We start from the raw sequence: 72,089 nt of genomic DNA, 5'->3' as shown, positions 1-72,089 counted from the left end.
AATTATTACCTCCGAGGAAAGAAATTGGTTTTCTACATTTTTGCCCAAAACAGGCACAAGAGACGTAAAAAACATGTCTCGTTGTCACACAGGTTGGGAAAAACATTTTCATTCGGAATTCAGGATCATGAATCATGAAGTGACAGTCACGCCTAGAATTGACATATCTGAGTTCGGATCCTGGAAATACGACCTTAGAGACAAGAAATTTGTTGTCAACCGTTTTGAACAAATGTCGCAAATGTGATGTCCAATTCATCGCTCATGGTCAGACATGTTGGGAAAAACATGTTCATTCTGAATTCAGCGTCATGAAAATGATGTCATAGACCTAGAATTCACATTTCAGAATTCAGAACCTGGAATTATTACCTCCGAGGAAAGAAATTGGTTTTCTACATTTTTGCCCAAAACAGGCAAAAGAGATGTCAAAAACAGGTCTAGTGGTCACACAGGTTCGGAAAAACATGTCCATTCTGAATTCAGCATCATGAATCATGAAGTGACAGTCACGGCCTAAATTGACATGTCTGAGTTCGGACCCTGGAAATACGAAGCCGTAGGTTTTGATAAGTATGTCCCGAATCCCATCGACCCCGTCCCAAGGCCTCGGGTGTGTCTGTCTGTGCGGTTGGTTGGGTGGTACTGGGCGGGAAGATGGCGTCTGGGCCCAGCACTCCGTGGAGGGCCGAATGCTCCCATATCAACACACAAGGGGGTCGTTTCCCGAGTCACGGCCCTGGTGGGAAGGGGAGCTGAGCATTGCATGACCATCTTTCCCACCTTTCTGTGGTAGTCACGCCCAGCATGTGTAGCGCTGTGCTCAGTCACGTGCACCTCTCCCCCACGGCCACCTTTCCCGCCTTTCTGTGCTAGTCACACCCACCTTACCCCTCCCTGCACCTTAGGGCTGTGCTCAGTCACGTGCTCCCTGCTGCTGGTGTGGCTCCATTGCAGGATTTACTGCATGAAAAAGCAAAATCCAGTATGAAGTCCAAGAGGTTTGCAGGATGGAGGAAGCTGCAGAAAAGCATTCCGCTCTCGGAGCAAGGACTTGTGGCCGCAGGTAGACTTAGAGCTGAGCTCCGTTGCATAAGGCTTGCAGGTGGCGTTGTACAGTTTTGAAGCCCAGTCGACCTCCAGCCACCCAGGACTATCTGGTGCGCTAAGTCACAAAATATAGCAAGATGTCCTGCTGGATTTGGGGGAGACAGGGTGGTTTTGTTGTAAAGAAATGGAAGCAAGTTAACGTACAAATGCAAGGTTTGATACAATTGGTTGTGGTATTGATGGTTTTGCTCTTGGGTGTTGTTTTTACATTGAATTTTCTGACTTCTGAAAGCTTTGATTTAAAAATAATCTTATTTAAATGAACCAAAATCTTTCTTTTTGGGGGGGGGCTGATCACACCCAGCAGCGCTCTGGGATTACTCCTGGCTCTATGCTCAGAAATTGCTCATGGCAAACTTGAGGATCCCGGATTCGAACCACCAACCTTCTACATGCAAGGCAAACATCTTACCTCCATGCTATCTCTCCAGTCCCAATCTTTCATTTTTTTAACACTTTTAAATTCAGTGCTGCATGTGCCTAACTCTAGGTCACATCCGTTACTGGACTAGAACAGAAGACAATCCCAGAATAAACAACAATTTGTAGCACTGAGGGAAAACAATGCTTTCTTTCGTTTTGATTTTGTGACCGTTGTGTTTTCGCAGCTGCCTATAGAGGAAAATAGTGTCACATAATAGGCAATAACAGTGAGTTTCTCTCATTTTATCTCTGTTACATAGTTGTTGAGAAGCAAATTCCTGATGTGAGTTACACATGTAGACTGAATTTTTACCCCACCCTCCAGAAAATGAGTGGATCTAAAGCATCACTTTGGGGTAAGTACCACTTTGACAAACTGCAATTCAGATGTGGCACATTGCAGACAGATTGAAACAACGCATCCAAACATAATATAATGGGTTAAGCAATAGATAAATAACTTCAAGCTCTAGGAGACTGAGGAAAGTGTTTTTGTTTGTTTGTTTCTATAATTGAGCAACATTCAAGACATGATTTGGGAGAAGTCATTTAAGTATAGGGTTATAGCTAAGAAGATATTGGAGATTTTATTTTGTTAAAGGTTGGTTTAAAATGTAAAATTTAAATCATAGTTGAAAACACAGCGAAAAAATTGTGCAAAGGATTATAGTAAGTTAGTTGGCACTTCAATAGGAGACTTAAGGCTTATAAAAGATCTTTACATAAGATACTAAAACTCTTCAGGTTGTAATAGCACACTATTTTTTTTTTGGCTTTTAAGTTACAGCGGGTGATGCTCAAAGGTTACTCCTGTCTATGAACTCAGAAATCGCTCCTGAACTGGGGGACCAGATGGGAGGCCAGGGAATCGAACCTCCTTCGTCCTAGGCTAGAGCAGCCAAGGCCAGACACCTCACATTACCGCTTCCACCACAGCTCCAGTCCCTAGTTTTACATTCTTGAATATTGATTCTATGTTTCAATATTTATACCATTTTTGGGAAACGAGAATCCAAGTTTTGATCTTGCCTGGGGAAACAGGAAAAACTTTGAATTGATCTTTTTTTTTTTGGTCACACCCGGCGGTGCTCAGGGGTTACTCCTGGCTATCTGCTCAGAAATAGCTCCTGGCAGGCATGGGGGACCATATGGGACACCGGGATTTGAACCAACCACCTTTGGTCCTGGATCGGCTGCTTGCAAGGCAAACACCACTGTGCTATCTCTCCGGGCCCGAATTGATCTTTAAATAGTAGTTTGAAGCCAAGAAAAATAGGTCACAAAAAGATAATATATATTATTTCTTAAAAATAATTAGGATTCATGCTTTTGTAATAATTTCCTTATGTTTTTTTATTAAGAGGAAAATATTACTTTAGATTTTGTCTTCGGTAGCTTCATATTCACTAGAGAAAGGATTAAATATTATATACATGTTATTTATTTTAAATGTTACTTCTTTTGACTGCCAGGACATTAATTCTTTTATAACCACTTGTACCCAAAGAGGGTACTATGCACATTTACTTCCTCTGTCCTTTCATGATTCCCTTCCCTTGGCTTTTACACACTTGGTTGTGGTATTCACTCATCCTTGGTTGCGATGACCTGCAAATCGCACTCATTTGTGGTGCCTCAGATCACAGCAGCCATGTCACTTGAGATTTCCCTGGGCAACGAAGGGTGGTGCCAAGAATTGAAACTCTACACCTCATGCTCACACGATGACCTGGAAATCACACACATTTGTGGTGCCTGAGATCACAGCAGCCATGCCACTTGACATTTCCCTGGGTAATGTGGGGTGCTGCCAAGAATTGAAACTACACTCATGCTCAGAGGGGAGATACGGTGCCATTGAAGCCACAGCCCCAAACCGCACAAACTTATTTTCTTTGTAAATTCTTCCAAAATATATCATAGGGAGTTATTTTAAGAAATAAAAGCCTGGGAGCCAGAGCGATAGCACAGTTCTAAAGCGCTTCCCTTGCACGTGGCCAACACAGGATGGACCCAGGTTCAAATCCCTGCATCCACATGGTCCCCCGAGCTTGCCAGGAGCGACTTCTAAATGAAAAGCTAGGAGTAACTCCTGAGTACTGCCAGGTGTGACACAAAAACCTGAAAAGAAAGAAGAAAGAAAGGGAGGGAGGGATGCAGGGAGGGAGGGAGGTAGGGCCCCAAAATAAGATCCAAATCAAACTGTCAACAGCAAAATCTTAAAGAAAGTGTGTACTTCACTATTCACACTTTTGACTAAAGGAGACAAAATACTGAATTTAGAAATAATGAATCATTTCTGCTTGCTAGAACTATTTGGCTATAGATCCAGAGATATTTATAAAGCACCCACTCTGTACTAGCATTTTGTACATTTATAAAGAACAATACCCTTTTCTCATGTAGCTTATAGCCTAGTTGAAGAGACAGCTACTTAAATATATGCTAACGTAATATGTTAGTTTAAGTGTTCAGGAAATATATATAATCAGTCTCAGAAACTGAATAGAACTCAATTCAAATATTGTTCTAGTTTCTAATATTTGAGAGAGAGAATCAAGACCACCAGGGAGCACTACTTTCTAGTATTTGAAAAATGAAAGTAGTATTTACAAAAATTTGGCTTTATTGCCAGTGTTCAATAATAAGTGTTTTAATGCATCATAAAATAGCTTTTCAAAAGAAAATTTATTAAATTCCGTAAGAATTTTACTTTTCTTGTACTATTTTCACAAGTGTGCTCCATTTTCCCATATTTCCCCCTTTCTTTCACTCTGGAAATTGCACAGTTACATGGGGTGTATCCTGCTGATTTCCAGATGTGTAGATTGTATAATTACGACACCAATACAAATAATATACTCATTGCGGAATTAGAAATCCAAGAGTTAAAACTATGTGTACATGTGTACTCTCACTAAAACAATGCAATTATTTTCAAAGGAAACTAAAGACTCTACTTACAACAGCCAGAATCTGGAAACAACCCAGGTGCTGAACAATGGATAAGTGGCCAAAGAAATGGTGGTACATATATACAATAGGAAAAATGAAGTTATGGAACTTGCCTTACAAGGATGAACATTTAGATTATTATGGTGAGTGAAATGACCCAGAGCAAAGGGATAGATATAGAATAATCACACTCACTTGTGAGATACAAGGAAAACAAGAGATGATGGCAATAATAGCCAGAGACAATAGAGATAAGGTCAGGAGGTACGGCCCATGGTAGAAAGCTCACCACAAAGAACCGTGAATGTAGCTAGAGTAGAGGAGGTTCTACTATGACAGTGGTATGTGGCATTGATCGTTCTGGACAAGAACTCGGTACTGAAAGTGGAGAAACTAACAGCAAAGGCATGCCATCAGTAACAATAGTGCAAACCATGCTGCTTAAAAGGAAAGAGAAAGAGAGAGTGTGAGAGAGAAGTAAATTGCCTACCTGAGTGCAAGCCTGGGGGTGGGGATAGAAGGTGGGAGAATAATGGTAGACACTGGTGAATGTTGGTATACATTGTATGACTGAAACCTAACTCAACAATTTCCTAAGCATGGTATTTAAATAAAGCAATTTTAAAAAGGTGTATTTGGGGACCTAGAATAGCACAATGGTAGGGCATTTGCCTTACATCCAGCTGACCAGGGAGGGACCTAGGTTCAATCCTTGGCATTCCGTATAGTCCCTTGAGCCTGCCCATAGTAAATTCTGAGTGCAGAGCCAGGAGCAACCCCTGAGAGCCACTGGTGTGGCTCTAAAACAAACAAAAGTTAACAAATAAAATAATAAAAAGGTTTATTCAGTGTTTTTGAGAAGGAAAGCCCTAAGACATAAAGATATATATATATAGATATAATATATATACGTATTTACTAATCTCCCTGTTCCATTTCTTCCTTCAAATCCAATATTTTTAGCGTGTTTCACCTATCAAGAGATGACAGAAGTGCTGAAGTCTCCAAAAACTACTGCATTGCTTTTGATGTCTTCTTTCATTTCTATTCAGTTGTTTTAAGAATTTTCTTGGCCCTCACGTGTGCATATATGTTTAGGAGTGAGGTATCATTCTGATGTACATATCCCTTGATTATTATAAGAAGAACCTCTAGTCTCATAACATGTTTAAACCTGAATTCTATGCTGTCTGATATATACACATCTCAGCCTTTTGAGTTGATTGCTTGATGGATGTCTTCCAACCTTTAAGTTTGAGATTCTGTTTGCTCTATCAAATGTGTTTAGTGCAGGCAGCAAAATGTTGGTTTCAGTTTTGTGCATTTTGCCACCATGTGTCTATTACTTAGTGCATTTAGTCCTTTAACAAAGAGAAGTGTGGTTGTCTGTCATGAAATTGTATGCTGTTTTTCTATATGTATTGTGTGGGTGTTTGTGTGATTTTTCTTGCCTTGTACTCACGTTTAGTTCTTTGAAAGTTGGTATTTTAGTTTTAAATTTTCTGAGCTGTTCTTTATACATGGAACGGCGTATACTTCACTCAATCTTAAATGAGTGTCTAGCTGTGTGAAGTATCCTGGATAAGGTGTTCATTTCATTTAGCTTTCCACTCTATCCCACCGCTGCCTTCCGACTCACGAGTTGCTTGTGATAATTCTGCTGTACATCTTAAGGATAAGCCTTTGTATATTATTTTCATTCTTGGTCTTAATTATTTCAGTATTCTACCTCTACGATTTCCATTATTGCGACTTGCAGTGTTTTTATTTGGGTCTCTTAGCTGGTACTCTTCAGGAATCCAGGATACAGGTATATGTACTCTTCATCCCTGGGAACTTCTCAGCAATGATGTCTTTGTTGCTTCTTCATAGGGATTAGCTTCCAGGATTTCTGGGCCCCACTGGCTTTTATGTTGTTTTCTTGTTGAAATAATCCATTTTTCTATTACCCCCCTCCCACTTATTTTGAGGAAGTTTCCCATGTGCTGTTTGTTTATTTTAACAGCTACTGCTATTGTCTGGATGTGTTGTGCACCTTATCTTCCACCTCAGTGTTTCTGTTTTCAGCAGCTGTTAATCTGCTGGTAAGGCCTTCCAGTGACATTTTCTTTTCTTTTTTTGGGGGGGCCACACCTGGTGATGCTTAGGAGTTACTCCTGGCTATGTGCTTAGAAATCGTTCTTGGCTTGGGGGATCATATGGGACACAGGGGGATCGAACCATGGTCTGTCCTGGGCTAGTGCATGCAAGGCAGACGCTTGAGTCCTGCGCCAACACTCCGGCCTCTCAGTGACGTTTTTATTTCACCTACACATGTTGAACCCTCATCCTGGTTTGTGTTATTTCATGCACGATGCTACTTTCCCTGGGGTTGGAGATCAGGTGTGTGCGTTGATTTTACATCCCAATATGTTTGTTTGCAATTTTCACTAATAAATACAAGAATTACTTTGAGTGATGGCACCCAATAGGTAGGGTGTTTGCCTTGCACGTGGCTGTCCCAGAATGGACCACGGTTTGATCCCTGGTGTCCCATATGGTTCCCTGAGCCAGGAGCAATTAATGAATGCATAGCCATGAGTAACCACTGAGGGTCACTGGGTATGGCCCAAAATCCAAGAAAGAAAAAAAATTATTTTGAAGACTTAGTGAGAAAAATACATTAGTACTTAAATATCACTTCAGTTCTAATAGACATATCCTTGGAGGGAGGTTGTTTCTATTTTCCTTCTTTAATTGCTTTTCACTACTATAATTTCAAGATAAGCCTTAATATAAAAGTATGTCAGAATTACTGCTTTCAATTCTAACTCTACCACCCCTCTCTTACCCTCCATTTCCCACTAGTAACCACAATATATTTTAACAAAACCAGAAATGATATTTAGAGGCTGTTTTGGGGGGCTTATGTCTTTTCTTACTAACATTTCATGAGTGAAACAATAGTCTTTCACTTTTGTTATTAGCAGCACCTTAAACTCTATCCATTTATTCTAAAAACAAGGTTTCGTTCATTTTAGAATTACAATGCAATAAAAGCCACATATTGATGCAGTCAATTAGACCACCCTGTTCTCTGACCTGTGAGACCCGGGAAGAGATGACTGCAAACAGCAAACAGACTCCTTGGTGGTTCTGAGGCTTGTGACATGTACAAGTCCTTCAAAAGAACCCTGGAGACAGTTCTTTGCAGAAGACACTCATATAATCTCTATTACTGTTTCCAACCTTATATTCTAAATAAGTATGGAGGGCATGTCTTTAAAAAATACCTAGAGCACAGTAGCTAGAGTCCACATTGACCAAGTTGTCTTTTCATTCCACACCGAATTACAGAATAAGGGGTTTTTGGATAGATCTGGATGACAAGTTTAAGTTCCCTGAATGACCTGAGGAGAGGCTTTACCAAGTCTTTTGTTATTTTGTTTTGTTTTGGGGCCACCCCTGGTGATGCTCAGGGGTTACTCCTGGCTATGCACTTAGAAATCGCTCCTGGCTTGGGAACCACGTGGAAAGCCAGGGGATCGAACTGCTGTCCATCCTAAGCTAGTGCAGGCAAAGCAGACACCTTACTGCCTGCACCACCACTCCTGCCCCTGGTTTACCAAAATTCATGCAGATTATTTTGAAGCCAAATTGGTTAAAAATCAGCTTATTTCCATAGGATCCTGCAATACCTCCTCTTGGGACTATACCCTAAGGGGCCAAAACCAAAGTGCAGAAAAGCCCTTAGTACTCTGATGTTTACTGCAGCATTATTCACAATAGCCAGAATCTGGAAACAAGTCAAGTGCCCAAGAACAGATAAGTGAATAAGAAAACTTGAACATCTACAAAAGAGAATAATACACAGCTGGATAAGGCACTGGCCTTGCATGTGGCTGACATGGGTTTAAACCTGGTACCCCATATAGTCTATTGAGCAGATCAGGAAAGATCCCTGAACTAAAAGTCAGGAGTAAGCCAGATCACAGCTAGGTGTGTTAACCCAAAATGGAAAAATAGAAGTAGACACTTTCACAAAAACAATATATAGTTGGCCAATTAAAATATTAATAAGTATTTATCACTTATTATCAGGAAAGTACAAATAGAAATGCACCAATTAGTATGACACATATCAAACAACTGGAAAAATTGTTAGTGGGACTAAAGTAGAAAAGGGATCATTCACTGCTGATTGAAATGTCATTTGGTCCAGCCTTTATGGAAAAAATGGGTATATCTCAAAAAAATGGCACTCCCATTTGACTCAGCTGTCTAACTTTTAGGCAGCAACCCCAAACATAAAGCAATTTGGAAAAATAAGTATACATCTGTGCTCATTGAAAATCTTATCATTATAACCAGAATATTGAAGCAACTCAATATCCAACAGCAAATAAGTGGATAAATAAATTGTGGTCTATATACACAGTGGAATACTATTCAATCCAAACTAAAAAATGAACTCATACAGTTCATAGCAGCTTGGATGTAACTGGAGTATATCTTGCTGAGTGAAATAAGCCAGAGACAGAAATACAAATACAGGATGAGATGACTCATCTGTGGCACATAGAAACTAAATCAAGGATATGGACAATATTGGTAATAAACTTTTGATGCTGGAATACAGACCTTAGAATGCTTTGTTTCTGGGGGAGGGAAACCAAAAGATCATATTGACTAGAAGTAACACATGAAGAATATATGTGGGGATCTAGAAGACATGGCTAGCACAGGATATAACAGTATGTGATAAAACCACGTGTCAGAGGAATGAGCAGGTGGAGAATTGTTGAATAAGAGCGAATATAGGGATAGGTGTAGGGGTTGTTGTATTTGGTGCGGGTCATGTACAGTAACTGCATAAGTACCATAAACTTAAACACTACTGTAACCATATCTAAACTAATAAATTTAGGTTGTGGAGCAATAGCACATTGCGTAGGTCACTTGTCTTGCATGTGGCCAACCCTAGCCCCACACTGGTCCCCTGAGCTCTGCCAGTAGAGATCTCTGGGCATAGGGCTTCAGAATGGCTGAGTGGTTGAAAAATACAAACGTTTTTTCAAGGACATAAATAAAATCAGATATTTGGAGTTCTAGGGTAAAGGTACTACTAGGCAAAAGTATTAACAGAATAGTGGTTGATATTTGGTAGCTAACCATTCTGCACACTTCTATTCTACCACTCTTCTCAACTTTCCTCTTTAGGTATTTAACCTAGCTACTTTCAAGTGCTAGTTTTCGTGTTCAATGCTAAAGTCGTTCATCCATTGATACAATTATAAACTTAAGACCTTGTCATTCCAGATGTTAAGGTTGATCTTTTAGGGGCCGGGGAGATAGCATGGAGATAGGGTGTTTGCCTTGCATGCAGAAGGACTGTTTTGAATACTGGCGTCCCATATGGTCCCCTGTAACTGTCAGGAGCAATTTCTGAGCATAGAATGCCAGGAGTAAACCCTGAATGCTGCCGGGTGTGATCCAAAAACCAAAAATAATTAAATAAATAAATAAATAAATAAATAAAAGGTTGATCTTATGGCACTTCTTTTTCAAACATGCCTTATGAGTGCCCTCTAATTTAGCATACTTATCCAAGTGCCATATGGCTACCATGAATCACCAGTTAATTCTACTTCTCTTTAGTGGAAATCACGGAAATGAAGGGACATGATATGAGAGTTAGGAGCCAACGGGTTTAACAGTCAGGTGGTATGGGAAGGATAAAAGATCAGAAAGGGCCATAATCAGAAAAATAGGTTGAGAATACTGCTTTACATAACTACCTAGAAGATATCAGAATAGAAAGTTTGAAACAGATTTTTATTTATTGTTCCAGAAATCCAACTCTAAGATGTAGATTTTATTATTTGATTTTTATTATGATTTCCAAATTCTTAGTTTATCCATTACTAGCTTTACAGCTAGCGTAAGATGATAGAATATAGATTGTTCACATGAAATAAATTATAATCAGTGGTGTTTAGCTTCAAGTCAAAAGTTCTGTCTACATTTCCTTTTTTGTAACTTAAGGTCTCAGATCTGATATCAAGGTCTTTAAGCCATTTTGATTTGGCTTTTGTTCATGGCTTTAAAGGGAGGTCTGAGTTCACCTTTTTGCAAGTAGCTGATCAGTTTTCTTGTCACCAGTGTTGAAGAGGCTTTCTTTGCTCCACCTCAGAAGGAGTCCTGAACGGTCTTGAAAATCCACCTAACTTAAGCATCAGTCTCAGGATAATCAATTCTATTCCATTGATCTGAAGGCATCTCTTTATTTCAATACCATGCTGTTTTAATTAGTAATGCTTTGTAGTAGGATTAGAAATTACAGAAATTGATGACTCGCATTTCCCCAAGGATTTCTTTAGCTAATGAGTGTGGGGGGTTGCAGGGGAATTACTTCTATATGAATTTTAGTTTTCTTAGTATATGTATAGGTCTTTTACCTCTTTCATTAAGTGGATTTCAAGGTACTTGATATTGGAGGTACAACTGTGAATGGATTTTAAAAAATTCTTCCTTTTCCTTCATTATTTGTATATATGAAAGTCAGGGACTTTTGCATATTGGTTTTCTAGCCCTCACTTTACTATATAAATGTATTGCTTCTTGAAGCTTTTTGTAGAGTATTTAGAATTTTTCTTAGTATCATATCACCTGCAAAAAGTGAGAGCTTGACTTCTTCCTTTCCATTTTGGATGCCCTTGATAAGTTTTCTCATGTAATTGCTATGGCAAGAACTTCCAGTACTGTATTGAATAGAAGGGACAAGAGACAGCAACCTTCTGGTCCTCATTTCTATTTTCTCTGGATATCCTCCCCACACTGGAGGATCTAGCAGTCCATAGTAGTAAGCTTGCCACAATTAGCAAAGAGTGCAGTTAGTGTAGAGAATGGTCTACTATGAAAGTGATATTTGGAACTGACCACTCTGGACAAGAACTTGGCGCTGAAAGGGGATAAAGAGAATTGGATGACACTCCTTCATAAACAGTAGTGCAAAGTGTCACTACTGTCAGGAAAGAAAAGAGAGTGTCAGAAAAGATCAGAGAGTGAAGTAAAATGCGTGCCCTAAAACAGGCAGGGGAGAATGGGTGGGAGAGAAGAGGGTATTGGGGAGGGAGAGAGGGAAACTGTTGACATTGGTGGTGGGAAATGCCACTGGTGAAGGTTCCTGTATGTTGGATGACATTAACTCAATCACGTATAACTTCGTCTTTTAAAACCTACTACGAACAACCTTTCAGCCGCAGTATTTATTTATTTTCTATGATCAGACCTTTATTTCAACAGTTTTTCATTCTATGTACTTGTTTATAAATTCTTTTTTTCACTTTATTTGAATATCTTGATTACATAAATGATTGTGATTAGGTTTCAGTCATGTAAAGAATACCCCCTTCACCAGTGCAACATTCCTGCCACCAATGTCCCAAATCTCCCTCCATCCCACCACACCCCCACCTGTACTCCAGACAGGCTTTCCAGTTCCCTCATTCATTCACTTGATTATGGTAGTTCTCTGTGTAGTTATTTCTATAGCTGTACTCACCACTCTTTGCGGTGAGCTTCATGGAGTGAGCTGGTGTTCCAGCCCTCCTCTCATTGTCTCTGAGGATTGTTACAAAAACGACTTTTATTTTTCTTAAAACCCATAGATGAGTGAGACTATTCTGTGTCTCTCTCTCTCTCTCCTTCTGACTTATTTCACTCAGCATGATAGATTCCATGTACATCCATGTATAGGAAAATGTCATGACTTCATCTCTCCTGACGGCTGCATAATATTCCATTGTGTATATGTACCACAGTTTCTTTAGCCATTCGTCTGTTGAAGGGCATCTTGGTTGTTTCCAGAGCCTGGCTATTGTGAATAGTGCTGCAATAAATATAGGTGTGAGGAAGCGGTTTTTGTATTGTATTCTTGTGTTCTTAGGGTATATCCCTAGGAGTGGAATAGCTGGATCGAATGGGAGCTCAATTTCCAGATTTTGAAGGAACCTCCATATCCCTTTCCATAGAGGCTGTACTAGACGGCATTCCCACCAGCAGTGAATAAGAGTTACTTTCTCTCCACATCCCCTTCAGCACTGATTATTCTCGTTCTTTGTGATGTGCGCCAGTCTCTGCTGTGTGAGGTGGTATCTCATCGTTGTTTTGATTTGCATCTCCCTGATGATTAGTGATGAGGAGCATTTTTTCATGTGCCTTTTGGTCATTTGTATTTCTTTTTTTATCAGTGTCTGTTCATTTCTTCTCCCCATTTTTTGATGGGATTAGATGTTTTTTTCTTGTCAAGTTCTGTCAGTGCCCTGTACATTTTGGATATTAGCCCCTTATCTGAAGGGTGTTGGGTGAATAGTTTCTCCCACTCAGTGGGTGACTCTTGTATCCTGGGCACTATTTCTTTTGAGGTACAGAAGCTTCTCAGTTTAATGTATTCCCATCTGTTAATTTCTACTTCCACTTGTTTGGAAAATGCAGTTTCCTCCTTGAAGATGCCTTTAGTCTCAATGTCATGGAGTGTTTTACCCATGTGTTGTTCTATATACCTTATGGTATCTGGTCTGATATCAAGGTCTTTAATTCATTTGGATTTTACCTTCGTACATGATGTTAACTGGGGGTCTATGTTTGCTTTTTTGCAAGTGGCTAACCAGTTCTGCCAGCACCACTTGTTGAAGAGATTTTCCCTGCTCCACTTAGGATTTCTTGCTCCTTTGTCAAAAATTAGGTAATTGTATGTCTGGGCAATGTTCTCTGAGAATTCAAGCCTATTCCACTGATTTGAGGGTCTGTCTTTATTCCAATACCATGCTGTTTTGATAACTATTGCTTTGTAGTACAGTTTAAAGATGGGGAAAGTAATGCCTCCCATTTTCCTTTTCCCTAGGAGTACTTTAGCTATTCGAGGGTGTTTATTGTTCCAGATGAACTTCATAAGTGTTTGATCCACTTCTTTGAAGAATGTCATGGGTATTTATTATGGGATCTCATTAAATCTGTATAATGCTTTGGGAAGTATTGTCATTTTAATGATGTTAATCCTGCTAAACCATGCGTAGGGCAAGTGTTTTCATTTCCGTGTGTCCTCTCTTATTTCTTGGAGCAGGGCTTTATAGATCTTTGTATAGGTCCTTCATGTCTTTGGTCAAGTTGACTCCAAGATATTTGAGTTTGTGTGGCACTATTGTGAATGAGATTGCCTTCCTGACTTCCATCTCTTCCCTATCATTATTGGTGAATAAAAAGGCCATTGATTTCTGTAGGTTGATTTTGTAGCCTGCCACCTTGCTATATGAATCTATTGTTTCTAGAAGCTTTTTGGTAGAGTCTTTAGGGTTTTCTACATAGAGTATCATGTCATCTGCAAACAATGAGAGCTTGACTTCTTCCTTTCCTATCTGGGTTCCCTTGATATCTTTTGCTTGCCTGATCGCTATAGCAAGAACTTCCAGTACTATGTTGAAGAGGAGTGGTGAGAGCGGACAGCCTTGTCTTGAAACAGAATTTAGAGGAAAGGCTTTTATTTTTCTCCATTGAGGATAATATTTGCCATTGGCTTGTGGTAGATGGCCTTAACTAGATTGAGAAAGGTTCCTTCCATTCCCATCTTGCTGAGAGTTTTGATCAAGAATGGGTGTTGGACCTTATCAAATGCTTTCTCTGCATGTATTATTATGATCATGTGATTTTTATTTTTCTTGTTGATGTTATGTATGATGTTAATAGATTTACTGATGTTAAACCATCCTTGCATTCCTGGGATGAAACCTACTTGGTCATATTGTATGATCTTCTTAATGATGCATTGGATCCTATTTGCCAGGATTTTGTTGATGCTCTTTGCATCAGCATTCATCAGGGTTATTGGTCTGTAATTTTCTTTTTTTGGCAGCGTCTCTGTCTGGTTTTGGTATCAAGGTGATGTTGGCTTCATAAAAGCTGTTTGGTAGTGTTCCCGTTTTTTCAATTTCATGGAAGAGCTTGGCTAGGATTGGTAGTAGCTCTTGAAAGATTTAAAAAAATACATTAGGAAAACCATCTGGGCCTGGGCTTTTCTTTTTGGGCAGATGTTTGATTACTACTATTGTATTGATATCAATGTCTTCAAATCTCTTAGCAGTTGTTTAAGTATTTTTTCTGGTCTCAATTTGGTGCATATGTGTTTATAATGTGACTTCTTCATAATGTACATATCCTTTTTTGATCCATTGAAGCTTATGCTGCTTGATACTAGTATGGCCACCCTCACTTTTCTGAGTTTACTTTTTCAAGCTTCCACTTTGAATCTGTGTTCACTCTGACTGTTAAAATGTATTTCTTGCAGGGAACAGGTTGTTGGGTTCAATAATCTGATCCATACTGTCACACCAATCAAACTGCCTGCCAGCCTGCCAGCCATCCTGCCTGCCGTCCTGCCATTCTGCCAGCTATCCAGCCAACCTGCTAGCCAGCTTGCCATTATGCCTGCCAGCTTGTGAGCCCTGCCGGGCTGCCAGCCAGACTGCCTGCCAGCCTGCCAAAAAGCTATCAGCCTGCCAACCAGTCTGCCAGTCTGCCACCTAGCTAGTCTGCCAGCCAGATTGCCAGTCTGCCTGCCAACCAGACAGCCAGCTTATGAACCTTGTCAGCCTGCCAGCCAGCTAGCCATCTTGTCATCCAGCCAGGCTGCCTGCCAGCCTGCCATCAGCATGCCTGCCAGCCAGTCAGCCAGAATGCTTGCCAGCCTGCCAGCCTGTCTGCCAGCATGCCATCCAGCCAGCTTCCCAGCCTGCCAGCCAGCTAGCCATTCTTCCAGTCAGCCAGCCAAACTGCATTCCAGAATGCCTGACTGCCATCCTGCCAGTCTGTCAGCCAACTTGCCTGCCTGCCTGCCAGCCTACCTGCCTGCCACCTAACCAGACAGCCTGTCAGACTGCTGGCTAGCCTGACTGCCTGCCAGCCAGCTAGCCCTACTGCCAGCCAACCAGCCAGCTTGGCAGCCTGCATCCAGACTGCCTTCCTGATATCCTGCCAGCCTGCCAGCCAGCCAAACTACCATCTTGCCAGTCTGCCTGACATCCTGCCTGTCAGCCTACCAGCCTGCCAGCCAGCCAGCTTGTCAGACTTCATACCTACTCGCCAGCAAGCCAGCCCGCCTGCCATCCTGACAGCCTGACAGCCATCCATCCAGCTTGCCAGCCTTCCAGCCTGCCTGCCTGCCAGCCTGCCAGTCTGCCAGCCAGCTTGCCATTCTGCCTGCCAGCCTATGATCCTACCAGCCACCCAGCTTGCCAGACTCCCTGCCTGCCATGGTGCCAGCCAGCCAGCCAACCATCTTGTCAGCCAGCCAGCCTGCCAGCCAGCCGGCCAGCTGGCCAATCTGACAGCCGACCTGCCTGCCAGACAGCTTGCCAGTCTTCTGTAAGCCAGACAGCTTGGTAGCCTGCCTGGGAGTATGCCTTCCTGCTATGCCGCCAGCCTGCTAGCCAGCCAAACTACCACCTTGCAGCCTGCCTGTCAGCCTGCCAGCCGGCCAGTCATCCTGCCAGCCATCCTGCATGCCATCCTGCCACCTGCCAGCAAGCTAGCCAACCTGCCAGTCTGTGAGTCAGTCAGCTTTCTTGCCAGTCTGCCAGCCAGCTTGCCAGTCTGCCAGCCAGCTTGCCAACCACCCAGCCAGCCAGCTTGTGAGCATTACCAGCCTGCCAGCCAGCTAGCCAGCCTTTCATCCAACCAGGCTGCCTCCAGCCTGCCAGCTTACTATGCAGCTATCCAGCCAGCCTTCCATCAGCATGCCTGCCAGCCAGCCAGCTTCCCAGCCAGTCTGCCAGCCAGCCAGTCAGTTTGCCAACCTGCATTTCAGAATGCCTGACTGCCATTCTGCCAGTCTGCCAGCCAACTTGCCAGCCTACCTGCAAGCCAACCTGCCAGCCTATATCCATCCTGCCAGTCAGCCTGCCTGCCAGCCTGCCATCCAGCCAACATGCCATCCAGCCAACATGCCATCCAGCCAGCCAATCTGACAGCCAGCTTGCCTGCAAGCATGCCAGCCTTCCAGCCATCCAGCTTGGCAGCCTACCAGCCAGCCAGCCTGACAGCTATCCTGACTGTCATCCATCCTTCCAGCCAGCCAGCCAATCTGACAGCCAGCCAGCCAGCTTGCCTGCCTGCCTGCCAGCCTAACAGCCAGCTTGCAAGTCTGTTGCCAGCCTACCAGCCAGCCAGCTTGCCAGCATGCTTGCCAGCCTGCCTGCTATCCTGCCAGCCTGCCAGCCAGCCTACCTGCCAGCCAGCCAGCCAGCCTGCAAGCCACCTAGACAGTCTGTCTGTCAGCTTGCCAGCCTGCCTGCCAGCCTGCCTGACTGCCATTCTGCCAGCCTGCCAGCCAGCTAGCTTGCCAGCCTACCAGCCAGCCAGCTATCCTGACTGCCAACCAGCCTGCCAGCCAGCCAGGCAACATGCCAGCCAGAAAGCCAGAAAGCCTTCCTGACAGCCTGTTTGACATTCTGCCAGCTAGCCAGCCTGCCAGCCAGCCAGGCACCCTGCCAGCCAGCAAGCCAGAAAGCCTGCCTTTCAGCTGGCTGAAAGGCTGGCAGGTCGGCTGCCTGGCTGGCAGGCCGGCAGGATGGCAGCAGATTGGCTGGCTGGCAGGGTGGCTAGCTGGCTGGCAGGCTGGCTAGGTGGCTGGCAGGCTGGCAGGCAGGCTAGCAAGCTGTCTGTCTGTCTGGCAGGCAGACTGGCTATCAGGATGGCAATCAGCTGTCAGGCTTTCTGGCTTGCTGGCTGGCAGGCTGGCTGGATGGCAGGATGTCAGGCAGGTTGGCTGGCTGGTTGGAAGGCTGGTTGGCTGTCAGGATAGCTGGCAGGCTGGCTGGGTGGTAGCCTGGTAAGCTGGCTGGCAGGCTGGCAAGCTGGCTGAAAGGCTGGCAGGTTGGCTGCCTGCCTGGCAGGATGGCAGCAGATTGGCTGACTGGCAGGGTGGCTAGTTGGCTGGCAGGCAGGCTGTCTGGCTGGCAAGCTGGCACACTGGCTGACTGACTCTGTGGCTGAGTGGTAGGATGGCAGGCTGGGTGGCAGTATGGCAGGCAGGCTGTCAAGCTGGCTGTCTGGCAGGTAGGCTGGTAAGCTGGCAGGCAGCCTAGCAGGCATGCTGTCAAGCTGGCTGGCTGGTAGTCAGGCTCCAGACTTGCAAGCTGGCTGTTAGGCTGGTAGGCAGGCAGGCAAGCTGTCTGTCTGGCTGTCAGAATGGCTGGCTGGCTGGCAGGCTGGTTGCCTGGCAGGATAGCTGGCAGAATGGCTGGCTGGTAGGCTGGCAAGCTGGCTGGCTGGCAGGCTAGCAGGCTTGTAGGCAGGCAGGCTGGCTGGCTGGCAGGTTGGCTGGATGGCTGGCATGTTGGCTGGATGGATGGCTGCATCCTGCCTGCCATCCTGCACCGTGCCAGCCAGCCAGCCAACCTGCCAGCCAGCTTGCCAGTCAGCCTGCCAGCCTTCCAAACACCCAGACAGCCAGCGAGCTTGTGAACATTGCCAGCCTGCCAGCCAGCTAGCCAGCCTGTCATGCAGCCAGGCTGCCTGCCAGCTTACCATGCAGCAATCCAGCTAGCCTGCCATCAGCATGCCTGCCAGCCAGCCAGCCAGCCTGCCAGCAGCATGCCTGCCTGCCAGACAGCCATACAGCCTCCCAGACTGCCTGCCAGTCTGCCTGCCTGCCAGCCTGCCACCCAGCCTGCTAGCTTACCACTCAGCCACACAGTCATCTAGCCACCTAACCATCAGCTAGCCACCTAGCCAGCTAGCCACCCTGCCATCAGCCAATCTGCTGCCAGCCTGCCAGCCAGGCAGCCAGCCTGCCAGCCTTTCAGCCAGCTTGCCAGCCTGCCAGCCAGCCTGCCTGCCAGCCTGCCAATCTGACAGCCAACCTGCCAGCCTGCTAGCCAGCTTGCAAATCTGCCGCCAGCTGCCAGCCTGCCTGCCAGCCTGCCAGCCAGCTTGCCAGTCTGCCACCAGCCTGCCAGCCAGAGAGCTTGGAAGCCTGCCTGGCAGCCTGCCTGCCTGCTATCCTGCCAGCCAGCCACAATACCACCTTGCTAGCCTGCCTTCAGCCTGCTAGACAGCCAGCTTGCCAGCTAGCCTGCCAACCTGCCAGCTTGCCAGCTAGCCTGCCAACCTGCCAGATAGCCACAAGCCTGCCATCCACCTAGCCATACTGCCACATAGCCTGCCAGCCAGCCAGCCTGCTTTCTAGCATGCCTGCCAGCCTGCCAAACAGCTAGCTTACCAGTCTGCCTGCCAGCCTGCCTGCTAGCCAGCCAGCCAGCTTGCCAGCCTGCCTGCCAGGCTGCTAGCCTGCCAGCCAGCCAGCTTGTCAGCCTGCATGCCTATTGCCAACCAGCCAGCCCGCCTGCCATCCTGACAGCCAGACAGCCAGACAGCCAGACAGCCAGCTTGCCAGCCTGCCAGCCTGCCTACCATACTGCCAGTCTGCCAGCCAGCCAGTCTGCTTGGCAGCCCCCCTGTCTGCCATCCTGCCAGCCAGCCATGTAGCTTGCCAGTCTACCAGCCAGCCAGCCTGCCAGTCATCCTGCCAGCCAACCAACCTTCCAGCCAGCCAACCAGCTTGCCAGTCTGCTGCCAGCCTGCCACCCTGCCAGCCATTCTGCTTGGCAGACTGCCTGGAAGTCTGCCTGACTGCTATCCTGCCAGCCTGCCAGCCAGCCACCTTGCCAGCCTGCCTGCCATCCTATTAGCCTGCCAGCTAGCTTGACAGTCTGCCTGCCCAGCCTGTCAGCCTGCCAGCCAGCCAGCTTGCCAGCCTGCCTGCCAACCTACCAGCCTGCCAGCCAGCCAGCTTGCCAGCCTGCCTGCCAGCCTACCAGCCAGCCAGCTTGCCAATCTGCCTGCCAGTCTACCAGCCAGCCAGCTTGCCAGCCAGCCTGCCAGCCAGCAAGCTTGCCAGCCTGCCTGCCATCTTATCAGTCTGCCAGCTAGCTTGACATTCTGCCTGCCCAGCCTGCCAGCCTTCCAGCCAGCCAGCTTGCCAGCCTGCCTGCCTGCAAGCCAGATAGCCTGCTAGACATCCTGCCATCCTACCAGCCTACCAGCCAGCCAGCTTGCCAGCCTGCCTGCCAGCCTACCATCCATCCATCCAGCCAGCTTGCCAGCATGCATGCCATCCTATCAGCCTGCCAGCCAGCTTGAGAGCCAGCCTGCCCAGCCTGCCAGCCAGATTGCCAGCCTGCCTGCCTACCAGCCAGACAGCCTGCCAGACATTCTGCCAGCCTTCCAGCCTGCCAGCCAGCCAGCTTGCCAGCCTGCCAGCCTACCAGCCTTCCAGACATCCTGCCAGACTACCATCCAGCCTAACCAGCCAGCCAACCTGTCAGCCAGCCAGCTTGCCAGCCTGCCTGCCAGCTACCAGCCTGCCAACCAGCCAGCCAGCTTGCCAGCCTGCCAGCCTGTCTGCCAGCCTGCAGTCCTGCCAGCCATCTAGCCAGCCATCTTGCCAGCCATCATGCCAGCCTGCCTGCCACTTGCCAGCCTGCCAAACAGACAGCCTGCCAGCCATCTAGCTAGCCTGCCAGACAGCCAGACAGCCTGCCATACTGCCTGCCAGCCTGGCAGCCACCCTGCCAGAGTGCCTGCGAGCCTACACTCAGCCAGTCAGTCAGGCATCTTGCCAGCCTGCCCACCAGACAGCTTGCCTGCCAGCCAGCCATACTGCCTGCCAGCCTGCCAACCAGCCAGCAAGTCAGCTTGTGAGCATTGCCAGCCTGCCAGCTAGCCTCTCATCCAGCCATACTGCCTGCTAGCCAGACTTCCAGCCAGCCAGCCAGCTTGCCAGCCTGCCAGCATGCTTGCCAGACTGCCACCATGCCTGCCAGCCTGCCAGCTAGCTAGCCAGCTTGCCAGCAAACTTGCCAGTCTGTCTGCTAGCCTGCCTACCAGCCAGCCAGCCAGCTTGTGAGCCTTGCCAGCCTGACAGCCAGCTAGCCAGCCTGTCATTCAGGCAGACTTTATGCCAGACAGGCAGCCAACCTACCATCCTTTCAGCCAACTTGCCAGCCTGCCTGCCAGCCTGCCAGCCAGCCAGCCAACCGCCAGCCAGGCAGCCTGACGCCATCCTTTTAGCCTGCCACTCAGCCAGCCAACCTGCCAGCCAGCAAGCCAGCCTTCCTTCCAGCCTGTCAGCAAGCTTGCCAGTCTTCCTGCTAGCCTGCCAACCAGCCATCCAGTCAGCTTGTGAACCTTTCCATCCTGCCAGCCAGCCAGCCAGCTTGCCAGCCTGCCTGCCATCATGCAGTCTGCCAGCAAGCTTGCCATCCTGCAAGTCTGCCAGGCTGCCAGCCAGGCAGCCTGTCAGCCATCCTGACAGCCAGTCAGCCACCCAGCCAACCTGTCAGCCAGGCAGCCAGCAAGCCAGTCTGCCTGCCAGCCTGCCAGCAAGCTTGTCAATATGCCTGCCATCATGCCAGCCTGCCAGCCAGTATGCCTGCCAACCTGCCATCAAGCTTGTCAATATGCCTGCCATCATGCCAGCCTGCAAGCCAGCCAGCCAACTTGCCAGCCTGCCAGCCAGCTTGCCAGCCTGCCAGCCAGCTTGCCAGCCTGCCAGCCTGCTTTCCAGCCAGCTAGCTTGCCTGACAGCTAGACAGACTGCCTGACAGCCTGCCTGTGTGCCATCCTGCCAGCTTACTAGCCAGCCAGCCTGCCTGCCAGCCTGCCTGCCAGCCAGCCAGCCTTTCAGCCAGGCAGTTTGCCAGCCTAGCTGCCATCCTGCCAGCCAGGCAGCTTGCCAGCCTGCAAGTCTGCCAGTGAGTCCTGCTGAATTTAATGTGCAGGGTTTGTCCTTCTGTGCCAGCAATCGATTACTGCAAATCTATCATTACTTTTTATTTAAACACTTTGATTACATACATGATTGTGTTTGGGTTTCAGTCATGTAAAGAACACAATCCATCACCAGTGCAACATTCCCATCACCCATGTCCAAAATCTCCCTCCTCCCCACCAGACCCCCGCCTGTACTCTAACCAGGCTCTCCATTTCCCTCATACATTCTCAATATTAGGATAGTTCAAAATGTAATTATTTCTCTAACTAAACTCATCACTCGTTGTGGTGAGCTTCCTGAGGTGAGCTGGAACTTCCAGCTCTTTTCTCTTTTGTGTCTGAAAATTATTATTGCAAGAATGTCTTTCATTTTTCTTAAAACCCATAGATGAGTGAGACCATTCTGCATTTTTCTCTCTCTCTCTGTCTTATTTCACTCAGCAAAATAGATTCCGTGTACATCCATGTATAGGAAAATTTCATGACTTCATCTCTCCTGACAGCTGCATAATATTTCATTGTGTACATGTACCACAGTTTCTTTAGCCATTAGTCTGTTGAAGGGCATCTTGGTTGCTTCCATAGTCTTGCTATGGTAAATAGTGCTGCAATGAATATAGGTGTAATGAAGGGGTTTTTGTATTGTATTTTTGTGTTCTTAGGGTATATTCCTATGAGTGGTATAGCTGGATAGTATGGGAGCTCGATTTCCAGTTTTTGGAGGAATCTCCATATCGCTTTCCATAAAGGTTGAACTAGACGGCATTCCCACCAGCAGTGGATAAGAGTTCCTTTTTCTCCACATCCCCGCCAACACTGTTTATTCTCATTCTTTGTGATATGTGCCATTCTCTGTGGTGTGAGTTGGTATCTCATCGTTTTGATATGCATCTCCCTGATGATTAGTGATGTGGAGCATATTTTCATGTGTCTTTTGGCCATTTGTATTTCTTCTTTGTCAAAATGTCTGTTCATTTCTTCTCCCCATTTTTTGATGGAATTAGATGTTTTTCTCTTGTAAAGTTCTGTCAGTGCCCTGTATATTTTGGAGATTAGCCCCTTTTCTGATGGGTATTGGATTAATAGTTTCTCCCACTCAGTGGGTGGCTCTTGTATCCTGGACACTATTTCCTTTGAGGTGCAGAAGCTTCTCAGCTTAATATATTTCCATCTGTTAATCTCTGCTTTCACTTGCTTGGAGAGTGCAGTTTCCTCCTTGAAGATGCCTGTAGTCTCAATGTCCTGGAGTGTTTTGCCTATGTGTAGTTTGTTCTATATATCTTATGGTTTTGGGGCTGATATCGAGGTCTTTAAACCATTTGGATTTTTCCTTCGTACATGATGTTAGCTGGGGGTCTAAGTTCAATTTTTTGCAAGTGGCTATCCAGTTGTGCCAACAACACTTCTTGAAGAGGCTTTCCATGCTCCATTTAGGATTTCCTGCTCCTTTATCAAAAATTAGGTGATTGTATGTCTGGGGAACATTTTCTGAGTATTCAAGCCTATTCCACTGATCTGAGGGCCTGTCCTTATTCCAATACCATGCTGTTTTGATAACTATTGCTTTGTAGTACAGTTTAAAGTTGGGGAAAGTAATTCCTCCCATATTCTTTTTCCAAATGATTGTTTTAGCTATTCTAGGGTGTTTATTATTCCAAATGAATTTCAAGAGTGCCTGACCCACTTCTTTGAAGAATGTCATAGGTATCTTTAGAGGGATAGCATTAAATCTGTATAATGCCTTGGGGAGTATTGCCATTTTGATGGTGTTAATCCTGCCAATCCATGAGCACGGTATGTGTTTCCATTTCCACGAAACTATCATTACTGTTTAAATGATGACGCTTGTAATAAAATTCTAGAAGAACCAACTTTCCAAGCTAACTCACCTAATCTCTGAAAACTAGTGAGGCAATATCAGAGTAAGACGCTTGGTCTGAATATCCCTAGTTCTAACCATGGCACTACATTGTTCCCTGAGCAGAGACTGGAATAATCTCTGAGCTCTGAATAGTATGGCTCAAACTCATATTGTAGAATATGGCAGACTTCTTGGAAGAGACTAGCACTGACATCTCAGGATTCAATTTGAGGGAAAATTGTTATACCAAGTAATAGTCTTCTTACAAGTGAGCCAAGGGGGGCTACTTACATAGGTAGTTGTCATCCTGGGTTTCAATGACTTCTTGATTTGCATGGCCCTTTCTTTCTCTTAAGCTATATATCTTCACCTCTGGCTCCTTTGTCCTGAATTCTGTATTGGAGAAGAATAGGAGCATGAGATGGATGAGGTCCTGAAGTGTTAGTTTTCTTTCATTTTTATACTCCAATAAATGCTCAATATCTCCCCTCATATTACAGTATATCCTTTTAGAATTTCTGATCCCCTATCTCTTAATGATTGGTTCAAACAAAGTAGCATGCATTGACTATAAATGCCTGTTTTAATTTTTTGGGTTTTTTGGGGGTTTTAGCCCATAATGCTCAGGGATTTATTCTAGCTCTGTACTTCAGAATCACTCTGGAGATGTCTGGAGAACCGAATGAGATGCAGGGATTAAGCCTAGGTTGCCCACATGCTAGGAAAGTCATCTCTTCATCCCTGAATAATTCAATTTAATAAACACGTATCTAATATATATATTATATATAAATGTATTATATATGTATATACATGTATATATGTATACATATGTATTATATATAGATGGTTTACAACTTACAGTTTGGTTCCACCCCATACAAAGATCATCCCTGGTTTCATTTTGTTGTTGTTGCTGCTGCAAATAAAAAGATTTGATTATTTTTATAGATAGAGAAGATTTTATTATATACGTATATGTACATTTGTATACATACATATATATACATATGTATATGTACAACATTTTCTTTATATGTTCATTTATCAATAGGAAATATTCTTTTTTCTTTTTTCTTTTTTTTCTTTTCTTTTTTCTCGGCTGTGCTCAGTGGTTACTCCTGGCTGTCTGCTCAGAAATAGCTCCTGGCAGGCACGGGGGACCATATGGGACACCAGGATTCGAACCAACCACCTTTGGTCGTGGATCGGCTGCTTGCAAGGCAAAAACCGCTGTGCTCTCTCTCCGGGCCCTTTTTTTATTTTTAATAATTTTATTTAAAGAAAATGCATCACACAGTTGACATAACTGATCATAATACATTTGTTTCAAGATGACAAAAGCAAAGTTATTATTAAAAAATAGAAAATATAAAGAAGGGGCCGGAGAAAATAGCATGGAGGTAAGGAGTTTGCCTTTCATGCAGAAGGTCATTGTTTATAATCCCGGCATCCCAAATGGTCCCCGCAGTCTGCCAGGAGCTATTTCTGAGCTTGGAGCCAGGGTATCCCCTGAGCGCTGCTGGGTATGACCCTCCCCCAAAAAAAGAAAATAGAAAGAAAAACTAAAAAAAGTGGAAGAGAAAGGAAAAAAGAAAACTTTCAGTAGCAAGTATATTTCTGAAACTTATTATTATTATTCATCAATGAACTCATTAAAGCAATAGCAGAAAGTTTAGTAAGCTCTTCTTTTTTTTAAAGGATAAGAGTTAAAGAAATACAGTAAAAAAGGTGTAAGAGTGGCAATTTTTGTCTGTCCAGCAAAATATGGAGGAAATAGAAAGCAAAAGCTTAGGCCAAAATACAAGGAGATATTAAGCCTGAAATATTCTGGCATAGGACCAACTCTGGACTCCAGGCATACTAGGTTGTCTTACCCCTGAGTCATTCTTTGTGGTCCCAGTAAAATTTTTCGCACAATTGCAGTTGTTGGTGTCAGGTTTCTGTAGTTCAAGACACTGGTTTCTATGCATATCCTACATCGAGTCAGGATGATATGGAGTGTCCTCTAGTTTCACCTCACCATTAGAGGACAATGTGGAGAACCCTGTCCTGAAAGCAGGTTGTTGCTTTTGTTAAGTCGTCTGGGTTTTAAAAGGATCCTATTTGGAGTAAGTCATGCCAGGGCAGCTGTAGGATCTTCCTGATAGAGGTTTGCTTCCTGGTGATGTTATAGACAACTGTCATTGTTTCTGTAGATGGTATCCATGTTTCAGGGGTGAATGGACAATGCCCATTCTTCTGAGAACTAAGCCATGTCATTAGGACAATGTTCACATCCCTGTTTCTTTACAACCTGTTTTTACACAAAACAGAGATTTTCCTACTTAGCAAGTACAAGCAAACCTGGTTGGGACTGACTCAGTATAGGCCTCCAGTCCTTACTCCCCTGCCTGGGGTGGTCTCAGTAAAACTGCAGTCTGGCAGGCAACTCACTCTCTCAGATTGACAAGACAGATTGTTACTTGGCCACACATATTTCACTCTCATCTTTCTTTGGCTTATTTCTTGTAGTGACCCTCGTTCCAGTCCCGCTTTACCAGTGATGAAATATAGTGTGGGGGCATTCCATCTATGAAATTTATCTACCTACCAATCTGTCTATCTATTAAATCTATTAGCTGAGTTGCCTCCATAATACACCATTACTCACAAACTTTCCATTTTAAAAAAGATCTTTCTGGGCACAAGAGATATTTCAGTGAGTGAACTGAATGGGATTTGATCCCCATTATCAGGGGGTAGGAGCAATAGTAAATGTGGCAAAGCAATTGTCTTACATGCAGTTGACCGAGGTCTGATTTTGACAGACTGATTCTTGAGCAGAGATCCAGGAGTAAGCCTTGAACACTGCCAGATGTGCCCCCCAAAATAAATAAACATTCTATGTGTTACACTAAGCATTGTTCAGTGTAGGCTTGTAGCACCACAGTGTGATCTGCGAAGTTCTTGAGAACTGCCAGGGTAGTCTGGGTAAGCTGAGTGTAGCTAAACTCACAAAGCCTACTACTAGAGCCAACATCCTGTTTTCTCCCTAGATAGAGCCCAGGCCTGTTTCTCCTTTAAACAAAGTATATACATTCTGTTTTCCCTTTAACAGGGCACATACCCTGTTTTTCTTTTTTTTATTGTTAAATTATGTTTATTTAAACACCATGATTACAAGTATGATTGTAGTTTTATGATTACAGTCATGTAAAGAATACCCCTCTTCATAAGTGCAAGATTCCCACCACCAATAACATTATTTTATAAGAAAAATACACATTCCGGGGCCGGCGAGGTGGCACTAGAGGTAAGGTGACTGCCTTGCAAGGGCTAGCCATGGAAGGACCGCGGTTCGATCCCCCGGCGTCCCATATGGTCCCCCAAGCCAGGGGCAATTTCTGAGCGCTTAGCCAGGAGCAACCCCTGAGCATCAAACGGGCGTGGCCTGAAAAAACAAAAACAAAAGAAAAATACACATTCCAGGCCCGGAGCAGTGGAACATTGGCCTTGCATGTGGCTGACCTAGGATCCCATTTGGTTCCCCAACTGAGCACCGATTTCTAAACACATAACCAGGAGTAACCCATTAGCATCACCAGGTGTGGTGAAAGAAAGAAAGAAAGAAAGGAAGAAAGAAAGAAAGAAAGAAAGAAAGAAAGAAAGAAAGAAAGAAAGAAAGAAAGAAAGAAAGAAAGAAAGAAAGAAAGGAAGAAAGAAAGAAAGGAAGAAAGAAAGAAAGAAAGAAAGAAAGAAAGAGAGAGAGAGAGAAAGAAAGAAAGAAAGAACGAAAGAAAGAAAGAAAGAAAGAAAGAAAGAGAGAGAGAGAAAGAAAGAAAGTGCTGAATGACAGGCAGAAAAGGGGAAATGTAGCAGACTATGTAGCACATAGAAATGGACAGAGCTATGTACAACACAGACATTATATGTGATCAGGAGACATACGCAGAAATAATTAACTGATCAGTATGTTACAGTTTTAAAACTGACCCATCTTAGAGTAGTAAAAGGGTCAAAGCACTTCATAAATATAAAGTTCTCAAGTAGAGATGTTATGCAGCTGTAGTCGTTGCTATAGGACACACTGAGTATAAAATTTGCTCCTGGCCAACATTTGAGACCATAGGGAATGTCGAGGTTCCAACCCTGGTTGGCTGTGACCAAGGCAAATACCTTTTCCACTATGCTACATTCTAGTCCCAACTATAAATTTTTTAGGCAGTTAATCATTCAGAAGTAAACCGGTCTCCCCATATTCCCTCAAGTTAATATTGTCTTGTTTAAAAGTTATTTTAGTTATTTTCATAGGCGACACACTATAATGTTCAAAGGTAATTCCTGACTCTTTTATCCATACCTTTGGGCTTGAGAAACCCTAAAGAATGTTTAGCATTGAACCCCAGCCAGTGGTTTGCAAGGTCAATTCTAACCATTTTGCATGAGGTAATCAGATCATCAGATATCATTTTCATACCTATAAAAGTTTCATATCAGTGAAAAAAATACCCACACTTTTTATGGACGTTTCCCTCTAGAATGGATTTTTTATACTTTTGAAGGCTTGAGCAGAAAGTGTAAGCCTTGCCACACTCCAGACATGAATGGCACTCTTCTCTTGTATGAACATTAATGTGTATAGTAAGGTTTGAGGACTAAGCAAAGGCCTTTCCACACTCCTGACATGTATTAGACTTAACTCCTGTTTGAATGTTATCGTGCAAATTAGGTTTTGAGGATTTAATGAAGGACATCCCATACTTCTGACATGAGTAAGTCTTCTTATCAGTACAAATCAGTAATGTACTGCCCAGAAACAGTTGTGGTTTGAGTGAGTCTTTTTCACACTCACCTAACATGAGTAAGGTTTCTCTCCAGTTTCCAAGTGTCTAACAAGCTATGGGCAAATGCCTCCCCACATTCTTGATATGCATATGGCTTATCTCCTTTATAAATTTTAATGCGTCTTGAGATTTATTGAAGGCTTTGCTACAATCCAAATAAGGCTAAAGGCTTCTCTCCATGAATATTCATGTGTCTAAGAAGGTTTGAGGATAAAGCAAACACCTTTTCACACTCCTGACATAATAAGTCTTCTATCCTTTGTGAATTTTCTTTTTCTTTTTCAGTTTTTGGGTCACACCTGGCAGCGCTCAGGGCTAAGTCCTTGCTCTATGCTCAGAAATAGCTCCTGGCAGGCTCAGGGGACCATATGTAATGCTGGGATTCGAACCACCAACCTTCTGCATGCAAGGCAAACACCTTACCTCCAGGCTATCTCTCCGGCCCCTTGTGTGAATTTTTGTGTGTGTTAAGGTATGAGGATCAAGCAATGCCTTTCCACAGTCCGAACATGAATATGGCTTCTCTCCTATATGAATTTTCATGTGCCTGTTGAGGCTTGAGGATTCACCAAAAGCCTTTCCACACTCCGGACATGAATAAAGCTTTTCTCCTGTATGAACTTTCATGTGTTTGTTAAGGTCTGAGGACCGAGCAAATGCCTTTCCAAACTCCTGACATGAATAAGGCTACTCTCCTGTATGAATTTTCATGTGATCAGAAAGGTTTGAGGATTTTGCAAATGCACACTCCTGATATGAATAAGGCTTCTCTCCTGTATGAACTTTTATGTGTACTTTAAGGTCTGAAGATCGAGTAAATGCCTTTCCATATTCCTGACATGAATAAGACTTCCATCCTGTATGAAATTTCATGTGTTTGTTAAGATTTGAGGATCGAGCAAATGCCTTTCCACACTCCAGACATGAATAAGGATTCTCTCATGTATAAATTTTCATGTGACCAGAAAGGTTTGAGGATTGAGTAAATGCCTTTCCACACTCCTGACATGAATAAGGCTTCTCTCCTGTATTAATTTTCATGTGTGTGTTAAGATTTGAGGAATGAGCAAATGCCTTTCCACATTCCTGACATGAATAAGGCTTCTCTCCTGTATGAATTTTCTTGTGACCAGAAAGTTTTGAGGATTGAGCAAATGCCTTTCCACACTCCTGACATGAATAAGGCTTCTCTCCTGTATGAATTTTTATGTGCCTGTTAAGGCTTGAGGATTCACCAAATGCCTTTCCACACTCCTGACATGAATAAGGCTTCTCTCCTGTATGAATTTTCACGTGATCAGAAATTTTTAGGATTGAGCAAATGCCTTTCCACACTCCTGACATGAATAAGGCTTCTCTCCTGTATGAATTTTCATGTGACCAGAAATTTTTGAGGATTGAGCAAATGCCTTTCCACACTCCTGACATGTATAAGGCTTCTCTCCTGTATGAATTTTCATGTGTGTGTTAAGGGCTGAGGATCGAGCAAATGCCTTTCCACACTCCTGACATGAATAAGGCTTCTCTCCTTTATGAATTTTCATGAGTGTGTTAAGGGCTGAGGATCGAGCAAATGCATTTCCATACTCCTGACATGAATAAGGCTTCTCTCCTGTATGAATTTTTATGTGATTAGAAATTTTTGAGGATTGAGCAAATGCCTTTCCACACTCCTGACATGAATAAGGCTTCTCTCCTGTATGAATTTTCATGTGTTTTTTAAGGTCTGAGGATCGAGCAAATGCCTTTCCACACTCCTGACATGAATAAGGCTTCTCTCCTGTATGAATTTTCATGTGTTTGTTAAGGGCTGAGGATTGAGCAAATGCCTTTCCACACTCCTGACATGAATAAGGCTTCTCTCCTGTATGAATTTTCATGTGCCTGTTAAGGCTTGAGGATTCACCAAATGCCTTTCCACACTCCTGACATGAATAAGGCTTCTCTCCTGTATGAATTTTTATGTGATCAGAAAGTTTTGAGGATTGAGCAAATGCCTTTCCACACTCCTGACATGAATAAGGCTTTTCTCCTGTATGAATTTTCATGTGTGTGTTAAGGGCTGAGGATCGAGCAAATGCCTTTCCACACTCCTGACATGAATAAGGCTTCTCTCCTGTATGAATTTTCATGTGTGTGTTAAGATTTGAGGATTGAGCAAATGCCTTTCCACATTCCTGACATGAATAAGGCTTCTCTCCTGTATGAATTTTCATGTGCCTGTTAAGGCTTGAGGATTCACCAAAAGCCTTTCCACACTCCTGACATGAATAAGGCTTCTCTCCTGTATGAATTTTTATGTGATCAGAAAGTTTTGAGGATTGAGCAAATGCCTTTCCAAACTCCTGACATGAAGAAGGCTTCTCTCCTGTATGAATTTTCATGTGATCAAAAAGTTTTGAGGATTGAGCAAATGCCTTTCCACACTCCTGACATAAATAAGGCTTCTTTCCTGTATGAATTTTCATGTGTCTAATAAGCTTTGAAGATTGAGTGAAGAACTTTCCACACTCCTGACACATATAAGACTTCTCTCCTACATGAATTTTCATGTGTTCAGTGTGGGACAAAGAGAATGTGAAGGACTTGCCATTCTCGGGACCTAGATGACATTTGCTTCCTATCCAGACTTCCTTTGGATCATTCCGGTGTGACAGTTGTCTCAGACTGAATCCACCTCTCTTACCATCAGAGGAATCTTCTGTTTGAAGATCTCATTCTAAAAGGAAATTGTAGAATGGAGTAACTCTCAACTGGTGCTCTGCATATTTCAAACAAACCTCTCTGCAGCTTGTGAAGGGCTCCTTCTTCCAACCAGGAGATCAGCGCAGGCTTCACCGTGCACTGTCCTATGACCCGCAGGTGCTGGTAGATCTCCAGCATCACATCTCTGTAGAGTTTCCGATGAGAGGCATCCAGGCACAGCCACTCCGCTGGGGAGAAGATCACAGCCACATCGGTGAAGGTCACCATTTCCTGGGAACAGGATTTCAAACGGTGCAGTTCCATCTTCACTTGTCTATATTGTTCATAAAGAGCAGCAGCAAGGCCGTTGTCACAAATCTCTGGGAACTGGACTTCTGATGGTGCAGATCCATCTTCCCTAGTACGTATTATTCTGGAAGAGCAGCAGAAAGGCAATTTGCATGAATCCCTGGCGAGGTGACCTCAGAGCAGCCGGGAAATCGTTGCTCCAGACCCCCTGCGCCCGCGGGGACCCCAGGACCAGCTCCAGTCGCAGCGAAGCGAAGCGGCCGCAGGGACTGACCAGGAAAAGGAAGCCTGTTTTTCTATTTTTTCTATTTTCCTTCTAACATGATTAAGATACTTTAGAATCCCTTGCCCACCTAAAATAAAGTGTTGTAGTCATTTTCCAGAAGTGGCTCATGGATGGTTTTTGAATCTGTAAACTGTCTACTTGCCTAGGATCCAACCGACTTCACCAGCCTCACTTGCACTCTGAATTGCAAGGTCCAAAGAGCACCATATCCTCAGGTGTTAGCATTGAACTATAGGCACAATGTTTAACCATTCTAGAGCCTCCTGAGTCCTGTTAGGGGGACCCACTGATGTTTACTTTGCAAGACAACAGAGATAGCTCAAGAGCTGAACACTGAATAGTGCTCTGAACACTCCTGGGGCATATCCAGGTCAGCCAGTATTAACCACTAAGCACTAGCAAGTGTGTTCCAAAATCTCACCACAAAAGCAACAAAGATTCATACAGAAATTGTATATTGAGGCACAATATTTGTTACACGTTGAATAAAAGCCTGGACACCCATGATGTAAGATCCCTGTTATCATAGAGGGATTTACTTGACAAATTTTATGTGTTCATCATCTGACAATCAATATGATGATTTCAATCACTGTATGTACTAGTGTTTGGAGAGGTAGCACAGCTGGTAGGCTGCATGTCCTGCACAGCTGACACTGGTTCAATTCACATCATCCTGTAAGATGACAGGAGCTATCCTTTATCATAGAATAAGAAGTAATCCCTGAGCAATGCTGGGTGTGTCCCAAATTAAATAAAAATCAATCATGTTACAAACTTTACAAATTAATATTCAGTGAATAAATAATACTTTCCCAAGACCCCAGTGTTGACTTTAGGATTCCAATTGGTCCTGCTTAAACCATGAAGCATGCAAAGTTCATCACACAAAGACTTTGTTTTTAGAAAACTGAAAAAGACTCATCAAGGTTCCAAGTGATCTCTACTCAGTTTTGGTTGAGAGTCTTGTCCAGAGGTACTTGCTTTTCCAGGAGGGGATGGTGGTTTCTGGGCTTGCTGTGAGCCATGGTGTCTAGCAGATTACCTGCTCCTGACATTTCCTTTGAGCTAAATTCATTACTTACTCGTGTCCTGGATATTTCTTTCGATATGAGTTGCATATTAAAAGAAACATGTATCGGTTTAATTACTTGGCACTAACATTGTGTTTTATATGCATGATAATTAATGCTTCAACAATTATTGGAGATATCTAAGGAGTATAAATTTTAAAGGGAATATTAAGGTGCTAAGTGGTATCGAATATGAGACTATAACCCATGTGTAGAACCTGGATTCTTTCCCATCACCTTTCCAAATTATTCTGTATAGGGTCGGAGTACAGTGGGTAAGGTGCTTATCTTGAACACAGCAGACCTTGTTAACCGAGGTGGACCCCCAAATACCATCAAGGGTGATCCCTAAGGACATAGTCTGGAGTAAGCCCTAAACACAGCTGGGTGTGGCCCAAGGCCTTCCCCTACAAATAAAAGGTCTTCATTTATTTTTTCAGTGGGTGAAGGCACATCTCTTGGTGCTCAGGGTTTATTGTTGCATGTGTTCAATCTTTTAAATATGTATTTTTGTTTATTTCATGTATTTTATTACACAGGATGATGTAAGATTCCCACAACACCAATCGTGATCCCTGAGCACAGAGGAAAGAATAAAGAATGAGCACTGACAAATTGAAAATCTCAGCAATTTATGGAGTGAACAAAGTAGAGAAGTTTTCCATGACTATGTCTGTGATAACAAGGTACCCAAATTGAAGAAAAATGTTTTGGGCGGAACTATAGCACAGCAGGGCATTTGCCTTGCACATGGCAGATCCAGGACGGATCTGGTTTGATTCCTGGTGTCGCATATGGTCCCCTAGCCAGAAGCGATTTCTGAGCACATAGCCAGGAGTAAACCCTGAACGTCACCGGGTGTGGGCCCCCCAAAATAGTAAATGAATAAAACATGATAAATTCATAGCTGGGGCATGGAGAACAGACAAACTCAAGCAGAGACATTAAATTGTCATACACACACCCAGTTGGATGCCTGACATACATACCATAGGTCCCATCTGGATGAGCAGTGATTCATGAGAAGAGCACAAGGAACAACATTTCATGCCAAAAAATGAGGGAGAATAGATATAACTTATCATAACATACAACTTCAAGCAATAAAATTCAAGTTCTCTCTGGGGGTGGGGTAAGACATACCACACAAGCAAGGATAGACTTATGCAGTGAAAATCAGAGTCTCGCAAGCATCCCATCTCACTGGACTTCTTTTCCCTTCTTCACACAAGGCTTCTACTCTGGCCATTATTTAAGACAGAGAAAATGGGAGAAGCTAGGCAAAGGCACCCCATTAAGAAAATGGAACTGTTAAAAGAAGCTGTTCATTTACTTTTTGTTTTGATTTGGTTTGGTTTGGTTTTGGTTTTGGTTTTTTGGGCCACACCCAATGATGCTCAAGGGTTATTCCTGGCTATATGCTCATAAATTGCTCCTGACTTGGGGAACCATATGGGACTCCGGGGATCGAACCGAGGTCCATCCTGGCAAGCATTCTTACCACAGCACTACTCTCTGGCCCCAGAGGCTGGTCATTTAATAGGAACCATCATTCAGGAGGAAGACAAGAGCAGACAGTCCATATGACTGCCATGGCTACAGTAGATAAGGAAGTCTCAATAGACGACAGGACAAGCAATACTCCCCAATGCATGCAACACTTTGTATACATAGAAACCAAATAGAGCATGGTATTGTGCATAAGTGAGTAGTGGCAAATCCATAGAAGAAAGATTAATTTGGGAAACCCAAAGGAACCTAGACCAGGGGGGATCACTTCCTATATCTGTGAAAGGGGTAATCCATCCCCAATCCTGTGCATAGGCAATATATGTGAAAATCCTACAATGGCTGACAGTACTCTGTAACAGGATATTTTGTCATGAAGTGGGTAACCAAAGCTTTTCAGTGGATTCATGGTCATGAGACACATATAAAAAATGATGACCCACCTTAAATGGTTGATTGAAAGCCTCTATAGAGGAGCAGATGGGGCACACATTCAAAAAAATAATTGATTCCCTAAAACATCTTTTCCCACACAGACAGAACAAGTTTTGCTTATGGTGTTGTCAAACAACACTGAACCTCCATGATATTTAGTGCACTGTCTCAATAAAGGACTCAACTAGGCAAGAAAACACCACTGGGAGTAGCCAATAGGTGCATGAGCATCACTCAGAACACTCAGGTAAATAAGTATGGGAAGGATGAGAACAGTCACTGGTAATGCCCTGCATGGCTTACACAAGATTATCTGGGGCCGGGAAGGTGGCGCTAGAGGTAAAGTGTCTGCCTTACAAGCGCTAGCATAGGACAGACAGTGGTTTGATCCCCCGGCGTCCCATATGGTCCCCCCAAGCCAGGGGCAATTTCTGAGCGATAACCAGGAGTAACTCCTGAGTGTCAAACGGGTGTGGCCCCAAAACAAAAAAAATAGATTATCTGTAAAGGGGAACAGAAGTAGGTGAGGCAATGTTGCTTATGGCAGACTGAAGGCATGAACAACATCAAAGCTGAGCCATGAAGATGGAGGTAAAACAGAACAGGCAGAGGAAGTGCTAAAGAATTCAGTGACATCAAAAGTGAAGAGGAAGGGGCTGGAGTGGTATAGTGTGTTTTCCTCTCAGTACCGCTTTTGCTGTGTCCCATAGGTTATGATAGTTTCTGTCTCCATTGTCATTTGTTTCCAGGAAAGTTTTGATTTCCTCTTTGATTTTATCTCAGACCCACTGGTTATTCAGTATTAGGCTGTTTAAGTTCCAGGTATTAAAGTTTTTCTTCTGTGTCCCTTTGTAGTTCACATGTAATTTCAGGGCCTAGTGGTCAGCGAAGGTAGCCTGCAAAATTTCTATCCTCTTGATATTATGGAGGTATGTTTTATGTGCTAGCATGTAGTCTATCCTGGAGAATGTCCCATGTACATTAGAGAAGAATGTTTATCCATGCTTCTGGGGATGGATTGTCCTGTATATATCTACTAGGCCTCTTTCTTCCATTTCTCTTTTTAGGTCTAGTATATTCTTGTTGGGTTTCCGTCTGGTTGACCTGTCAAGTGTTGACAATGCCGTGTTGAGGTCTCCCACAATCTTTGTGTTCCTATTGATATTATTTTTCAGATTTGTCAGCAAATTTATTAAATATTTTGCTGGCCCTCATCGGTGCATATATGTTTAGGAGAGTGGTTTATTCCTGCTTTATGTATCCCTTGATTAATACTAAATATTCATCTTTATCCCTTAGAATTTTCCTAAGTATCTTTATGGGTGATGTTTGCTTGGATGATTTTCCTCCAGCCTTTTATTTTGAGTCTATGTTTGTTCTGACTATTCAGGTGCGTTTCTTGTAGGCAGCAGAAGGTTGGATTGAGTTTTTTGATCCATTTAGCCACTCTGTGTCTCTTAACTGGTGACATTGAGAGAAAGAATTTTCCTGAGAGTTAGTGCCATCTTTATATTGAAGTTTGTTGTGTCTGTTGGTCAGCCTTGTCTTAAAGTATGCCGTTCAGTTTTTCTTTTAAGAATGGTTTTGAGTCTGTAAAGTTTCTGAGCTGTTGTTTGTCTGTGAAACCATGTATTGCTCCTTCAAACCTGATCGTGAGTTTTGCTGGGTGCAGTATTTTAGGCAAAACACTTATTTCATTCAGTTTTGTCGCTATGTCCCACCACTACCTTCTGGCCTTGAGTGTTTCCGGTGACAGGTCTACAGTAAATCTCAAGGATGTTCCCTTGAATGTAATTTCTCTTTTCGATCTTGCTGATTTCAGAATTCTGTCTCTATCTGTGGGATTCATCATTGTGAATGGGATGTGTCTTGGGGTGTTTTCTCTGGGGTCTCTTTTAGTTGGTACTCTTCGGGCATGCAGGATTTTATCACATGTATTCATTAGCTCTGGTAGTTTTTCTTTAATGATGTTCTTGACCATTGATTCTTCCTGGAGATTTTCTTCCTGGGTCTCTGGGACTCCAATGATTCTTTAGTTGTTTCTGTTGAGCTTATCATAGACTACTATTTTCATCTGTTCCCTTTCTTTGAGTGATTTTTCCATTCTTTGTTTGCTTTAAGGCTTTTTTCCAATTTCTTCTGCTGTATGGAATTGTTATTCATCTCATCTTCCAGTGTACTAATCCTATTCTCAGCTGCTGTTAACCCATGGGAAAGTTCAACCATGTTTTTCTTCAATTCATCTACTGAGTTTTTCAGACCTGTTATATGACCTGAAATTTCAGTTTGGAGTTTTCTGATTTCTATCTTCATATTCTCTTGATTCTTATTAGTGTTCTCTTCTATACTTTCTTTGAGTTCTTTGTACATCTTCCATCTTGCGATTCTAAACTCCTTATCTGAGAGAGTGACTAGTTGGTTGGTCATGTTCAAGTCATCAGAGTTGCCATCGTCATTCTCCATGTCTGGTGCTGGCTGCATTGTTTCCCCATTGTCACACTTGTATTGAGGGTTTTTCTACGTGCTGTGGTTGTATTCATTGGCTAAATGATGTGCACGGCAGAGAAGTGAAGCGGAGCGGCCATGCTCCTCTGGCTCCAGCTTTTCTGGGCTTGTAAACTCACCCCCAGGGAAGGCTCCAGGGAAGGCGAGCCATCCGCAGATGGGCCACACACAGGATGAAATCAGGCCGAAGATGGAGCACAGCACAGAAGACTGCGATTTTTTAAGTAGAAACATGGAAGCTGTTATAAAATCCACTCTACAGTGAACAAGCAACAGTCAGTAGGATGCCATTGCTATCTGGGAAGGAATTTATACCATTCACAGATCTTAAGACTACATTGGGAGATTCTTTGCCATGATGAAATATCTCATGTTCACACTGGAATCTCTCATGGCCACACAGAAATCTTCTTAGCCATAAGAAAAAGCTCCTGTGGGTATTTAGAAAAATATTGTGACCACACAGAAAAATTTCATAGCAAATCAGTAAGATTTGATGATCAACCTAAGAGACCTTTTGCCAATCAGACAGATCACTTCGTCACACACAAATATTTATAGTAGCTCAGGTAGAATTCATTGCCTTTCTGAGAGATCTTCTGGTTAATCAAAGACATCTCATATGCTAGAGAGTTATTAAAGATATTAAACTGAGGGAATATTCAGAACATCCAAATTTATCATGTCAAATTAATTAAATTAATCATTAACAGTGTTTTGATTGATATGTAAATGTTAATATTTACTTTAAATATTTATATTTTAATAGTTAAATATGTATTTTTATAAACATTATTTTAGGACAGAGATATTAGTTAGTGGTAATATATACATGATATCAATTATTTCAACTGCTGATTTCCTCTTATAGTAATCCAGTTTTTCATTTTCATTTTTCTTTTTTTATAGGATGGGATCATGGCCCATTGTGTTCAGGATCTGAGCCCTGAACACTACTCAGGAGTGATCTTTGGTAGTGTTCAGGACACAAAAAAGAGTATTAGTCATCAAACTGTACTTTCTCAAATTAGTCACATGCAAGGTAAGTAAGTGCCTTACCTCCTATAGGGCCAATCTTCTTGGGCCCACTCATTCAGTTTATCAAGGTGCCCTAATTTTTCCATCCAGGGTGCTTTCCCTTGAAGATCACCAAGTGATTTTGCCACAAAGTATTTTGGGAAAATGCTTTCATATTTAAGATTAGAGCAATAGTATAGATTATTTTATGCCTACCCCTCTCCCTCTGACTTCCTTCACTCAGCATAATATTCTCCATATCTATCCATGTGTAAGAAAAATTACATGACTTCATTTTCCTATGGTCCAACTCTTCTTAGAAGACCACTTCAGCTGCTTAATGGGTGTCTTCCAACCTTTGAGTTGAGACTCTTATCTCGACTAGCAATTGTCCTTATTCACATAGCCTGAGCTATCTTTCCTTACTCTGTTTTTACTCCCCCACCGGGGGTGGTCTTAGTATACAATAAAAACATATTTGGAAGGCAGCTGATAGGAAAACAAGGTAGATTGTGAGAATACACGTGTTGCACTCTCAGAATGGTTTGTATTATATCATGCATGACCCAGCTTTACACTCGTTTACATTGTATTGGAAATAAGGTGCATGAGGGTGATTTTATATCCAATATGTTTGTTTGCAATTTGGACTAATAAATACAAGAATTACATTGAAGACTTAAAAATAAGCAATAACAGTAGTTCAATATCGTTTCAGTTATACTACTAATAATTTTCAAGGGGGTTGCCTTTATTTTTCTTCCTTTTTCATTTTCTATGCTATTGGTTTTCACTACTGTAGCATTTCAGGGATAAATCTTAACACAAATTATGTCAGATTTGTTGCTTTCAATTCTAAAAGTATAACTCTACCATTCCTCCTTTTCCCTCTATCTTTCACTGGTATCCACAATAGATTTCAAAAAAACCTAGAAATTATTTGTGGGGGTTTCTGTGGGCTATTCTTTTCTTACTAACATTTCACCAGTAAAACAATTTTCTTTCACTTTGGCATCAGACTATTGCCATGGAGTATCATGCCACATTCCTGAAGGAGTTTGCATGTTCGTGGGATTCATCTTCTCTTAAAGTACGCCCTAAGTTATTCTATTACAGGTGGATTTAAGTCTATGAACGTCTGAGCTGTTGCTTACCCATGAAGTTGTGTGTTGTTTCTTCAAATCTGAGGAGAGTCTAGTTTGGCAATGGATTCTTGGTGAGACACTCATTTCATTGAGTCTTTTCACTATAGCCCTCCACTGTCTTCAGACCTTGAGGGTTACCTTTAGCAAAACTGCTGTAGCTCTTAAGGATGCTCTTTGTATGTAATTTGCTGTGTGAGATTTACCTGCTTTCAGTTTTATATCCATCTGTGTTTTTCATCATTTCGATTAACATGTGTCTTAGGGTTTTTTTTTATTTAGGTCTCCTTTAGTTGGTACCATTTGGGCCTCCAGGATGTGCATGCTTTGAGATTTGGGAACTTTTCACCACTGATGTCTGTGTTTCTTCTCACAGAGCTTGTCTTCCTGGCCTCTGGTGCCCTGATGATATTCCTCTTGAATTCATCCCAAAGTTCTCTTGGAGTCTTCTGGTTTATTTTGCTGCTTTTCCCATCTCCTTTTGAGGTCTGGAGGTTTTCTACACCTCATTTGGAGCACATATTTCTGTTCACAATAGTGGTTACTCTTCTTGCCATTTATTCCAAAAGTTTTCCATTTCACCTAACTCTTGTTTCAGTTACATTGTTTCTGCTTTTAATTTTGTCATTTCTGCTCTCATATACATTTGTTTTTATTGGTAGTCTATTACATGGTTTCTGTGAGCTGGTCGAACATCCTAAACACTTCCACACTTTAGTCATTTTCAGAGGGGTTATGTTGGAGGTTAGTACTGATTGGGTCTTCCAGATTACTGTTTCCCCCACTAGTTTAAAGGGCTTTATCTTGCTTTACCATGTTTTTTTATAGTCCAGAGGAGCATCTTTCCTATGTCACTGTCAAAGTATTTTCAGGCAGATCTTTATGGAGTTGAGATATAATTTGCGGCTGAGTTAGTGACTGCCTGCTTAGTAAGGCATATGTCTGGGCATCACTTCCGATCTCTAGGAATGGCTTCAACTCCATTTTTGGAGATGAGATATCACCACTTGCTGTAGCAACTAGGGTTAAAGCATAACTCCTACAGACAGCGCTCCACCTTTTGGGTACTTTCTAATTACCTTTTTCTTGAGAGTACCATGTGGTTTCTTCTAAAGTTATGGCTGTAGAATCCCTTCTAATACGAAAGCTTGTTAGTCTCAAATTAATTTTACTAGACACTTTTATGACTCCTCATTTCTTCCATTTTGCATTTTAAGAATCTTATTATTTGTTATAGTGTTTCTTTGTTTTTATAGATGCCCATTGAGTGCAGTGTTGTTTTAGTCCCTATGAATTTATTTTGATAATTTTGCTGTAAGTTTTTTGTTCAGGGCTACATCCAGTAGTGGTTTGGTATTGCTCCTTGTTCTAAGCTACGGACTAACTCCTGGCAGTGATCCAGAAACCATATATGGTGACAGGGAACAAGCCTGGGTTGGCCACATTCAAGACCAATATGTATGTATTTACCCACTATTTAATTCTCTGGTCTTGATATTATGGTTTATAATGTTTTAATAAATTATTTATAATTAGTATAATAAGTTAATTGGTATTCGTGTTTGGATCCATGCTTCATACACGATGTTAACATATTATAATATTATATTCTATCCTGTATGGTTTTATCAAATATATCTGCTATGATTCTTATTTGGGACCCTTTAGAAATAAAATTCTGCAGCTCTTTCGAGTCTATCCTTGGCTTTTATTTTTGGCCACAGGTGGTAGTTCTCAGGGATTACTCCTATATCTATGCTTAGGAATCACTTGTACTTAATAAAAAGCATAAACTGCATATTTCATTTTATTTGGAACGTGTGATTTTTAAGGAGAACCACGAGGATGTTATAAAGTTATAAAGTCCACTCAAAAGTGAACAAGCATCAGTCAGAAAGATGTCATTTCTATCGGGCAAGAAATTTATACCATTCAGGAAATATGAAGACAACATTGGGAGACACTATGGCCACAATGAAAGATCTCAGGGTCACATAATAAGCTCTCATAGTTACTTAGAAATCTCTATTAGCCATAGGAAAAAGGTCCTGTGGGTGTTTAGAAAAATATTGTGACCTCACAGAATGATTTTATGGCAAATCAGTAAGATTTCATAATCAAAATGAGATAACTTTTGGTCAAGCAGAGAGATCCCTTTGTCACACGAAATTTAATAGAGTTCAAGTGGAAGTCATTGCCATTCTGAGAGATTTTCTGGTTGATCAGAGAAGTCTCATATTCTATTGAGAGGTATCAAAGACACTCACCAGAGGGAGTATTTAAAACATCCAGTATTAAATCCAAATATGACAGGTTAAATTAATTAACCACTAACAGTGTTTTTGAGTGATATGTAAATGTACAGGTGTGCTTTAAATATATTACAATAATTAAATGTATTTTATTAACATTATGTTAAGACAGATAATGGTGTAATATACACATGATATCAATTAATTATTTCACTGCTGATTTCCTCTTATACTATTTCACGTTTTCTTTCTTTTATTTTTTTTTTTGCATAGGGTAAGATCATGCCAGATGTGCTCACGACCTGAGCCCTGAACACTCCTCAGGAGTGATTTTTGGCAGTGTTCAGGACACAAAATGAGTATCAGCCATCAAACCATAATTTTTCAAAGTAGTCACATGCAAGGTGTGTATCTTACCTCCTGTTGAGCCTACCTTCTTAGGCCCACTCTTTCAGTTTCTCATCACATTGCCCTAACGTTTTCATTCAGATTGGCTTTCCCTGGATGAACACCAGGTGTTCATCTGACCAAGTCATTTTGCCACAATCAAAGTATTATTGGAAAATACTTTCATATTTAAGATTAGAGCAATAGTACAGATTGTTTTATGTTTACCCCTCTCCCTTTGACTTATTTCACTCAGCATAATATTCTCCATATCTGTCCACGCATAAGAAAGTTCATGACTTCATCTTTCCTATGGTCCTCCTCTTCTGTGGCCACCTCAGCATTTATAAGTAAGTTATTTTCTTAATGGATGTCTTTTAACCTTTGAGTTTGAGTCTCTCTTTTCTAGACTATCAAATGTCCTTACTCAGATAGCCTGTGCTATCTTTCCTTACTCTTCTCACTCCTCTCACCGGGAGTGGCTGCCGTATTCAATCAAAACAGTTTTGGAAGACAGCTTGTTATGAAAACGAGGTAGAAGATTGCCAGAATACATGTGTTGCACCCTCAGCCTGTTGGATTATTTCATGCATGACCGACTCTGCTTTAGACTCGTTTATGTGGTGTTGGAGATAAGGTACATGGGGGTGATTTTACACCCAGTATGCTTGTTGGCAATCTGGACTAATAAATACAAGAATTACATCAAAGACTTAAAACAATGAGAAATAATAGTACTTAAATATCGTTTCAGTTATACTAGTCATAATCTTGGAGACGGTTGTCTTCATGTTTCTTCCTTTTTCAATTGCTATGCCATTGGTTCTCACTAATGTAGCATTTCAGGGATAAATCTCAAAACATGTCAGGTTTTTTCCTTCCAATTCTAAAAGTATAACTAAAGCATTCCTCCCTTTCCCTCTATTTTTCACTGGTATCCACAATAGATTTCATAAAAAAAAACCCTAGAAATTATTTTGTGGTTTCTGTAGGAGATTCTTTTCATATTAATATTTCACATGAGAAACAATATTTATTTCACTTTTTGTTATTCACATCATCATTTGAAATTCTATCTATTTATCTTAAAAACAAGGTTTAATTCATTTTAGAATTACAATGCAATAACAAGCCAAGTACTGATGCAGTTAATACTACACCCTGTTCTCTGACTTGTGAGACCCGGGCTGGAATGACTGCAAACAGCAAGCAGACTCCTTGGTCATTCTGAGGCTTGTGACTTGTACATGTCCTTCATTAGAACCTTGGGAACAGTTTTTTGTAGTAGACAGTCATGTATTCACTGCTTCCAACCTTATAGTCTAAACAGGTTTTCAGGGAGTTTTTGGAAAGTTTGAAAGTTGTCATTTGAAAGTCCCAGGCAAAGTGTATAGAGTCCACATAGACCAAGTTTTCTTGTTTTTCCTCACCAAACTAAAGAACAAGAGGTTTGTAATAGAGGCTAAGCTCAGGACCTGAATGACAAGTTCAAGTTCCCTGAATGACATGTGGTGAGTCTTTACCAGTTTGATGTAGATTCTAATGGAGGCCATGGTGGTTACAAAGCATCTCATTTCCATATGACCCTGAAATACTCCTCCTGGGAATATACCCTAAGGGACCAAACATCATGTAGGTCATAGCATCTTGGATGGAATTGGAGTGCATCTTGCTGATTGAAATCAGCCAGAGACAGAAATACAAATAAATACAGGATGAGCTGACTCATTTTTGGCACATAGAAAAGTAAATCAATGATATGGAGAATTTTGATTTTAAACTTTGATGCTGGAATACAGACCATAGAATGCCAAACTTCTGGGAGAGGGGACAAGAAAGATTATATTGACTGGAGGTAACACATGAAGAACATATGTGGGTGACCTAGAACACATAGGTAATAATAGCCAAGGGATATTACAGTATGTGTTAAAACCACTTGTCAGTCAAACAGAAGGATGAATAGGTCTGTAGAGTTGTTGAATAAGATAGAACATAGGGACAGGTGTAAGGGTCGTGTAGTGATGTATAGTAACTATATAGCACTACTTTAACCATATCTAAACTAATAAAATTAGGAGCAGAAACAATAACACAGTGGGTAGGTCACTTGTCTTGCATGTGGCCAACCCAGGCACCACAGTGGTTCCCTGAGCATAGGGCTTCGGAATGGCTGGTGTGGTTGAAAATTCCAAAAGGTTTTTACAAACACAGGATTAAAATCAGATATTTGGAGTTCTAGGGCAAAAGTAGTACTAGGCAAAGTAATAAAGGAGTAAAGGTTTGGGCCCGGAGAGATAGCACAGTGGCATTTGCCTTGCAAGCAGCCGATCCAGGACCAAAGGTGGTTGGTTCGAATCCCGGTGTCCCATATGGTTCCCCGTGCATGCCAGGAGCTATTTCTGAGCAGACAGCCAGGAGTAACCCCTGAGCACCGCCGGGTGTGACCCAAAAACCAAAAACCAAAAAAAAAAAAAAAAAAAAAAAGGAGTAAAGGTTTATTTTTGGTAGCTAACCATGTTCTATTCTGCAGTCTTCTCAACTTTCCTCTTTAGGTATTTATCCTAGTTGCTTCCAAGTGCCTAGTTTTCGTGCTCAATTCTAAAGTCGTTGTTCATCCATTGATATAATTATAACCTTAAGATCTTTTCATTCAAGATGTCAAAATTGATCTTTTAGAGGAGCGTATATCTGCTACTTGTTTTTAAAAAATGCCTTGTGAGTGCTCTCTAATTTAGCATTCTTATCAGAGTGTCATATGGCCCCCATGAATCCACAGATAATTCTAGGTCTCTTTATTGATAATCACAGAAATTACGGGACATGATATGAGACTTAGGAGCCAACTGGTTTAACAGTCAGGTGGTACAGGAAGGAAAAAGGTCATAAGGGGCCATGTCAGAAAAATAGGTTGAGAAATACTTCATTACTTCAGTACCTAGGAGAAGCCAGAATAGAAAGTTTGACACAGTTTTTTTCTTTATTCCAGAAATACAACCCTATGTTGTCAACATTACTTGATATTTATTATGATTTCCAAGTTCATGGTTTATGCATTAGTAGTTTTACAGCTAGCATAGGATAATCGAATATAGCTTATTCACATGAAATAAATTATAATCAGTAAAGCATTTAGCTTCAATGTCAAGAAAAATTCTGCCTACATTTCCTTTATGTAACTTCTGGTTTCAGATCTGCTCTCGAGGTCTTTAATTCATGTTTATTTGGCTTTTATGCATGGTGCTAAAGGGATGTCTGAGTTCATTTTTTGCAAGTAGCTGACCTGTTTTCTGATCAGCAGTGTTGAGAGGGCTCTCTTTGCTCCACCTCAGAAGGAGTCCTGAAGGGTCTTGAAGATCCACCTAAGCATCTGCCTCAGGATAATCAATTCTATTCCTTTGATATGAGAGTCTCTATTCCAATACCATGCTGCTTTAATTAGTACTGCTTTGTAATAGGATTAGAAATTGAAGACATTGATGACTCCCATTTTTCCCAAGGATTGTTTTAGCTATTGACTGGGGGGTTGCAGGGGAATTACTTCTATATGAATTTTAGTTTTCTTAGTATGAGTATAGGTCTTTTACCTCTTTAAGTGGTATTAGAGGTACATCTGTGAATGGATTTAAAAAAAAACGCTTCTTTCTCCTTTATTATTATTATATATGAAAGCCATGAACTTTTGCATATTAGTTTTCTAGCCCTCACTTTATTATATAAAACTATTGCTTCTAAAAAGCTTTTTGCAGAGTCTTTAGGATTTTCTAAGTATACTATCATATTACCTGCAAATAGTGAGAACTTGACTTCTTCCTTCCCATTCTGGATGCCCTTGATAAGTTTTCTCATCTAATTGCCATGGCAAGATCTTCCAGTACTGTATTGAATAGAAATGGTAAGAGACAGCAACCCTACTGGTCCTCATCTCTATTGCCTTTGTCTATCATTCCCACACTGGAGGATCAGTCCATGGTAGAAAGCTTGCCACAAATAGCTAAGAGTGCAGTTAGAGTAGAGAAGTGTCTACTTGAAAGTCATAGTTAGAACTGACCACTCTGGACAAGAACGGGTGCTGAAAGGGGATAAAGTGACATGCACGGCATTATATCATAAACAGTGCAAACCACAATATCAGAAAAGAACAGATAGTGAGGTAAAATGCCTCCCCTAGAAACAAGTAGGGGAGGATGGGTGGGAGAAAAGAGGGTATCAGGGAGGGAGAGGGGGAAACCGTTGATACTGGTAGTGGGAAATGCCACGGTGAAGATTCCTGTACATTGTATGACATTAACTCAATCATGTATAACTTTATCTTTTAAAAACTAGTATGAACGGGGCCAGAGAGATAGCATGGAATTAAGGCGTTTGCTTGCCTTGCATGCAGAAGTGCGGTGGTTTGAATCCCGCATCCGATATGGTCCCCCGAGCCTGCCCGGGGTGATTTCTGAGCGTATATCCAGGAGTAACCCCTGAGCAGTGCTGGGGGTGACCCAAAAAACAAACAAACAAACAAACAAACAAAAACCTAGTATGAACAAACAACCTTTCAACCACAGTATTTAAATAAAAATTTAATTTTTTGAAAATAAGAGAGGCAACTGTGTCTTGTAACTGATCTTAGAAGGAAGGTTTTAGTTGTTCCCTATTTTATTATAATATAACATGTAAAGAATAATCACATATATGATAATATATTACCTGTAGCAAAGTTTATTATATAGTATATATAAATATATACAAACAATATAAAATAATATTTTGTGGCCTTGTGGTAAGTGGCATTAACTACACTGAAATAGTTTTTTTCTGTGGGAGGGGGGTTTGGGTTTTGGGTTACACACGGCAGTGCTCAGTGGTTACTTCAGGCACTATGCTCATAAATTGCTTCTGGCAGGCTCAGGGGACCATATGGGATGCTGGGATTCGAACCACTGTCCTTCTGCATGCAAGGCAAACCTCTTTACCTCCATGCTATGTCTCTGGCCCCTGAAATAGTTCTTTGAATTCCAATTTTGTTGAGAGTTTTTCATGAATGGGTGTCAGAGCTTATTAGATTATTTCTCTGCAACATTTGATATGATTGTATGATTTTTTTTGTTTGTTTTTGGGTCACACCAGGCGTTACTCTGCACTCAGAAATCACTCCTGGCAGGCTCAGGGGACCAAATGGGGTGCCGGAATTTGAGCCGGGGTCTGTCCTGTGTTGGCCAAGTGCAAGGTCTTACTGCTGTGCTATTGCTCTGGCCTCAAATTTTTTGTTTTGTTTTTGTTTTTGAGTCACAACCGGCAGCGTTCAGGGGCTACTCTTGGCTCTACGCTCAGAATTTGCACCTGAAAGGCTCGGGGAACATATGGGATGCTGGGATTCAAACCACGGTCCTTCTGCATGCAAAGCAAATGCCCTACCTCCATCTTATCTCTCTAGCCTCTTGATTGTATGATTTTTATGTTTTATTTTATTGATAGTGTTTATTATGTTGTTTGCTGTCCATATGTTAAACTATTCTTTTATCTCAGACAAATCCCACTTGGTAGAGGTGTATTTTTATGTGATTAGTTGTTGGCTTTCATTTTCTAATTAGTGTTAAAGATGTTTGTATTTATGTTCATTATAAATATTCTTTTTGTATAATAATATGTGTGTTCCCTCTGCTTTTGGTAATACTTGAGTCATAAAAACTGGGAGTGTTTCTGTTTTTGAGTTTCCTAGAAGAGCCTGAAAAGAATTTCAGTATGATTTTTTTTTAATTTTGGAAGAATTAGCCAATTCGTCTGCTCCTGGTTTGGGTAGACTTTTAATTAGTAATTCTACTTCTTCCAAAGTGCAAAGACTGACCAGTTTTTCTATATATTATTGGTACAGACTTGAGAGGTTATAGAGTCCAAGAATTTATTCATTTCTTCTAGATTTCTCTCATAGCATAAAATTTCTCAAATATCTTATAATACATTACATTTCTGTGGTGTCCATTTTTATGTACCTCCTTCCATTTCTTTCTATTGTTGATGTTTTTTGGGTTGCAGATAAGGTGCATGGAGTAATTTTACACCCAATATGTTTGCTTGCAATTTGGATTAATAAATACAAGGATTAATAGAAGACTTAAAAAATAAGAGAAACAGTATTTAATATCATTTCAGTTTTACTAGTCATAATCTGAGAGTGGGTTGTCTTTATTTTCTTACCTTTTCAATTGTTATGCCATTGGTGTTCACTACTATAGCATTTCAGGATAAATCTTAACACATTAGCATTCTTATCAGAATGTCATATGGCTCCCCTGACTCCACAGATAATTCTAGGTCTCCTTAGTGAAAATCACGTAGATGGAGGGACATGGCATGAGACGAGACCTAGGAGCCAAATGGTATCACAGGGAGGTGGTACCAGGAGAAAAAAGCTCAGAAGGGGGCCATGGTCAGAAAAATAGGTCGAGAAAATACTACTTGACATAACTGCTTAGAAGATGCCAGAATAGAAAGTCTGCACAGAGTTTTCTGTTTATTCTTCCAGAAATCCAACCCTGTGATATCAACATTATTTGATATTTAGTATGATTTCTAAGTTCGTTTTTATGCATTACCACTTTCCCAGCTAGCATATGATACTAGAATATAGATTATTCACATGAGATAAATTTTAGTCAGTGAATCCTTTAGCTCAATGTCAAGAAGAGTTCCTTCTAAATTTTCCTTTTTTGAGGTACTTAATTCATTTTGATTTGGCTTTTTTGCATGGCTTTAAAGAAGGTCTGAGTTCACTGTTTGTATGTAGCTGACCAGTTTTCTCATCTCCAGTGTCGAAGAGGCTTTCTTTGCTCCACTTCAGAAGGAGTCCTAAAGAGTCCTGGAGATCCACCTATGGATCTGACTCCCTATGGATCTGGAGGGGGTAAAGTGACATGCATGGCACTCCTTCATAAACAGTAGTGCAAAACAGTGTCAGAAAAAAACAGAGTGAATTAAAATGCCTGCCCTTGAAGCACGCAGGCCCGGGTCGGTCGGTGGGAGAGAAGAGGGCATTGGGAAGGGTGAGAGGAAATTGTTGATTTTGGTGGCAGGAAATGCCACTGATGAAGGCTGTTAAACATTGCATGACATTAACTCGATCATGTACAACTTTGTCTTAAAAAAAACAAGTATGGGGGCAAGAGCAGTGGCGCAGATGTAGGGAGTTTGCCTTGCACGCAGCTGATCCAGCTGGATCGCGATTTTATCCCTGGTTTCATATATGGTACCCTGAGCGAGGAGCGATTTCTGAGCACAAAGCCAGTAGTAACCCCTTAGCATCACCCTAAAAGTCAAATAAATAAAAATAAATAACTAGTATGAATAACCTTGCAACCACAGTATTTAAATAAAAAATTTAAATTATTAAAAAAATATGTCAACTCTATCATGTAACTGACCTTAGAGGGAAGGCTTTTAGTTGCCCCCTTTTTTTAATAATATAATAATATATAAAAATAAATCACATGGGCCCGGACAGATAGCACAGAGGCGTTTGCCTTGCAAGCAGCCGATCCAGGACAAAGGTGGTTGGTTCAAATCCCGGTGTCCCATATGGTCCCCCGTGCCTGCCAGGAGCTATTTTTGAGCAGACAGCCAGGAGTATCCCCTGAGCACCGCCGGGTGTGGCCCAAAAACCAAAAATAAATTAATAAATAAATAAATAAATAAATAAAATAAATCACATTATATGGAACATAATATATTACTATTATAATATAGCAAGATTTATCATATAGTATATATAAATAAATATAAAATAATTTATAAACAAAATAAAAAATTATATTTTCAGTGGCTTGTGGTAAATGCAATTGACTATACTGAGGAAAGTTTTCTGAGTTCCAGTTTTGTTAAGATTTTTTATGAATGGTTGCTGGAGCTTATCAAATTCTTTCTCTGCAATATTTGATATAATTGTGTGATTTTGATGTTCTATTTTATTGATAGGATATATTATGTTGTTTGCCTTAACATGTTTAACCATTCTTGCATCTCAGGGATAAATCCCACTTGGTAAATGTGTATTATCTCTTTGATGAGTTGTTGGAGTTGATTTTTTAATTATTGTTAAAGATGTTTGCATCATTGTCCATTATGAATATTCTTTTTGTATAGTGCTCTGTGTGTGTTTCCTCTGCTTTGGGTATCAGGATGATGCATGAGTCATAGAAACTGGGAGTGTCTTATTTCTTGACTTTCTAAGAAGAGCCTGAGAAAAACTACAGTATTTTTTTATTTCGAAATAACTAGTCTGTGAGAATTCATCTGACCCAGATTTTTCGTTTGGGTAGACTTTTAATTAGTAATTAGACTTATTCCAAAGTGCTAACTCTGTCCAGTTGTTCTGTATATTATTAATACAGCATTGGGAGATTGAGTCCAAGAATTTATTCATTTCTTCTAGATTTTCTCATAGCTTAAATTTCTCAAAGTAATATCTGATAATACTTACATTGCTGATGTGTCCATTCTGATGTGCTCCCTTCCATTTCTGATTCCGTTTATTAGGTTTCTTTCACTCGCTTACTTTGTGAGTTTTGCTAGTGGGTTATCAGTCTCTTAGTTTTCAAAGACCTCTTTGTTTCATTGATCATTTGGATTACTTTTCGGGGGGAGGAGACATTACATTCATTATTTTTTGCTCTAGATTTAATTGTTTCCTTCCTCCTGCATGATTTTGCTTTCTTTTTTTATCATTGTAGAGTTTCTTAATTTGTGAAGTTATTTATTGCTTTCTGAAGAATGCTTGTAGCGATATGAACTTCACTCTTTTTAAAATTTTCTTTTTAATTATTATGATAATTTTTGTTTTGACCAAAGTGGATTAAAAATATTTCACAGTAACATTTTAGGTACATACTGACATTGAATCAGGGGAATTACCACCAAAGCTGTCCTCCCTCCATCCCCCTTCCCATATCTCCCTCCCTAATCCCCCAGGCTGCTAGTATAAGTGGCTCCCTCTGTGTCTAGCTTGTTATAGAATGGGTATCGATTCTGTTGTCTTTGGCTTTGGATTTGGTGTTTAAGTTCGATCATTTTTATTACTACTTAGTGATCATACAACTGTTTGGTCTTGGAACCCTCCATTATTTTCCCCTCAATTTGAGAGGCAGAACAAGATGGTTCAATTTGTGTGGTTTGAAGAATAGAAAAGAAATAAAATGGGGTAAAAATTAAACAAGCAAAAAATGGGCAGAGTCCTTCTAGAGGCTATAAATATCAATTTGAGAGAAGAAAAGGAAAAAGGAAAAGAAACACAACAATACAAAAAATAAAACAAAAAGCCAAAATGCAACACAGCAATAAAGACAGCCACCCCACAATAACCATGGTCCTGAAAGAAAAACAAAACAGCACAGAAAATGAAAACAACAATAATAAAAAAACAAAAAAATTATTTTGTGCTGCTTCTTTTTTTTCCTGCATAGGCACATTAAATATTGGGGAAATTAGAAAGGGAATTCCTTTGGCCTAAGAGGTACAGGATTTCTCCATCCTTGAAGTAAACTATTACGGGAATAACTACTGCTGTCATACATGTTCATTTACACTCCCATAGATCCTTTTGTGATGTCTGGAAAACTTCTGCTCTGTCATGGATGATAAAATCAGACCTCTGTATCTAGACATCTTGGTCTCTGCACAAGTCAAATAATGGAGCCAATGAAGTAGTCTTTCTTTACGTTTCTAGAAGTTCTGTTCCATCACTGCTGTTTTAATCAGTCTTCTGTAGTTGGTGGTCTTGGCTTTTGTATTGATCCCACAATGGAGCCTAGGATAGAGTCTTTCGTTATGTTTCAGAAGACCTATTCAGTTTCAGTTGTCTCAGCCAGACCTGTGGAATTAGAGATCTTGGTTATTGTACAGATCTTAGGCCAAAGCCTAGACTAGGGTCTTTTTTTTGGTCCCAGGATAAGTTCTGCCTAGCAATGTTGTCACAGTCAGTCATCTGTAGATAGCAAACTTGACTTTTGTACAAATCAAAGGATGACATGTCTTCTGATTTCTTCTTATCATTAGAAGGTGAGGTAAGACAACCTGCTCTTAGATCAAGTTGTTGCCATTTCTTCATTGTCAAGATGTCATATCAAAACTGGCGCATGTTGGTGTCAGAGCACTATTAAAATGTCCCAGAGGGAGATTAGTTCCTGAAGCTGTTATGGAGAATTGTGTCGGTTCTATGTCTGGGATCTAGGGTTCTGGGTTGGATGGTCGCTGAGTAATTACCTGGAATCTAAGTTGGGTCCACATGGCATATGTTCAAGGTGGGAGGTGCCCCTGTATTGTAAAATGTATGCATTCTTATCCCTAGTAGATAAGAGTTTGTTTCTATAAGTAAAATTCCCCCTTTTTAGTATGCCTTTGCAAGAAGAAATGGTGCTGTATTATATTGCTGGTGCATTTGGGGGTGAGAGTGTCAGGCTCCATCATCTCTGCTCCCTGATTTTGACCTGAACTATTATCCCAGGCAAGACTTTTTCTTGTAGTTTTTCGTTTCAAGCAGAACTAAAACAGGTGGAGTTAAGGAAGAAAAGAAAACAGAAACAAGACAGAAAAAATATATATGCATACTCACATCTATAAAAGAAAAAAACTAAATAAAATTAAGTTTAAAAAAATTAAGGGAACAAAGTGATGCAGGAGACTACCTTAAATTTGGGGATAAACATGTCTTAAACTTATAAAGGAAATATAGGCTTCCCCATTGTCTGAGATATTCTAGTGGGGTGTGGGATCCAGGGCAAATTTTCATCACACACCCTGGTCTTGTTGAGATTGAGAAATAGCTTGCAGCAGAAAGGGCTCGGGTAGAGTTCTTGCACTGGGATCCTTCTGGATTAGAGTTTGGCATCAACGAGCAGTCCACATTTGGGGGGGGTGAGAAAAAGGGCCACAGAGCACGAGTTAGCAGGATTGTTGGTTGTTGTTTCTTGCAGGGGGATGATATGTGGGGGCTGAGTTGTTGTCCCTTCGCTTGGAGCTGGGTGATGGCTTATTGGGACAGGAGATCGGTCTTAATACCAATAGGTTAAGAACTGAAGGGACATTGGTGGTGGGAATGTTGCACTGGTGAAGGGGGTGTTCTTTACATGACTGAAACCTAATCACAATCATATATGTAATCAAGATGTTTAATTAAAGGAAAAAAAGAACTGAAGGTAAAGAGCTTTAATAAGGTGGGATATAGAATTGGAAATGTGGGGTGAAGGGATAGTAGGATTTCTGAAGGGGGAAGAGGAACAGTATATAGGAGGGGCTATATACACTATAGGCATGGATTGTTTACATGTGATGTCTTCATTAAGAAATTTTATGGTGCAGGAGTTATAGCGCAGTGGTAGGGCATTTGCCTTGCACACAGCTGATCCAGGACTGACCTCCGTTGGATCCCAGTGTCCCACGTGGTCCCCCAAGCCAGGAGCTATTTCTGAGTGCACAGCCAGGAGCGTCACTGGGTGTGGCCCAAAAACCAAAAAGAAAAAAAGAAAAAAACCCAGGAAATTTTAATTTTATCACTAGCATTTGTTCTTTGCCCTGTTAAATGTGTATTTAAAAATCAACCTGCATAGTTGCTTTCTTAACATTCTAGTATATGAGTTACCACCCTCCTTGCCCCAACAATCTTTTTTTGGTGGGGGGCACACTCTGTGACACTCATGGGTTACTCCTGGCTATGCGCTCAGAAATCGCTCCTGGCTCAGAGGACCATATGGGATGCTGAGGATCAAACCAAGGTCAGTCCTGACTTGGCCTCGTGCCAGGCAAACACCCTACTGCTGTGCTATCACTTGGCTCCTTGCCCCAACAATCTTTAACGTTCACTACTATGTTACAATTCAAAGTTAAGTCTGTTTTCTATGTTCATGGTCTACCTTCTCACTTTTATCTAACCTGTTTTCTTTTCCACAACAAAATGCATTTGTGCATTGTCATTTCAACCACCTTGAATTTAAGTGTTGAATCAAAAATGTACATCATCAGGAAAGTTTGTAAAGTTTTATTTTCTTGTCATCACATCTATAATGAAAAAAATTGTAAATTTTACACTAATAGTAAGCTAGACAAAGAGGGGACTACCTACTCTAGCAGCCTGGGGGATGATGGTGGGGGATATGGGTTGCAGGAAGGGAACGGGGATAGAGGAGGACAAATTTGGTGATGGGTATTCCCCTGATTCAATGTTAATATGTACCTAAAATACTACTGTGAAAGATATGTAAGCCAGTATGATCAAAGTAAAAAAAGAAAATTACATCAACTAATTTATAAACTAGTCTTTGAAATCATATAACATGTCAATACTTAACAAACCTCGTTTTTGTTTTTTTGGTTTTTTTTTGGTGTTTTTGTTTGTTTGGATTGGTTTTTGGGCCACACCCGGTGACGCTCAGGGGTTACTCCTGGCTATGCGCTCAGAAGTTGCTCCTGGCTTGTGGGACCATATGGAAAGCCAGAGGATCGAACCACGGTCCGTCCTAGGCTAGCGCTGGCAAGGCAGACACCTTACCTCTAGCGCCACTGCCCGGCCCCATAAACCTCGTTTTTATGAAAAATAGAATATGACCTTCATAATGCTAGCATATATAAAAGTTAAATTGAATAATTTATTTACTTGTTTATGAAATATGCATAGATATCTATAATGCCTATGAAGTGCTCTGGGACACAAAAGGAGTAAATTTAATTTACATATTAAAGATATTCAGCAGTTAATTTTCTCTTAAATAAATTTATAAAGTTCATAAGGATCACAAAATAGTTTTCTGTTCTCATTTCCACAGATTATTAAATCTGCTTCATTGATTTTCATTCTTAGGGGAAGAATTATTAAAGGCAATACAATAATAATTAAAATTTCTAAGGGTATGATGAGACATGCCAAATAATGAAATTATCAAGGCTCAATGAATATACATGATACAATAGCTTATTTTCTAACAAGGAAATAAATGTCCCTGAAATGTCATATGTGTGGATTTAGGTTGGAGCAAAAATAAGCCCAGAGTTCAAGGTCAGGCATAATTTTCTAGAGAGAAAGAATTTACGCACTGTTAGTGAAAATTCACCTAACCTTCCCTACCTTTTTCTTGCTACTTGGTAATTTATAATCTGGGATAGAATCAGTTAGTTCTTGAGAATACAGTGGTTCATGTTTATTGTTTTATTTATTTAGTTCTGTGAAACATAGAAAGAGTTAGGAAACAGTATTTGGTACAGTATAACAAACAATAATTGCTTTTTAAAATAATGGACAGGTTTTTAGTAACAACTAATTGAACAATTAGTTATTAGTTATTAACTACCTTTGTTTCCATTTTAATTAATCCAGATACTTTCTCCTTAGAGTCAGGAATTAAACTGTTTAGAATAAATCTGCTAAATTGCTAGAAACCATAGCTGTGACTCTAAAAATCTGCAAGCTCTGGGGTGGAGGGAGATTGAGGGGCAGTATTCTTTTTAACTTCACACCCCATTCAAAACCAAATACAAACAGACATGCCCAGCTCATAGCACCTATGCATTTTGTACCCTTTTATTTCATCTTGAAGTATTTGAACACAGGCACAAAAGGGAAATATATTCTCCACAAAACTGTAAAAGAGGGTGTCTAGGTGGGGAAAGAGCAAAAGAGAAGTGAAAGGTGCAAATCTAAATTTAATCCTAAAGTGGTATGTTTGGTGATTACTTAATTATTCCACAAATAGCTTTGGTATCTCCATGGAAAATTTTGGGAACATGTTATGTGTGATGTTTTCAGGGGCATTAAACCAACTAGCCTATGCTCCTGTGATTTGGCATAACATATTAAAACTTAATTCATATCCTATTTATATTAAAATAAATAAATCCTCTTTATTCAAAAAATTGTAAATCTTATGCAGGATGACTTAGAAAATGATGTATATAGAACCCCAACAGTAATGTTTTACCTTTTTGGGGTGTCAATGTTTCTCAGAACCACTCAGCCTCATAACTGTAATAAAAGAACATACTTTGAGAGTGGGATAATAATTGTCTAGATTCTATAACAATTAAACATTATTTTTAATATCTTTATTTAAACCCCTTACTTACAAACATGATTATGTTTGGGTCAGTCATGTAAAAAACACCCTCCACCAGTGCAACATTCCCATCCCCAATGTTCCAAATCTCCCTGCTCCCCACGGCACCCCTGTCTGTACTTGAGACAGGCTTTCTACTTCCCTCATTCATTCACATTGTTAAGATAGTTCTCAATGTAGTTATTTCTACAACTGCACTCATCTCTCTTTGTGGTGAACTTTATGTAGTGAGCTGGAACTCCCAGCCCTCCTCTCATTTGTCTCTGAAAAATATTGCAAGAATGTCTTTTATTTTTATTTTTTTTTGGTTTTTGGGCCACACCCCTTTGATGCTCAGGGGTTACTCCTGGCTATGTGCTCAGAAATCGCCCCTGGCTTGGGGGGACCATATGGGACGCCGGGGGATCGAACCGCGGTCCGTTCCTTGGCTAGCGCTTGTAAGGCAGACACCTTACCTCTAGCGCCACCTTCCCGGCCCAATGTCTTTTATTTTTATTAAAACCCATAGAAGAGTGAGACTATTCTGTGTCTATCTCTCTCACTCTGACTTACTTCACTCAGCATAATAGATTCCATGTACATCCATGTATAGGAAAATTTCATGATGTCATCACTTCTGACGGCTGCATAATAATATATATGTATGTATATATAATATATATTATATAAATACCACAGTTTCTTTAGCTTTGAAGGGCATCTTGGTTGTTTCCAGAGTTTGGCTATTGTAAATAGTGCTGCAATGAATTTGGGTGTGAAAAAGGGATTTTTGTATTGTATTTTTCTGTTCCTAGGGTATATCCCTAAGAGTGGTATAGCTGAATGGAATGGGAGCTCAATTTTCAGTTTTTAGAGGAAACTCCATATTGCTTTCCATAAAGTTTGGACTTGACAGCATTCCCACCAGCAGTGGATTAGAGTTCCTTTCTCTGCACATCCCCACCAGCACTGCTTGTTCTCATTCGTTGTGATGTGAGCCAATCTCTGTTTTGAGATGTTACCTCATAGTTGTTTTGATTTACATCTTCCTGATGATTAGTGATATGGAGCATTTTTTTCATGTGCCTTTTGGCCATTTGTATTTCTTTTTTGTTAAATTGTCTGTCCATTTCTTCTCCCCAATTTTTGATGGGATTGGATGTTTTATCTTGTAAAGTTCTGTCAGTGCCTTGTATGTTTTGGATATTTGTCCCTTATCTGATGGGTATTTGGGAATAATTTCTTCCACTCAGTGGTTTGTTTTTGTATCCTGGGCACTGTACAATGAAACATTATTACAAAATACGTGATGAAGTGAGGTGGGACTGTTCAGTAGACTATATTTCAGAGACCCATGCTCTAGTACATTTTGGGGGAAAACACATAGAGCATCATTATTTCTTTCATGTAGAACACATTTCCCTAAATTTTGAGAATTGTTGGGTTCCCATCTGGAATGAATAACAACAGCACTCACTTAAGATTTTCTGTTTATATTTCTATAAATATTCTTGTATAAAATCAAATTTAATATCCCCAAATGGTATTTTGTTTGATGATGTATGACAGCAGCAATTAGGGATTTCTCCTGGCTCTGTACTCAGGTATCTCTCCTGGCTGCTCTTGCAGAGCTCAGAGGACCTATGTTGACTCTGGGTTGGCAATACTATACAAGGCAAATTAATTTACACCTCTGAACTTATCCCCCTGTAGTTTATTTGGGTATTTATTTTTGTTTTGTTTTTGGGTCATATGGGATGCCAGGATCCGAACCACAGTCCTTCCGCATGCAAGGCAAATGCCCCAACTTCCATGCTATCTTTCTGGCCCCCGGCCCCCTGTTATTTTTCCTCTAAAGCCAATATTGTCAAATTATTTCCTATGCGTGTTTAAGTTAAGTTTTGTTTGGAATGTTGGCATATTTCTGCTTCATATTTCTTTAAATGTGAAATTTTATTCCTCGTCACTTTTTCACTGTTTATTTGTATAATGCCTACTGTTTATTTTTGTGATTTTTGCCTTATTCCATTCAATTCTAGCTTAATTTTAAACTAATTGATAATTCCTGGGATGATAGTTATTGCTTTCCAACTTGATGGAGGAGCCACCATAATGAGAAATCACAGAGAGGTCACTGTTTTTATATCACTGCCTGACACAGCGCAAGAAAAGACAGTTCCCTGGACATGGGTAAATCTTATTTCATTATTATATTTCCTTATTTAATAGTCTTTTTTTTGCCAGTGTAGCAAACCTAGATGATATTGATTTTTGTTGTTTTCTGGTGTGGTGAGAATTGTGAGCCTGTGAGTTTTGTGTTTCTCAGATGCCTTCTTACAAGTTTCTAATCCCTTTATTCTTGTCCCACTATTATCTAGGTGCCAAAGGTTGCTTGCTTCTTTTATTCATCTTCATTTACCCTGAGGATTCATATGTTTTAAGGTTGCATTTTTACATTATAATTTCCCTACTATCAAGTCTCATATATTGGATCACTGCCCTGAAAGCCTTGCTCTACCTAACTCTTTTTGGTAATTTACTTAATGCCATGCTTACTCATTTGTTTGTAGTTTTATAGCAACTGAAGGTTACTCGTGTCTTCCTTCTCTCCGCCTTGCAGCTGTTCATGATCTGTCTTTGCTCACCAAGATACCTCATAGTGAGATTTTCACAGATTAGGCGCACATATGTCATAGTTCTTCATAATTTCTTATTTTTTGCCTTTTTTTAGGACTCAGAACCATAGGTATTCCTATATTTGAACTCATAGATCTCTCTTTCTAGGGTTCAAGGAACCGGAAGAGGTGCCTGGGATCAAACACAGGTTGTCTGTTTACAAGGTCATGGTCAGTTCACTTACAGGGTCATCTATAAGTGGACATCCCATGGATGTCCTTTTTTAATTAACAGTACTTTTGATGTTGTTGCATTTTTTTAAGATGTTGAAGGGGTGACTTTAGTGTAGATTTTCAGTTCTTATTCTGTTTTGTATGCTTTCTGCTATGTGCTCATTATTGTTTTCTGTTAATTTACATCTGATGCCCAGTGGCATTTTATAGTACAATATATGTTTATCTCTGTGCATTTTACATATTTGTGTGAACACATATTCAGACACCTAGGTCCATGTATGTTTACATTCTATGCCTCTAGGAGGACACTCCATGGTGGCCATCTGATTCCCAATATTTTCAAAGGTTTTTTTTTTCCTAAGTAATCTTGGCGTCAAACGGGAGATCCTAGATATCTGATAATTTCTTATTATTCTCAATCTGAAGGAGGATGGAGAAGCTGAATCACAATGCCATACCTACTCTGCTGGAGTTAGTTACATAGAGTGTGATAAGTAATGACTCTACAGGCACTCATACCCTGGAATTACTTTCTAAACATCTTTATTACACTGTTTACTGATGCCTTCAAGGAAAGACAGAAGAAGATGCTAAAGGAAATACTGAAGTGTTGGTCCTTTCAGTGTCTGAACATTGAGTCATTGATTGTAGAAGCTTCTGAATATGACCGATTAGAAGCCAGAGTGGATGGTCTGCAGTTCCTCTCTGAGCAAAACATACTCAAGGTAAGACTAATTCCATAGAGACAGTGAATTAGCAGTCGCGTGTGCTGAGTCTGGGAGGCAAGTGATGCATGTTTAATCAAATGGCATGTAGAGTTTTATTAAGTACTCCAAAGTTTTTTGGAATTGACTACGGAATGGACCTCAATGAGAATTATATGGGTAAATTTACTTCCTAAATGTAATTGCTTAGAAAAAGGGCATGTGCACTGAGACTGAGGAGAACCCGAGATTAAGACAGTATGAATAAAACAAGGGTGCATAAATTTGTATGGAACAGATGTATGTTAAGGACATGTGTATAGAAAACGCAGGTTCAAGTAGTTCTGCCTCAGCTAGACATCATTGTTCTTGCTGTGTAGTATTGAAATCTGCTCCCTCTTAAATATTCTCTCATTTTCTCTCTTACAAAGGCCTCCAACTGTGGGTTCTGGATTTAAGAAAAAACAGACTGTGGACTCTCTGCAGCTGGGGCTCTGCCGCTCTGTCAGCCAGATGGGTGGAAGGCTGGTTGATCCAGGCCATCCTGTGGGGCCCTCATCTCTGCAGCGGCAGCTGAACCATGCAATCTGCCAGTTGAAGGGAGGGGCGCATGATCTAGGCCAACCTGTGGGGCCATCATCTCTGCATCTGGGACTGAACCACACCATTTGGGGGAAGGGAGATTAATCCAGGCTGACCTGTAAGGCTCTCCTCAGCAGCTGGGGATGGGCCGCAATGTCTGCAATGCAGGGGGAGGGGCAGTTGATCCAGGCCAAACTCTGGGGCTCTCATCTCTGCAGCTGGAGCTGAACCATGCCATCCGGCTTGTAAGGGAGGGGCGAATGATCTAGGCCAACCTGTGGGGCTCTTGTCTCTGCAGCTGGGACTGAACCATGCCATCTGCCAGTTAGCAGGAATGGTGGTTGATCCACACTGATCTGTGGGCCTCTCGTCTCTGCAGCTGGGGCTGAACCATGCCATCTGGCATGTAAGGGAGAGGCAGATAATCTAGGCCAACCTGTGGGGCTCTTGTCTAAACATCTCCTTATTACACTGTACACTGATGCCTTCAAGAAAAGACAGAAGAAGATGCTAACGGAAATACTGAAGTGTTGGCCCTTTCTGTATCTGCACATTTGGTCATTGAGTATAGAACTTTCAGCTTTTGGCCTATGAGAAGCCTTAGTGGATGGTCTGCAGTTCATCTCTGAGCAAGACAAATCCTCAGGGTACAACTAATTCAACAGAGACATTGAGTTAGCAGGCGCATGTACTGAGTCTGGAAAGCAAGTGATGCATGTAACCAGTGATTCGTGTTTAATTGAATGGCATGTAGAGTTATATTAAGTACTCCAAAGTTTTTCGGAATTGACTACGGAATGGAGCTCAATGAGAATTATATGGATAAATTTACTTCCTAAATATAATTGCTTAGAAAAAGGGCATGTGCACTGAGACTGGGGAGAACCCGAGATCAAGAAAGTATGAGTAAAAGAAGGATGCATAAATTTGTATGGAACAGATGTATGTTAAGGACACGTGGATAGAAAATGCAGGTTCAAGTAGTTCTGCCTCGGGTAGACATTATTGTTCTTGCTGTGTAGTAATTAAATGTGCTCCCTCTTAAATATTCTGTCTCCTTTTCTTTCTTACAGAGGTTTCCAACTATGGGTACTGGATGTGGACTCTCTGCAGCTGGGGCTGTGACACCCTGTAGCCGGATGGGTGAAAGACTGGTTGATCCAGGCCGTCCTGTGGGCTCTCATCTCTGCAGCTGGGGCTGAATCACGCCATCTGCCGGTTGAGGGGAAGGGCACATGATCTAGGCCAACCTGTGGGTTATCGTCTCTGCATCTGGGGCTGAACCACACAGGTTGGGGGAAGGGAGGTTAATCCAGGCCAACCTGTGGGGCGATTGTCTCTGCAGTTGAGGCTGAACCCTTGCCATCTGCCATGTAAGGGGAGGGGCGGATGATCTAGGCCAATCTGTGAGGCTCTCATCTCAGCATCTGGGGTTGAGCCTGGCCTTCTGCAATGCAGGGGGAGGGGCAATAGATCCAGGCCAACTTGTGGGGCTCTCATCACTGAAGCTGAGACTGAACCATGCCATCTGGCATGTAAGGGAGGGGCAGATGATCTAGTCCAACCTGTGGGGCTTTTGTCTCTGCAGCTGGGACTGAACTATGGCATCTGCCATGTAGCAGGAGGGACGGTAGATCTAGGCCAAACTGTGGGGCTCTCATCTCTGCAGCTAGGGCTGAACCACGATGTCTGATGGGTTGGAGAGGGGCAGTCTATCCAGGCCTACCTGTGGGTTTTTTTGTCTCTGCAGCTGGGGCTGCACCATGCCACCTGCCAGGGAGGGGAGGGACAGTAGATCCAGGCCAACATGTGGGGCTCTCATCTCTGCAGGTAGGGCTGAACCATGCCATTTGCTGTGCTGGGGAAGGGCGTTCGATTCAGGCCTAAATGTGGGCCTTTCGTCTCTATAGCTGGGGATGCACCATGCCATCTGCCAGGGAGGGGGTGGGGCGGTAGATCCAGGCTGGCCTGTGGGGCCCTCGTCTCTTTAGCTGGGGTTGAAGCAAAACGTCTGCTGGGTACGGGGATGGCATTTGTTCCAGGCAAACATGTAGAGGTAGTCTTTGCAGCTGTGGCTATGCCACACCATCAGCCAGGTAGGGGGAGGGGTGGTTGATGCAGGCCAACCTGTAGCTGGGGCTGCACCATGCCATCTGCCAGGTAGGGTAAGGGGTGGTTGTCGCAGGCCAACCTGTGGGTCTCTTGTCTCTGCCGCTGTGGCTGAACCATGCCATCTGCCATGTAGCGGGAGTGGCAGTTGATAAAGGCCAATCTGGGCCTTTCATCTCTGCAGCTGGGGCTGAACCATGCCATATGCTGGGTGGAGGAGGAGCGGTTGATTCAGCCCGATTTATGGGGCTCTTGTCTCTGCAACCTGGGCTGAGCCACACCATCTGCCAGATAGGGGGAGGGGTGGTTAATCTAGGCTGACCTGAGGGGCTCTGGTCTCTGCAGCTGGGGCTGAACCACGCCATCTACTGAGTTGGGGAGGGATGGTAGATCCAGGCCAATCTGTGGAACTCAGTTACTGCAACCTAAACCACCAAATGCAAACAAACATGGGCAATCTAAGGAAGTCACTAACAACTGGGGATATGTAGAAAGATCCTAGCAAGTTCCCAAGTCCACCAAAATGCATGGGCCCAATTTATAAAGACCTAAAAGAAATGCAATCATCAAACTCAAAGAACAACTTTTACAGAACATGAGAGAATCCATATGAATAGAATTAAAGGGAATAAAATAAATGTCCTAGCAAGCCATAGCAGATTTAAACAGTTTAAGTATCACATAGATGAACTTGATGAAAACCTACAAACCAAAAATTACAAAGAAGCCAATAAGGAAATAAAAGGTAAAGCATTGGAAGAAAACGTTAGGAATTTAATGAACAAAGACAAAAGAAATAATCTATGGACTGTAGGAGTACCAGAAGGGGAAGAAATCGGGAACAGGTGAGAGAGGACAACCTAAAAAATTGCTGTGAAAGATTTGTAATCCACTTTGATGAAAATGTAAATTAAAAACAAACAAAAAATTTCGGACTGTGGGCTAGCTTACATGCTGTTATAGAGCCCGTTCACCATTCTGTTTTCACTCCTGTGTTTATGCTCAGAATGCCATCCCTAATGCTGAGGAATCCCAGAATAGCGATAGAGCCTTGAAATGGGTGCTTCAAAATCTGACTATGTATCATCCAGGTAGTGAACATTTCCTTTGTTGTGGGCTTGAGAATAAATCAATTTATTTTCTTAAAAGAAAGATTAGAAGAGGCTCTGGGAACTTGCACCTTTGCTGCAGAAAGGTGATTATTGGTAACGTGTGCACACAGAAGAAGACTTCGGTTCCTGAATCCAGCATGCATCAACTTCTTGGAAGTGAATCAGTTTCTTCTGAGGAAGGTTACCACTGTTTTTCCTCAGTTGATCTACTTGGATAGACTGATGCTGACTGCCTGTCCCTTTCAGTCTTGTGAGGGAAGAAGCTTTGTGGAGTGGCTTGGAAAGATGGTCATCCTTCGTGATCTCCATTTGTCTTCCTTCTCCCTCAGTGGTCATCTGGAAAAACTGCTCAGGTAAAAGGGGCGGAGAATTAAAGATTCCAAGCTTAAATATTCTTAAGTCTTCTTTTTCTTCTTGGTCATTCAGGGAGTTGGAAACTTGTCACACTAAAGAGGAATGTGTGGTGAGAACAAAGTTAGAAAAACAGATCTCTTAGCTAGTCAATCAGGTACACACTGTGATAAGTCTGAAGATAGGTGAGTGGAAAAGTTTCAGTACTTCTATATGTTAATATGCTTTAGAGTGGGGTAGAGATATTCATATAGGGAAGATTTTCCTGCTATAACTGTAACCCACATCTCCTTAAACTAGCCAATTATTAATAGTTACTAACACTGCCACAACTGTGACCCCATATTTCCCCAAATTTTAGACCTTGGTGAGATTCCTTATAACCTGAGGCTACTGATAGAGAACCTTTAGGTGGCTACATTCTCAGACTCATATTTATCAACTAAATGAATGCGATCCTTTATGTTTATGTAGTCCTACAATTCTTTTTTACTTGATTCTTCCCATAACCTTTAGGATCTGTCCCAGGGTAATACGCCTGTAAATTCCAGCTCCTATGCCCTTGTGGTTGCAAATTTTGCATAAAGTACCTTAGAACCTTAAGCAGCTAGAACCCAAAGCGTATGGTCCTGGTTAATCTTTCTTCTACAATAATCTTTATTTTTCTCTACAGGGTCCTGCGATCTCAGTTGAATTCACTGAGTCTACCTTAATGTAATTTTTCTAATACACATGTCATCATGTTGTCCTAGAGCTCTCAGCTCACCCACATAACAAGACTGAATCTGAGTGACAACAATTTATTCCAGGAAGGTTATTATTTCTTCCAGATTCTGCAGCAGTGGCCCTCAAGAACCATGCAGCATCTGGAAATCAGAAACTGTCAAGTCACAGATTCTATTTTCTCTGCTATTCTCTCAGAACTGAGCTGTTGCTCTGAGTTGTGTGACTTTTACTTTCCTTCAATCCCATCACAATGAGTGCACTCAAGGTTTTTTTTTTTTTTTTTTTTTTTTTTTTTGCAAAAAATAGCAGCCTGTATGAAGCTTCAGAAAGTGGTTTATCCTAGTCATGTCCATTACTGTGAAGGAGACAATTCGATATCTTGAACCATCAGAACTCAGTGAGGTGCAGGGACCAAGTGAAACTGATGCTACAAGTGGCAAAGCGGGAAGACATGTACTGCTCCACTTCTACTGACTGATGTTCTGGTGCAGAGAATTACTTCAGCACTAATGTGTGTCCATTCACAGGCTGTTGCTAGTTTGTCACTGTTGGCTTATACTTGAATGTTACTTAATACACACATTGTGGCACTGGTGTCAATCTGTTAAAGCTCTCACATATTTTTCTTGAAGCCAAAGCTTGTAGAATCACATGTGCAATGTTTTACTGTTTAATAAAAGTATTCTTTAATTTGTTCCCTAATTTAATAAAATTATTTTCTTACTCTTTTTAAAATTATGTACTAAAAGGAAAGAAAGTAAAATGTGTGGTTCTGTGGATGCCTTGCCCATTTTTTGCTAGGTATATTTTCTGCTTTATAAACACAGAATGAATACACAGCAAGAGTTCACCCAGTCATGGTATAAATTTTCTGCTAATATTGATTGTTCTTTTTGTATATGAGCAATCTTACAGTGCATGCCAAATCAGACTCTTTCTGGATGTGGTGGATTTTGAAGCCAAACTTTTTCCTCAGGAACATTCTTAAATACATAATTGTATTTCAGTTGTCTTGAATGGCTTGATGAGAAAACAGTTGTAAGTGCAAGGAAAGACAGACCAATTAAGCCTATACCTGCTGGTGTCTTCATCATCATATAACTACCTGCTTTCTTGTTCACAATGCTCAGACATCCACAATTTATCTGGTATCTTTTATGACATAAGTATTGTTTTATGTGTTAATAACTGTAAAGCCCCTTGACCTCAAGGCACGCGGCTTATAGGCATTGCTTCATTGTGTTAGTTTTTTCCACTCTATCCTAGGGCATTTGAGAAAATTATTTTGCTACTCTACCATTATTCTCATTTTTATTTTTCACATCTCCACTTACACATTCTGCTCAATCCATGTTGGTTTCCTTACCCTGCTGAGTAGTTTTTGAAATGTTAGCTACGCTTTGGATGGAAACTTTACCTCCTTAGAGAAGTTCTTTTTGTCTGTTTTAGGTTTTCTCTTTCAGGGGCACACTCATTTGACTCTCAGCAGTTATTCCTGGCTATGATTTCAGAAATCTCCCCTGGTTTGGAGGGACCACATGGGACGCCGGGGTATCGAACCGAGGTCAATCCTAGGCTAGCGCTTGCAAGGCAGATGCCTTACTGTTACCCTCTTAAAGAAGGCACGCACCAGAAATGGCTTTTTGCTTTCTGGGGGCAGTGCCTTCCTCCCAAAGAATTATTTGCCAAAAGACCCATTTAGCAAAGTCAATCATTTGACCCTTTGTGTGGATTATTGGCGGTAATTCCAACATGGCTGTAACATTACATTTTTCTCTTTATTTGGCCACTATAGAAATCCAGCCTCAGCTTTCCTACAGACAAAGAAAGGTCAGTACCAAAAACCGGCCAAAAGTTCCTTGCTGGCTAGTTCGTATAACCTGGCACCAGCGGCTTGTTTTTCTGAGTCTAGCTCTATGATGGTAAACAATTATTTCCGTTCCCCCTAAAATCTATTTTCCAGCTACTACATAAACATCATAAATATCTCTGTCTCTCTCCTCCTGGTTTCTTGAAAAACCTGTTTTGCTAACCCAGAAACTTCTCTAAGCTCTTGTTGCACAGCCCTCTAGAGGGGTCTTTCTCACCTATAGGATAGTCATTTTGATATGTAAATTCTAGGCCTGTTTCCCCATTGTACTGCTCTCCTGCTCTTTGTTCTCCCTGAGGACACTTTGCATACCAGAGTTTGTGCTTATAAATATCATCAGCTGAAAAGTAAATTTGTCTCTCGTCCCTTGGACGAGGGTCCCCATACAATGCATTTTGTGTGGTCTCATTTATTTCATTTTCATATTTCGTATTCGTCCACTCATGCTCCTGCTTCTCTCCCTGTGAAAGGTTCCCGGACCCCACAAAGGTTCTGCTTAGCAATGCTGGCCGTCTGCAGCACCTTACCTCTAGCGCCACCTCTCCAACCCTCTTTAGAGAAGTTTTTATCTTCCTTACTAGTAAATACATTTACTCTGTTGCTGCTGTCTTTTTATATGCCATGTACAGTTTCTTCGTATTACATATTATTCCGATGACTTTCTTTCCTACATATTTTCACTAGACTTGCTCTATTCAGCAAGATACACACAGTCAAAATTAACTATGGAACACACACACTTGCCTACTTAGAATATCATCACATCAGATGACCTCATTGCCAAACGCACATGGTCTCTTCAAGATTTAGTAATATGGGGCTGGAGTGGTAGTACAGAAGTAGGTTGTTTGCCTTCAAAGGCGCTGAGCCAAGATGGGCATAATTTCAATTCCTGGCATCCTATATGATGGGCTAGACAGGAGCGATTTCTGGAGCTTAGATCTGGGAGTAACCCCTGAGCGCCACTGGGTGTGGCCCAACAAAAAAGAAATGCTATCAGAAAAGACTAAGTCCAATTTATTTCTGACAGAACTAGAGTGTAAATCTTCAAATATTATTGTCATACAGGTCTCTTCTCCGTCTTCTTTTTCATACTATTATTAATCTTTAAAATTTTAATTATGTGAACAATGATGCAAAGAAAGAGGACAAGGTAAAGTTAGAGTGGAAGGACAATCATACAAAAATAGAGTTCTCAGAAAAAAATCTCCTTGTTGACACCTTAATTTTGAACTTACAGTTAAAGAACATTAAGAAAAATAAAACAGAACCCATGTACAATTACTTTGTCCCTCAAGACCCCAGATTGTAGTACATTATATCATTTCTTAGCAGTACACAAAGCAGTCTAAAGCCATAAAATTTATGTAGCTCCTTACACTTGAAGGCATAGGAGTTTTTTACATTTCCATGCACATGCATATTAATTTAAGTTAACCTCAAAAGTTTAAGTGGATTGTTTTTCTTAAGGATTAGAGTCAAATGAGCACAGTAAAAACGGTGTTAGAGTGGCAAGTATTGTTTGCATAGGCCCACCAAAGTATGAGGGACATGGAAAGAAAAAGCCTTGACCTAAATACAAGGAGACCCTATCCCTGAAGTTTACTAGCATAAGACCAACTCTAGGCTCCAGGCAAACTAGTTTGTCCAATCCAGGTCATTGTCGGTAGTGCCAATACAGTTTTATGTTTCACACAGTCTGTTGTTGGTATCATGTTTCTGTATTGAAGATCCTTGAATGTGTATATCGTATATTGAAGTCAAGATGGTGTGGAGCGTCCTCTAATTTCAACTCACAATTAAAGGGCAATGCAGAAATCCCTGTCTAGTAAGCAGGTCGGTATTGTTGTTTAAGTCTTCTCAGTGTTAAGGGAAGACTCTTTTGAGTAGGTCGATGTCAGAGAAGCAGTAGGGTCTTCCCTGGTAGAGGACTGCTTCCAGGTGATGTTATAGACAACTTTGGATGTTTCATAGATGGCTTCCCTGGTTCAGGGGTGAATAGAGAATGCCCGTTCTTCTGAGGCCTGTGCCAGGTCATTATGTCAATGTTCAGGGTTTAAGGTCCCATTGCACTACAAGATTTGTGTGTTCCTATCTCTATTATATAAGAACTTTTTGTGTGTATAGTATTTTTCGTTTTAATATGCCTGTGCAAACAAGGAATAATGCCACATGGAGTTATCAGCATATATGGGGACCGCAAGAACTATCCAACAATCCCCATTACTTGGTTAAAACATAAGCATTGAACTGAGGGACTCTTTTTGTGAACAGTTCACAAAGAGAATAAAAGATAAAGAGTGGGGAAAATAAACAATATAATTTAAGGCAGTGGACACAATTGTCACCGTTTAAGAGGATATTCAATAATAGTTATAGCAGTTGAGGGAATATATCTACAATATTCAAAGGAGATAAGCATGCCCCTTTTATGTCATTAGAAATAGTCAGGAGGAGGGTGCTGAATCCTGGACACCACTTTGGTCTGTGATTTACCCTTCTGGAGTCTGCAAAATGACTCCCTGCAGTTCCATATAGGAAAATGCACTTATGGGAACTAATCAGAAACCTAGTATGGTAGCAACCACAGTTACACAATAAAAGAAGGAAGAGACCAAGAGGCAGCTTAGAGTAAACAAGTAGAAAAAGAGTACTAGTCTCTTCCCAACCTGAGAGTCCATCCTCTCATTTTTATTTTGAATAGATATGGTATGCTCAGGGGCACTAGCCCCCACGTGGTTTTTAAAATGCAGATCAATGAGAAAAAAAATACCAATGACATACACCAGTGCTGCATTAGCCAGCCCTCTCTCCCCATGCGACCATGTAGGGAGAGAAAGGGGGAAAGCCTGAGGACCACTATAGAGTCCACCTGAGCCTACGGCTTGGGGCCTGCCCTGCCTCCCAGCACCCCCTAACCTAGGAAGAAGGCCTGTGGCATGGGGTGTCCCCTAACCGCATACCTGGAAAGAGCTGGCCTCCCAGATGGAAGAGAAATGGAAGCCAGCTATCTTCCCGGCTCCTCCCCATGCTCCTCCCCCCTAGAGTAGGGAGGGGTAAGCCTGAGGTCCCCAAAAGAGTCCACCTGGAGTCCACTTCAGGCCACATGAGCTGGCATGCAGGGAAGGCCTGGGGTCCAGGGGATTAATAGGAGAAAGGCTGGGGGCCTGCCACACCTCCCAGCACCCCACAAGCTAGGAAAAAGGCCTTCTGCATGGGGTGTCTCCTAACCATATACCTGGGAAGAACTGGCCTCCTGGATCAAAGAGAACTGGAAGCCAGTTATCTGCCGAGCTCGTCCCCATGCTCCTCCCCCCAGAGTAGGGAGGGAAAAAGCCTGAGGTCCCCAACAGAGTCTGCATGGAGCCTACTTCAGGCCACCTGAGCCAGCACCCAGGGAAGGCCTGGAGTCCAGGGGAGAAATAAGGGAAATGTTGGGGGCCTTCCACACCTCCCATCATTCCCCAAGCTAGGGAGAAGGCCTGTGGCATGGGTGTCCCCTAACCCCATACCTGGGAAGAGCTGGACTCCTGGTGTATTCTTAATAGGAAGTCAGGATTAAAATCATGGGGTCTTTGTTCATTCAAGACTTTGAGGATCTGTGAAGTTAGGCTAATGAGTTCAAATGGCAACCACAGAGGTTTATGGTAATGGCTGTTTGGGTTTTTCAGATGTGGAGAGGCATGGGAAAGCAGCCATAGTGGTAAAACACCCAGGCTCCAACCTTCTTTAAGAAGTTAGCCACAAAACTGGCATACCTAGAATTTGGGGCAGCTAGGAATCTTGGCAGAGATTAGTGGCAAAGCATGATCTGGGCCATTGACATGGAGGCAGTTGGACAGTGTGTCTGTGTGTTCAGCTGCCAGGTCTTCACTATTGTGGGCACCATGCTTCAGCTCTCTCTTAGGGAACCACAGTGAGGTCAACTGTGTGGCTAATATCACCAAGGAATTGCTAGTAGTTGTACCTCTCTCAAGATTTGTATGAGTAAATGTAAAAAGTGTCTTTGGCCACTTGTGTAGTCATGGTGGTAGGCTGTGAATTTTGGGTGTGACTGCCAGGACTTGGGTAGCACAGAAGCATGTGTCACTTGCTTTTTAATATCTTTATTTAAACAACTTGATTAGAAACATGATTATGGTTGGGTTTCGTCATGTAAAGAACACCCCCTTCACCAGTGCAACATTCCCATTACCAATGTCCCAAATCTCCCTTCTCCCCACCCCACACCCGCCTGTACTCTAGACAGGCTTTCTAATAATCTCGTTCATTCTGTTGTTAGGATAGTTCTCACTGTAGTAATTTCTCTAACTACACTCATCACTTTTGTGATGAGCTTCATGTTTGTGAGGTGGAACATCCAGGCCTCCTCTCTTCTGTCTCTGAAAATTATTGCAAGAATATCTTTCCTTTTTCTTAAAACCAATATATGAGTGAGACAATTCTGTGTCTTTCTCTCTTCCTCTGACTTATTTCACTCAGCATAATAGATTCCATGTACATCCATGTATTGGAAAATTTCATGACATCATCTCTCCTGACAGCTGCATAATATTCCATTGTGTATATGTACCACAGTTTCTTTAGCCATTCACCTATTGAAGGGCATCTTGTTTGTTTCCAGAGTCTGCTATGTTAAATAGTGCTGAAATGAATATAGGTGTAAGGAAGGGATTTTGCATTGTATTTTTGTGTTCCTAGTGTATATCCCTAGGAGTGGTATAGTTGGATCATATGGGAGATCAATTTCCAGTTTTTGGAGGAATCTCCCTATCACTTTCCATAAAGGTTGGACTTGACAGCATTCCCACCAGCAGTAGGTAAGTGTTCCTTTGTCTCCACATCCCTGCCAACACTGGTGTTCTCATTCTTTGTGATGTGTGCCAATCTCTATGGTGTAAGGTGGTTCTTCATAGTTGTTTTGATGTCTAGTGATGTGGAGCATTTTTTCTTGTGTCTTTTGGCCATTTGTATTTAATTTTTGTCAAATAGTCTGTCTATTTTTCTCCCCAGTTTTTGATGGGATTAGATGTATTTTTCTTGTAAAGTTCTGTCAGTGCCTTGTATATTTTGGATATTAGCCCCATATCTGATGGGTATTGGGTGAATAGTTTCTCCCACTCATTGGTTGGATCTTGTATTCTGGGTACTGTTTCCTTTGAGGTGCAGAAGCTTCTCAGCTTAACACATTCCTATGTGTCAATCTCTGCTTTCAATTGTTTGGAGAGTGCAGTTTCCTCCTTGAAGAAGACTTTAGTCTCAATGTCATGGAGTGTTATACCTACGTGTTGTTTTATATACCTTATGTTATCAGGTCTGATATCAAGGTCTTTAATCCATTTGGATTTAACCTTCGTACATAATGTTAGCTGGGGGTCTAAGTTTAATTTTTTTGCAAATACTAGCCAGTTGTGCCAAAACTACTTGTTGAAGAGGCTTTCTCTACTCCATTTAGGATTTATTGCTCCTTTATCAAAGATTAGGTGATTGTATGTCTGGGGAACATTCTCTGAGTAATCAAGCCTATTACACTGATCTGAGGGTCTGTCTTTATTCCAAAACCATGCTGTTTTGATAACTATTGCTTTGTAATACAGTTTAAAGTTGGGGAAAGTAATGCCTCCCATATTCTTTATCCCAATGATTGCTTTAGCTATTCGACGGTGTTTATTGTTCCAAAGGAAATTCAAAAGTGCCGGATCCACTTCTTTGAAGAATGTCATGTGTATATTTAGAGGGATTGCATTACATCTGTACAACGCTTTGGGGAGTATTGCCATTTTAATGATGTTAATCCTGCTGATCTATGAGCAGGGTATGTATTTCCATTTCCGTGTGTCCTCTCTTATGTCTCGAAGCAGAGTTTTAGAGTTTTCTTTTTATAGGTCCTTCACATCTTTAGTCAAGTTGGCTCAAAGATATTTGAGTTTGTGTGGCACTAATTTGAATGGGTTTGTTTTCTTAATGTCCATTTCTTCCCTATCATTATTGATGTATAGAAAGGCCATTGAATTTTGTGTGTTAATTTTGTAGCCTGCTACATTGCTATATGAGTCTATAGTTTCTAGAATCTTTTTGATAAAATCTTTAGGGTTTTCTAAGGAGAGTATCATATCATCTGCAAACAGCGAGAGCTTGACTT

General features: G+C 41.6%; 1 protein-coding gene and 2 non-coding genes across 3 annotated transcripts; 2 read left to right on the top strand and 1 right to left on the bottom strand.

The window, feature by feature from the left end:
* Window positions 1-7,537: 7,537 nt before the first annotated feature.
* On the top strand, window positions 7,538-7,673 carry LOC125999648 (small nucleolar RNA SNORA70). The gene has a single exon (XR_007492152.1). It is a non-coding gene; the product is annotated as a small nucleolar RNA SNORA70 (small nucleolar RNA).
* A 21,615-nt stretch (window positions 7,674-29,288) lies between these two features.
* Window positions 29,289-39,186, bottom strand: LOC125999045 (gastrula zinc finger protein XlCGF57.1-like). Its single transcript, XM_049767027.1, has 3 exons — window positions 39,149-39,186; window positions 30,762-31,099; window positions 29,289-30,679 (listed from the first exon to the last, which is right to left on the bottom strand). The coding sequence occupies exons 1-3, from the start codon at window positions 39,184-39,186 to the stop codon at window positions 29,289-29,291; spliced, it is 1,767 nt and encodes a 588-aa protein (XP_049622984.1).
* A 3,537-nt stretch (window positions 39,187-42,723) lies between these two features.
* LOC125999662 (small nucleolar RNA SNORA70) lies at window positions 42,724-42,858 on the top strand. The gene has a single exon (XR_007492157.1). It is a non-coding gene; the product is annotated as a small nucleolar RNA SNORA70 (small nucleolar RNA).
* The last annotated feature ends 29,231 nt before the right edge of the window (window positions 42,859-72,089 follow it).

The sequence above is a fragment of the Suncus etruscus genome, chromosome X (genome assembly GCF_024139225.1).
Source record: "Suncus etruscus isolate mSunEtr1 chromosome X, mSunEtr1.pri.cur, whole genome shotgun sequence".
NCBI lineage: Eukaryota > Metazoa > Chordata > Mammalia > Eulipotyphla > Soricidae > Suncus > Suncus etruscus.
The sequence above is the reverse complement of the archived record's forward strand: the minus strand, read 5'-3'. Positions and strand labels throughout refer to the sequence as shown.

Bases quoted from the DNA above. Each gene is read 5' to 3' on its own strand.
- LOC125999045 (XM_049767027.1), bottom strand. From the start codon at position 39,186: ATGATGAAAAACACAGATGGATATAAAACTGAAAGCAG. The intron at 31,100-39,148 runs GTAAATCTCACA...CTGCTCTTCCAG, and splicing joins GGATATAAAACTGAAAGCAG to AATAATACGTACTAGGGAAG. The intron at 30,680-30,761 runs GTTTGTTTGAAA...TTCAAACAGAAG, and splicing joins CCTTCACAAGCTGCAGAGAG to ATTCCTCTGATGGTAAGAGA.